This window comes from Drosophila willistoni, unplaced genomic scaffold (assembly GCF_018902025.1).
Source record: "Drosophila willistoni isolate 14030-0811.24 unplaced genomic scaffold, UCI_dwil_1.1 Seg35, whole genome shotgun sequence".
Classification (NCBI taxonomy): domain Eukaryota; kingdom Metazoa; phylum Arthropoda; class Insecta; order Diptera; family Drosophilidae; genus Drosophila; species Drosophila willistoni.
The window spans coordinates 1-55,000 of NW_025814299.1; the positions used below are offsets into that span (position 1 = coordinate 1).

Here is a 55,000-nt window from a genome sequence, read left to right on the forward strand (position 1 = left end):
ATGCAAAATTTCAGCTCTGTACTCTTACGGTCTAGGAGGAGTTTGCGTTATCCAGACGGACATGGCTATTGAACTCGTCTCGTTCGTGCTGATCAAGAATAATATACTTTATATGGTCGGAGATGCTTCCTTCAATGCGTTGCACACTTTTGACCAAAATTAATATACCCTTTTTGCTAGGGTATAAAAAAATTATATTCTTAAATCCATCATATACACAGTGGATCTACTTTTTAATATACTTCACTATTTCGAAAAAAAATTCTTCTCTATCTCTGTAGGGGGTTTGAACCCCGATAACAACAGTATTGTAGTCTGAGTAGTCCCCACTGACCACTAACCACTCTAGTTTCGTAGTACAGTAATCACATATACATAGTTAAAAAATATAACAATACAAATAAATACTAAATACTAAAATCAGAATTGGAATTCGAATGCATTCGAATCATAGCAACTCATTGACTTACTTTCTAACTCATTCAATTCGTTTGTTCGTTTGAATGTTGTGCGACTGATTTTACGTCGCACACTCATTTAGTTGAAGTCGATTTCAAAGTCATTCAATTCATTTATTTGGTTTTGAATGTTGTAACTCGAATTGATTTTTCGATCATTCATGCAGCTCTCTAGTTTCTAAGCAAACGCAATGCATGCGAACGAATTCTAACGGATCTTTTCCATGCTCTCTTCTTTGCTTACGCTTGGCGTTCGCTGTGCGAAATGAGAAAGAACCGTACCAAGTGAAAACATGTGCGTAGTACGCAAGGGTTATTCATTTATTCTTGCAAACAAACAAAAGAAAACATTCTTTCCGAAATGCAATTAAAATATTATTATAAAGAGGCTACTACAACATCAATATGACTTCTGGCCAGCGGTGAAGATTCTTCTTAAGCAGTTGCAAAACAGGTTTATAAAGATTAAGGAGGGCTTCTACCTTGTTGGTCCGAAAAAGCGCTTTAGTTAGAATTTTTTTTTTGAGAAAAGTATAATAGATTAAGGAATGAAATTTTCCACATTTGTTGGAAAAACTTTATTCTATGTATAGAATTCAAGCGATCCGTGAAAAGGAGAGGTGGGGGGAATTTTTCAAAGCATCCCCATTTTGTCCTTATGGAAGTCCTACCGTTCGCAAATGAAGTCTGAACCCGAAAATGAAAATGAAAAAAGTTATGAGCTTTTTAGAAGAAATTTATTTTTTTTTTGCCTATTTTCTTTACTAAACAATTGCTTAAATTAACAATTTTCAATATTTTTGGCCAATTCTACTACCAGAGCTGAACAATATCCTAAAGAACATGTGTAAATTTCATAGCGATTGGTTAATTTTTGCGCCTGTAGGACTACCATGAGCTCCAAAAAATGTAGTTTTGAGAAAAACACGTTTTAAAATTTGCGCTCCGGCATAGAGCGCTTGACACCACTGAATTTAACGGCCGACAACTTTCATAATTTACAGATTTCAACTTGAAATTTTTACACAGTATTCTTGAAACATATACCTATCCAAAAAGGCAATAAAAAAATCGAAATTTTTTATAACACAAGTAGAACCCCCCTTAAATTAATTCAACAAGTCTACAAATTTACGTTTTTCTCAAAAATTTTGGCTTCTATTTATAAAATATTTTTAGAATGAAACTTCTTTACCAATTTCTAACGCCATTGTTATATTGGTGTCCGCTGCCAGGACCAAATCCTCCTTGATGTCCTCCATTGAATCCACCCCGGCCACCTCCATATCCATGTCCATGACCGTGTCCTCCTTGGCCTCCAAATCCACCACAAAATCCTCCTTGACCACCACCATAGCCCCCTTGACCAAAAATCCTCCTTGACCACCATAGCCTCCTGGACCACCAAATCTGCCTTGACCCCACCATATCCTCCTTGGTGATGGTGGCCATGTCCATGTTCATGGGGAATGCAGCCGCCAAGGCAATGAAGGCAACCAGAACAATCTAAATTAAATGAAATCAATGTACACTCTACTCAATAGGCACTACTCTGTCAGACTCACCAAGAATTTCATTTTGTCGTTTTTAGTTTGTAACTGAAGAATGAGACACCATTCCACGTCTTTATACCCGACCAAAACGCACAAAACACTTGTCATAATCTAAGTAAGGTTATTCAAGGTCAGACATATTCAAATTCTATTTTGTTTTGTTTGAATTTTTTTTTTTGTTTGAGGGGAAATTTGTATTTGGTCATTTTGCAATTGATAAGACAACGACAAATGTAACGTTTTTAGAATATATTTTTAATGTTTTTGGGACTTGTCTTATCTCTTGTACCAGGAAGTAAAACAGTCCAAAAAGTAAATGGAATTGGGTTTAATAAATATTTTTTCGAAATAAAAACTGAGGCATAATAACAAAATCTTATGTTTTACCTCCTATTTAATTATATTTATATATTTATAATTTTTAGTCTTCTTTCACAGTTTCTATGGGCTTTAACCTTTCAAGGCTCAAAAATGTTGCACACTTTTACACAAAATGATTCGAAAATATATTTTAAAGTCCAACTACATATTTAGCATAAACTCTTCGATTTGACATCATTTGCCGTTTAGTCAATGAAATAACATATCAAAGTCCCTTGTAGTTCTTGTAGTAAATTTATTTCGGTCACGGAGTCTTGCAAAAACGAAACAAAATTAAACGGAAAATTTATTTGTGTGGGAAAATAAGAGAACTGCAAATGCTTAAGTGGCATTTTCAAGTTTCCACACACACACGCAAATTTTATACACACTTTTCTCCTACATTCCCTGCACTTAATGGGTATATTAAAGTTGCTATATTTCTTGGAGTGCAAAATTCAATAAATTTAAAAATATGTCCTTCTCAAACTGTAAAAAAATTCTTTTGCAAATATAGTTATAACATCAATTTAAATTATTTTAAATATTAATATTTAAATAGTTATTAAAGGGTATCCTAAAATCGACTTGATTTTCTTGAGGTATTATCAACACCTTGCAAACGTGGGTCAAAAATGCAACCAAGTGCAAAAGGCCAATTCGAACTGCATCTCCTTTGGTTTTCTTAATCTGGATACTTCCGGTTTGTCACTCTTTCGCCACTCCACACACATACATACACACACACTCAAAGAGAGAGTGAGAGAGCGACGCCCACTAATGGGCGTGGCGTAGAAAAACAATGCCAAATAATGACTTGCAGGAGAGAGTGCAATTTATATGATAAGCAACAAAAATAAATTGCAAGCAATTCATTTTACTTAAATGCTGCCAGCAACAATTCCAGGCGAATGCCTCGTTGCCATCGTTTTATTCCATCCATGAAGGTGTGTGTATGTGAGTGAGTGTATATGTCAGTGGGTGTGTGTGAGTGTGAGTTACTCCTCTCAAGTTGTATATCATTTTAATTTTTATGCCACGCCAGCAACTCTACAGCCGATTTACCTTTTGTGCCGTCAAATGAGGCCAGCAAAACCAAATTCACAATTGATGTGTAGAAAATTTGATAAGCAGAGCTCAAAAGAAATAATAATGACTGTGGAATCAGTAAATACATGAGACTCAGTACCAAACATAGAGCTATATTGTCTGCGATATTCGTGTGCTTAAGTACTCTTATAAATTTACATTTCTGAGACACTAAACGTTGTCATAACCCTTTCTTTTAAAATCTGCCTAAGTCAAATACGTTTTGATAAGGTTTAATAAAATAATATTCGTGTATGAATCAATTTTTAAATGCTCCAAAATAAATGATCTATTATCGCATTATGAAGTCTTTGTTTAAGCTAATTAAAATCAACCTAAAAAAAAATTTACAATTTTATATTAAAAGTGTAAACAAAACCATTTTATTTAATGCAATGAATCAAATACAAACAATAATTTAAGGAATTCGCTTGTTGTGACATTTATGTAAACATTTTTTTCAATTATTTAAAATATTTTTTTTTTATTCTCAAACTAGATCATCTAAGAGACACTGGATTGGACTCAACTGTTAAAACTATCGCCAAACCATAATCGATTATTCCTTATTTGTCCACGATAGTTCTAACATTTTTATTCTTGATTGACTTTAGAAAGCTGCATCAATGACAGAAAAATCCATTGAGATAATGTTAAAAACGAAATGAATGAATTTAAAAATCTACTTTAAGTTGAGTTTTGTGCGATGACGTAAAAGTTAGTCGAACAACATTAAATGAGTTAGTATGTAAGACAATAAACGCGAATCCAAGTCTAGTTATTCATATTGAATCTTTTTTTTCAAAATCATATGTTATTACTGTATGATAGAGATGATCTAGTCAAACCCGAAAAAAACGGAAGGTTTTTCCATCGAGTTTTTCCATATTGGATTTTAAATATCATAGTTTTATTCATGTTCTTTGGTTTGTGGCAATTAGCATTGCAAAATTACAGCTTCAAAACATCGCATTAAATGTTTTGTGTATTGTTTTACTTGTACATACATAATTTTTCATACATTTTTCCATAAATTATATGTTTAACTGATTCAAGAAATTTAAATAAAATGAGAAATGAGCTAGGAAAGAAGAGAAAGTGTGTCAGTTGAAAGAAAATTTGATTTTAATAATATCAGATCTAAATTACTTAATGCTTAAAAAGACGAGAGAGAGAACAATTCTCTCTCTCTATATAGAGAAATGTAAACTAACAGAAATATGAAAGTAAGTCTTAAAGTTGCAAACCATGTTTGCCATATTTTGGACCTTGATCGGGGCTGATAAGAGAAGAACAATCTATGATTTTTCCCCCCGGGGACTTACAACAACCTTCTAATAGGATCAGAATTTGTTTGTTTCAAACTGATAGTATTTAATCTTAAGATTTTTTTATTTGTTTTCTAAATGCTTTTATTAGTTTTGTATGTGGATTGCGTTTCAATTATTAAATCTAGTGATGTCCATGATGACCATGGCTCTTCTTCCATGATAACCATGATTGCCCTTATAGCTCTGATGACCCGGAAGCTGCCACCATGCCCATGGTGTCCATGTTGCTGTCTGCCATAGCCGTTGGGTCTTCCTTGAGCAGCTCCACTGGTCAAGCAAGAATAGATGCCATCAACACGAATAGAACAAACTGTAAATAGTTGAGAAATTTTGAAAAATTTCTTTATTACTTTACTGTTTTTTTTTTTTTTTTAAATTTTTAATTTTACTTTCAAGCTTACCATATACGAACTTCGATTTCACAGAACTCAGCATATTTATAGCCGAAGAAAGACCAAAAGAAGTAGCATACACACTTACCCCGAAAAACAAAACAAAAAGAAGAAAATATTTCGCTGATAGCGTTTCATTAGGCCCACCGGCCCTTATAAATGGTGCTTATCGCAAAAAGTACAGGCAAACAATAAATTCTGGGACTAATGCATTGAATGTTATATACAGAACTCTATGTGTATGCAATTATGTCTAATAAATGGTTTTTCCAATTTCTGATAGACATATGGTATATGTACTTTTTGTCGGTTTTAAATTGTTTCCTGTATTCTAGACTCAAAGTAAAGATCTTCAATAATATTACTTTTGAAAGGAGAGAAAAAAGCCAAAAAAGCCACGAAAACTATCTCGTTCTGCTTAGCATGGTTAGAGTAGATTTAGAATCGACGAGACCGAAACTCATATTTTTATATAATAACTATGTTTGGTTGACCTATTTCAAATTGTCAATAAAGAGGGTAAACTAAATTTTGTTAAAATTTGTATTTTATTTAAACTGACGTCCGCCCTGAATCCTTGCTGACCGAATCCTTGCTGCCGTGTCCACCCTGGCCGAAACCTTTGCTGGCCGTGTCCACCCTGGCCGAATCCTTGCTGGCCATGTCCACCCTGCCGAACCCTTGCTGGCCGTGTCCACCTTGCCGAATCCTTGCTGCCGTGTCCACCTGCTGCCATACCGGCAGCCATTGCAACGGCAACTAGAGCGAAGATTACAGCAATCTGAAGTAATTTTTTATATAATAAACATTTGAAATGGGTAAAGTTTAATTAATTAATAATACAACTTACGAAGAATTTCATATTGTTGTAATGATTTTTTTGAATGCAGAACGAATTCTAACTGATCGCTTAGAAATGTGAGGCTTTTTATAGCAAAATCGTTCTAGACTCGATTATAACAAACAATATTATTTCTTACTTATCTCCAACTTTAGCTCAAGCTCAATTTATTTGTCGTAGTCCAATTCATTTGAATGAAATGACAAAAAAAAAAAAATTAATTTTTTTCATTAATCATTCTTAACCTTCAACTTGAACTGCAACTGGAACTGTTCACTTTTCTTACGCTATTTTGTTTATATTCACTAAATATAACCAAGCGATAAGCAAAATGGGAATTCATTCCGTAAACATATTTTTCAAAGATTTTTTGGCTGATTTACTTAAATTTAACAGTAGTGGCAAAACGAATTTGACATAATTGAATCAAAATTTAAATGTCTTGTCATCCAAAAACTGTAAATAAATCACAGTGATCTTAAGTATGAGATTCGTAACGGTAGTACACAATCATTATATTAATTTAGATGAGTCATTCCATAATCCTAGATGACTAAGACGAATAGTTGCATAAATAATAAGATCTAGTGACATTTTAGCAAAATACTACGTTAAATCACTATAGTTAATGAATATAACATTTCTTTGAATTAAAAGATTTTTTTTGTGTCGGAAGTATAACAATGCACTATGGAGAAAAAACAAATTTCCGTAAAAAAAAAAAAAAAATTGAAAAGAAAATTGACACAAGAGAGACCAAAGTAATATCCATTAATGCCAAAAAATCTACTTTTTTCTATAATGCATTGTTTGCTTCGACGATTTTAAAATTTTGGACATTTTAACGTTACCCCATACAAAACCCTATATAGTTTTCAATCAAAAGTTAAATAATGTGTTTTATGAAAAGTTACAATAAAATCCGAAATATGTGATATGATGCTTGAATCACTTCTGATTACAAAAAAAGGCACAAATAGCGATTACTTCTACAACGAATTTCGACTGGGCATTATTCGTTGACATTTCAAATTGTTTACCTACTACTGATACAATCTCAATGAAAATCCAAATCTATTCTTTATGATTGATGCCTCATTTCAAATTTCAGCTGCTAAAAAAGGCGCTGCAAAATAATTTATAAAGATGTATACGATTATCAGCTTTGTTTGGAGAAGATCGCTTAAGTATCCAGAAATACAAAAATATGCATATCTAGAGAGCACAACCATACTAACATAGCATATTAGCTCCCTGATGGCAATTCTTTACATGAAAAATTATAATTTGCTAGAAGTTATCTAAATGACCACCTCGAATTTCAGTTGCAAAGTTCTATAATGTGATGTAAAGTATCGAATGTCAAGGTTTCGACTGATGGCATTCAGATGCTAGTTTATGAGCTTATCTCTGCCGGTGTATACAAATATTCTAGGACCACATCGAGTTCTTTTAGTTCTATTCGCAGAGCGACTAATAACAAGATTTCGTCCCACAATTATTCTAAGCGATAAACTGGCATATGCCTTAGACCTAAAAGTACATTTATGTAGGGAGAGGGCCCAGTTATGACCCGGGTTTTGAAAAAACCTCGAAATTTTTTCTTCAGTTCGGGAAAATGAAAAATTAAGAAATTTAACATTTTAAATATTAACCAAACGCAACTTTTTTCCAAAGAATGTATGTTTATTTGAGTTACTCAAAAATTTGAAAACAGAATTAATTTGGATAACTTTTTTTAACTTAAAAAAAAGTGGCCCAGTTATGACTCAACTTAAGAAATTCACTGAAAATAAGAAAATATGAAAAGAATGTCACACGAATTGTTGTGATTTAATGGTTTACTTATTATGAAGGCTTCAAAGCCAAAAACAATGAAAAAACCAAAAAAAAATGGCCATAAATGAGAACGATTTTAAGCCCTCGTCGTCCATGTGACTTTCGCAGTTTTTGCAAGTGAAATAACTTGCTTGCATATTAGCGCACTTCGAATGAACATTCCCGATGGGATCTTCCAGAATATTCTTGGACAAACTGGTCTCAATATGTAAATTTCCTTTCCTTGTTGTTAAACAACAACAAAAATGTTGGAATTTGACAATTTTACATAATCGAGTGCAAAAAAAAATGGACATAACTGGGCACCCAGCTAAGTCATAACCGGCCTTTTTATAGTTTAAAGTTTATATCTATATTTTTATATACACTACATAATCACATAAATTTTTATAGAATCACAAAATATACGGCAAATACAATACTTTGATGCATTGCACTCACCTTTTCACTGTTGATTTCACAAAAATTTGGTACTTTGAAAAAAATGGAAAAACAACTTTTCGCACGATCTTCAAAACGATGTTGGTACGCGTATATACAATACGATTATTAACGTTGGGTCTGTCCAAAAACTGCAGAACGTCTAACAAACATGATTTACAGGGCTCAAACTGTCATTCAATACCGCATTTCAAAAATATTTGAGAATGTCACAACTGGGCCTGAGTCACAACTGGGCCCTCTCCCCTACATAAATGTCTATGTAAATGTTTATCAGTAATCCAAAACACATGTCTTGCTATGTTGAAACACATAGCCACTGGTCAAACATTGAAAAAACAATATGAAAATTTGACTAATCTTGCGCGTGATTTTTGAGTGCGTGGGGTAATTTAGAAATAAGGAATATTTCGAAAGATGATTACAAATTGTTGATAATCGTCCGCCTTTTGTCTGGCCTTTTTTTCTGGGTTAAACCCAAAACGTCTGTGACGAAATGTAAGTCAAATCTCTGATAAGTTATGGGTATAAAAGCGGTGTTATGTTCCTCAAATTTTAGCGCGTATCGGAAAATTTTATTCAAAATGAAACTATTGGTAAGTTATCGCAGGACTTGCAAGGATAATGCGAAAGAAAATAATTCTTTTTTTTTGAGTTCCTATTACTAATCAATTTTTATTTTGTAAATTGGATTGTTCTGGTTGCGCTTTTCGACATGGCCTTTGCTAACCCACAATGGGCTTCGGTGGCGTGACCAAGAACAACATCAACAGCAAGAGGATTTGGAGGTGGTTTCGGGGGGGGAACAACAACAACAACAACAAGAAGGATTTGGTGGTTTCGGTGGTTTCGGAGGAGGAGATCAACAGCAACAACAGCAACAGGGAGGATTTGGTGGTTTCGGAGGAGGAGATCAACAACAACAACAACAGGGAGGATTTGGTGGTGGTTTCGGTGGTTGGTAAAAAGTTGACGAAAATAAAGAAAATTAAAACAATTCATCTTCATTATACCCTTGCAAAAAAAGGGTATATTAATTTTGGTCAAAAGTGTGCAACGCATAGAAGGAAGCATCTCCGACCATATAAAGTATATATATTCTTGATCAGCACGACGAGACGAGTTCAAATAGCCATGTCCGTCCGTCCGTCTGGATCAACGCAAACTCCTCCTAGACCGTTAAAGCTACAGAGCTGAAATTTTGCATGTAGGCTTGTATATACTGCAGGCGTTGTATATCTCGGATTCAGCCGGATCGGATCACTATATCATATAGCTCCCATACAAATGGCAAAGTCACGAACAGTGACTTTTCTTAATAACTTCGTTATTTTCTGAGCTATTGTCGTAATATTGGTGAGTTAATTACACATATAAACAACTACGCCAAATTTGATCAAGATCGGGTTACTATATCATATAGCTCCCATAGGAACGATCTTTCGAAAACAGTGACTTTTGTCAATAACTTCGTTACTTTTGACGCGATTGCTTTCAAATTAAACATTTGTTAGTTTAATATATCTGTTAATGACTGTGCTGAATTTGATAAGGATCGGGTAACTATATCATATAGCTCCCATAGGAACAATCGGTGGAAAACAGTGACTTTGATCAATATCTTCGTTATTTCCTATGTAGCCGTTCTTTCGGAAACATTAGCCTTTTTAGCTTAAACGTTTTTCCACTTTGATGGCTATAGGTAAGGAAAGAGTTACCAAAAAAATTGCAAGGGTATACAAACTTTTGACGCGGTTCGAAGTTAGCCCCGGCCCTCTGGTTTTATTATTGAATTTAACACGATCGATATTCAATCCACATATCTAGCTTTACAAGCTTTGCAAAAGTTCTCTGGAATGTTTTGACACCAACACCGACCTTATTAATTTATGTACGCTTCGGATGTACATAAAAAAGGCGGGTTCCATCCCGCAATCATACATATAAATATTGCAATAATATTGTGAACAATTTATTTTTAAACAGTTAACATAAATGTTTTCAACAATATTTCCAAAAACAAATGAAACAAAATAGGTTTGTAACGCTTCTAAGTGGTTTCGAATAATTCTTAAAAATTTAGTTTGTTAACAACAACAAGAACCTAAAGGAAATTAATTTTTTTGATTTTCGTTTGCACAGAATCTATGGAAAACGACAAGACGTTCATAGTAAAACTTCAAACTTTCGTCCTTCCTGTCAATTTTTCTTTTTAAATTCTAAGATATACTTTGCTTATGCTTTAAAAATTGATAGAGTTTAAAGTTAACGTACAGATGCAGATGTTAAGTATGTAACCATTTTTCATTTTTCTGAAACATTAGTAATATTTGTCATGTTCATAATCCATTGTTAATCCTCTAAAATAAATTCTTAAAACTCATAAATAATTTTTTCAGGTACCACATACAATTCAGGTAATATAATGAAACTTTTATTACCAACATCTGTCAGGAGTTACCTGAAGAATATTTAGTTAACTACCTAAAACAGGTAAACGATTATAGATCTTTGTGAGTATATAAGAACATGACTGGCTTAGAAATCTTCAGCAGTTGCAAAAACCAAGTGATCGATTGAAGACCGACCAAGAAACAGATAGACAACAAACAAAATATGAAATTGATGGTAAGTAATGGAGAAATTTTAGAGTTTGAAAAAGATTTTAAATATTTTGTCTTTATTAGATAATTTTCTTTGCGGTCTTTGCCATGACGCTTGCCAAGCCACAGTGGGGATTCGAGGCTATGGCGGTGGATTTGGTCAGCAGCAGGAAATGGGAGGGATATGGCGGAGGTTTTGACCAAATGCAACAACAGCAGCAAGAATTTAGTGGTGGCTACGGCGGTGGCTTTGGCGGTCAACAACAGCAGCAGCAGGAAGGATTTGGCGTGGATTTGGCGGTGGCTTTGGCGGCGGTTATGGATGGTAGAGCATCCATTCCATTACTAAAATGTTCATTTTCAAAAACCTCTGCCTTAGCTGATTAAATCTTAAACAATTGCAATCTAGAATAAAAGGAAATTTATAAATTAATTAAACGTAGTTTCGTTGTACAAATAATTTAATGCGTAAATCTCAGTCAGAGATTGATGAAGACGCTTGTAGCGCAATTCCTTCATTTTGACTGTCTAATTCCATGGTCATAATGTTAGTGGTAAATTGTATAAGCTCATTTTTGTGTGTGGGAAGGGAACGACAATCTCATCGAAATAATTTCCACACAGCTGATGCGTTTGCATAAATCTTTTGATGCAAGAAAGGAAACTCAACTGAGTTGAGTGAGCTAATTAAAATCGTTTTTCCACTTAAAATGTAAAAAGAAAAAGCTCAACAGCTTTGTGGCGGATTTACCCAATCTATGGTCTGCCATTTTGGCAATGAAATGGTAGGGAATCGTTGTTAATGTTTTTGCGATTTGTTTGTATCCTTTGTCTTGTTTGCGCCAGTGTCTAGCAAAGAACTCGGATGAATGCAAATTTTTAAGTATACGTAATACAAATGGATTTTTAGCGAGCAAGTCAAAATTTTCAGTAGAAAATAGAACCCAATTGATGGATAAAATATGCACTTAATTAAGCGTTTCAAGCTCAACAGATTTAACTTTAACTAATCACGGTGACCATTCAATTAATGGTCGCCTAACGTCAACTAATAATCAAGCATACAAAACTCAGAAATTATTAAAGATACTTTAAACAATAATAGTTAGAAAATATGGTAACTACTTTAAAAAATCTTTTTCAAGCAAGAAAATAAATGGAAATCTAACATAAAAGTATACTGTTTCTTCGTTATTTAAGGGCCAGGTTATTGTCAAATTTCTTTTTGTTACTTGGCTGCCTAATTGAAAAGCATAAAGCCTTGAATATAAAGTTTTGTATCGAAAAAAAACTTGTCGAGTAATTTAGCATTTGTTGTAGTTTAAGAAAAATTACTTTTAGATTAGTTAATGTCGTTAAACGCATAAAAAATTGAAAAACAAAATTTACTGGCCCAGAATTATATTTTCTTAGGATAAATTGATTATATCAACTACTTCTGCTATTTCTCAAAAGGTTTTGAATTAAATATGTAAAAATGTTGAACGGCCTAAATAAAACTGTTAACAGAAGCCAGTGTACGATTAATTTGGGCTAAAAGTATGCTCTACATATTTACAAATGTGAACTCATACATATACACGCACACACACAAAGAGATAAAGCACTCACTGTCATGCTATAGAAATCTTGAATTGAGTTTTATAGTATTCTATAAAAGCAGAGCAGAGGGGGCAAAAGCAAATTAGTAACTAAAATAGACTTCAGACGGGAACACTACATCAAAAATTTTAAAATGAAAACCCTGGTAATTTAAACCGAAAATAAATGCGTAATAAGTGTTTTAATTTATTAACTGAAATATATACATATGTTATAAGTTTAATTCTGATTTGTAATGTGTCATCAAATTTTAAGCCATTTGTAACAATTTGTTAATTTGTAGATAATTTTCGTGGCTTTATTGTGCTGGTAGCGGCTCGGCCCCAGCCAAGCGGCAGCAATGAACACGACTGTGATCGGTGTCAAGAGGACAACAAAAGTAACGAGATCGGAAATGGTATCCACAGTCAAGGCCAATATTCTGGCCATGGTTCAGCCAGGGACCAAGCCAATTCCAAGCCAATATCCCAGCTAATATCCCAGCCAATATCCTAACCAATATCCTGGCCAACTACCCGTCTATCCGCCAATGTATGCCAACAATTATGGACCAGTTTACTATCCAAGTCAACCAGCCAGGCACTGAATCGGGGCAGATGGCGATGTCGATTGGATGAAGAGAATCGGTGCCGGCTTTAGTGGAGGACTTCAAACATTAGGTATGGGTCTTGCTTTCGATACCAAGGGCGGAGTAACTAGTGAGGGAAAAGTGGGAGCTATAGTTGGTTTCACAAATATTAAAGTTTAATAAAAACTGGAGTGTACAATTATGTGGACCCAAAAACAAAGATTAATAAAATTTGAAATTTTTTTACAATTGCACAAAAATATTGTCCAACTTTATTATGAAATCTGATTAATATGAATTTGACATTGAACCCCGTGTCGATTCTAATGATGAGACTTACATACTAAGCGTTGATAAGAAACGGGGAATTTTATAATATAGTTATTACTTAAGTGCAACTTATGCGCAAAATGATTGACACGACTATATTCTATCCTCTCTCTAATTTTTCAATACAAGTACAAAGTCCCTTTATAAAATGGTAAATAAAATAAACTTGAAGTGGATTTTCACAATATAATTTATACGAATTTTGTCTCAAAAAATTAACTTCAACCAAATACTAAAAAAAAACAAAATAATTCTTTGGGTATGACTATATAAAATAAAACGCGTAACAAAGCCGATCTGCGTGAGAGATAATTATGCGAAATGCTTCTCCTTTTTTTAATCGATATCCTCCTCCTTATTCTCATAACGATCATGGTGAGTATATTTTTTCGCTTTTTCGACTTTACTCTCATCAATGACGACCCCTTCGATTTCTCGGACTTGATTGATTTTTGAAACCTTCCAGATTCTGGTCCACGGCAAAGACATCAACGACATCGCGTTAGAGGGTGAATCATCCTGTTTATCTGTATTGAAGGACATCATTAAAGATTGCATTTTTCGAGGATCATCGGAGTGTTGATTACGTTCTTCTTCTTTATTGATCCATTGCAAATAGCGATCAGCATCAGGACAACATGGTACTTCAGTTGGAGTCCTAAGATAGGTAATGGAATTACTGGAATTATTGGGGCCTCATCGCGATTGACTGGTCGAGGAGTACTATAATCTCTATAGGGCGGCGGCTATTGCCCCAAAATCGGTGTTCATAAATTCCTCTTCAGTCATTTCCATATTTGGAAGTAAGTCAGGAAGATGACGGCTCAATTCGTGAAGCTGTTGTTATAACACTGTTGTGACGACTGCTGCGACGTCTGTTGCCACTGCGACTGCATATTCAAGAGATCCATGTCTTGTTCTTGCAAACAGCGCAAACACTTAAAGCGCCTCCCATGGAAGTTATGTCTTTGACAGCCATCACAACAGATATTCCGATGACCCATTCTTGTCGTTGGCATTCCCCGCGATTTTCTTTTGTCTTTCTCTTTTGTATTAGTCTGTTAGTTATTTATTACGTTTGGACTGAAAAAAGGTGTAGGAGGAGGACGAAGTAACTTGGCACTAAACACAGGTCGAGAATACTAAGCAAAATGTTTTGAATTTGTATAAAAACAAAAGAAAAACTCTCACTACAACATACGTGTAACTAATGACAGAATTTAAAAAGTCACAATAAACATATAATTTTTGAAATATAAACAGCAATAACTCTGTTACTTTCTAAATGCCTAAATATGCATAGGGTATTATGTAGGAAACTATTCCATCCTTTTTTATAGCTCTTTTATAGCACTAAAGGATCTGTACTCGTAGAAATTGTCATATCTTCTGGGACGATGTGGCAAGTGATGTACAAGAGACAAGGAAAGGCAGTCACAAAACGATAACTAGCTAACTAATAACAATTAGTCAATGACGAGAAAACGTCATTCAAGTTAAATCACTTAGTTGGTTAAAAAAAATTTAATTAAAAATCTAAAATATAACCGTTAACGTTTAATAAAGCTTAACCGAAACGGGATAATAAAACCAGTTCGCCACCACTCAAAATAATTTCCGTTTTAAGCTATTAAATGAAATTCTAGGATAAATAGAGTTTAGCTGTTATTTTGGCTTTGATTTGATGATGAATGCCGTTAGATATCTAGCAAATATTCATGTCATTTGAATTTGGCCGCTGGAGTGTATCTTCTATTTATTTTTGACGCAAAAATTCATTGACCATTTTTACAAAAAATTATATTCCATTGACTATAGTTAAGTAGTTTATTTTTTCATTATTTTCAAATATGTTCTAGCCGACATGCCAAGCTGATGCAGTCGTTATCCTTTCTCGTTGTTGCCTCATCATGTTTCTGTATGTGTGGGGCCTTACACTTCCCCAAGGACCCACTCCAGTCGCACTGAATGAAATAGCAGCTCCTGTTTCAGCTTGGGTGCTGGTAATTATTTTATGGAGAGTGGCGGACGGGTGGTAGTTTAAGTTGCTTCGTTGGCTTGGTCTGTGCGTGGCGAACTTATGTTTACCAAGTGCGAAAGTGGAAACGTGCTGCAAGCACCAAAAGGAATTTCTCTCTATTCTTTCCGTTCGTTTCGTGGGCCACCCTGCCATTTGCCATGTTCTGTATGTTCTATAATAGGATTTGAATACAATGGCATTGTAATGAAATGTGAAGCAAACGATGGTCCGAGACGGTTGAAGTTTAGTGTTTGTGGTTTACGATGACTCTGGGTCTGGATTCCAGGACTAGGACTAGTCCTCTTTCCTCTTGCCAAGTATAAGCCAAACAACTGTTCTCGTTTGTTTTTTGTGTCTGGCCGTGTAATTTGAGTTGGTAATTAAAAGTTAAGCAAAACGGGCAATGCTTAAAGGTAAACGGTAGAACAGAGAAACCAAGTTAGGGACATTAAATGACCGGAACTTAACTCAATGCATGTTCATTTTCTTTTGCATAGTCGTGTGCATTTCTGGCAGCTTTATCAATTCATGAGTTTTAGCAAAGTAGTCTTGATTTTGGGGTTTGAAAATTTTATAACAATTTTTCATGGAATATAGTTTTACTAATAGAAGCTTTAAAAAAATAGACTTAATATTTTGAAAAAGCAGCAGGAAACTTCTTCGTGCTTATAATAATACCCATAACGATATTAGTGGTAAATCTATCAATGGATAAGTAATCGAGAGAGCACTGGGGCCTGAGCTGCTGGACGGCGACCTCTGAATATACTCTGAACTATATCGACAAAAAGTCCATAAAGCTGTTAAATATTTTTTCAGACTTTTGATAGTCTCCTATGAAAGAAATGACTAGAGAAAATATAACAGAAAGTGTTTAAGAAAATGTGACTGGAAATAGCCGATTAAACGACATAAGCTAAGAACGGCTTAAACATCTGTGAAATAATGAATGCTGCTCTATCGTCACATTTAGATAACTTTTAATTTATCGGTGGTTTTAACTATATTGGGTCTTATAGGGACTCAATCCAAAGCTTAAGGGGAAATATTGCTTTCGTAAAGAAACATTTGAAAAAAAAAAAACCGAATACCTCAACATTTTCCTTTATAGTCAGGTGTAAGCGTTTGTTTTTTGCCCTTCTTAAACTGTTACAAAATACACCTTACCCTTTTCGAAGTATGTAATACAAAAATATTCACACCAAACTGTCACTCCAAAACAAAAATCATAAAATTAAAAAAAATAATAATTTTCTTTTGATAAAGAGCAAAAACTATTTGCCATCAATTTGTCTATTTCGCTTAAAGGGGGAAAAATTAGTATTAAACAAAGAAGTCATAATGTGTAAATATATTTTAACATGTGCAAATAAAAAGCAAGCATAGCAAATTATTGGCCACTCCCTTAGTTGTTTGTCTATTTCCACAGTCATTTCGTAGGGTAAAGCATTATTTATAATGCTTAATATAATAATATTATAATGCCATATTATTTATAATATGGATAATATGGACAATATGGACATGTTAGGGATGGTACATTTAAAAAGTGAAAAGCTAGCCGACAACTGGCAATCAGTTATAAGGCATTTGACAAATAACTCTTTTGCAAATAAATTTTGATATTTGTTGTTTTCTGCTCCCAAAAAGGAATTTCTGTAAACGAGTAAAGACAAATTGTTAGCAATCCGTTATGTATCAATTAATAAGAATGAATCACGGCAAAATTGTGGTTTTAGTATATAATCAAAAGATCAGCGTCAACCAAGTTAAAAAAGGGTTTCAAACCTGATCTAAATCTGAAATAAGACACGAAATAGAGACTAGTTTTGTGTCCTTAAACAAATTAATTGACCTTGCTTATAGTAATTCCATGTCAAAATCATAAAGTTTTGTTTAAGCCAATATACTCTGTTGTAAAAGAATACAAAAACATAAAGTCTGCATTTGGTTATTGCATTTGACTAATACAAATGCCTCAGCAACTCATCATCAGGCAAGGCAAAGCAAAGATATAAACTGAGTACACACACACACACACACCCATACACACATACATTACACATTAAGAGACAGGACAGTGAAGTTGAAGTTGTGTTTTTCCAAGTGCTCCGAAAGTTTGTCGGGTCAGTGCCTATAATTAAAGTATTCTTAATTCAGGAGTGGGACTCGGCGTGCCACACGACTCACCCCAAGCAGGCTTACATCGGCGGCACCTGGCCAACAGCTGTGCCACTATCGCGAGGGCTTTGGGACTTTTCAAGCCAGCTTCGTTCTCGTTGGCGGTCGAGGGGGGAACTTGGCGCCTTTTGTCTCCAGCCGCCGCCTTCGTCATAGTATTGGTGCGTAGATCTCTCCCATTCTCTCTGTTATCGAATCCACTCCGTTCTGGACGCACGTTCACTTGTGGCAGCGAAATAAACTTGTAGAGTTGCCCCTCAAAGCGCCACTGATCAGCTGAGCGACCAGTGTTGGACAACGCAAATGTGATTTGGCCCAAGGCTGCATTCGCCAGGTGGCGCCTACGCGCCGTTCCCTTGCCGTTGCATTTTTAAATTTAAATTCAAATTTAACTTTGAAACAACATAGGGAAATGGACAAAACGACTGCGTCGATGGATCAAGCCCGCTGGGATGGTGTGGCCACTGATCAGGGGGCGAAGAGATGGCGTTTAGAAAGAGCAGTAGGATGACGCGGTCGCCAGTGGCTTCGCCGTCAGGCCACCGTTACACCGTCTGATAGTCATGCGAGTGCGACGCCGGTACTAAGCCCGGTTGTACTATCGCGCATTCCGGAGCTTGACGACTTGGGCAATCTCCTACGCCAACTGGAGAACACTTTTAAGAAGAAGAATGACGGCAAACCGCAGGTTCGGCATGTGAATCAAAACACGATGCACGACATAAGGCGCATGATAGAGCTGCAAACAGCGATCTGCCATTTAGTTCTTGGCGGAGAATGCGTAAAAACACCACAGTGGATGTGGCCACGCAGGCCACATGGCCGGCAACCAAAGCCAAGCGTATTGAGAACTCGGTAGCACACTCCGACAGTCCAAAGCGCCCGAGAGAGGAGCTAGCCGGACAGAGAAATACTCCACCCAAAAGAAAGCGAGGCAGCGGCAGTCTAGGCCCACGTATGCGGCCATGTTAGGCGGTAGTGCACCCACAAGCGCTAATGCTTTGAGGGCGATACTGTGGGTACTCATGGGCCATCCCCAGGAGATATGCAACGTATTGGGCATGAACGCTAAAGTTCGAACTGTCACTGACTTGTCATACATCGAACTGCGGAAGCTAGATTGCTGGTAACGGAAACTGACATCATTACGGCCATTACAAAGGCAACGGGTATATTGGGAAGCGCCATCACAGTGAAGACGCTGCGACCAACCTTCAACGAGACCCAAATGCAGTTGTATGTCTGCCACAGACAGCTGCGCCTTTCTTGTGAAGAAGAGAACACTGGTAGTGGGCTGGTTCAGCTGCCACATCAGGGAAAGAGTGGCTCAGCGGAGATGCTACAAATGTCTCAATTTTGGACATGTGCTGCGGCTTGTGAAAACGATCCAAATTGTTATAACTGCGTCGAAGCAAACCGCACCGACAGGAAGCATTTTCCGGCAGTAAAGACTGCCCGTTGACACAGATCTGGCGCCCAACTAACAAACAAACCGGGATGAAGTTTATTCAACTAAACCTCAACCACTGTGCAGTGGCACAGGATCTGTTGGCGCAAACAGCGCGTGAAGTAGACGCGATATAGCGATTTTGAGCGAGCCGTAAAACAGGCGTGGCCCACTGTGGGTAGTGGACTCGTCTAAAAAAGCTGCCATTTGGGTATGCGGACAAAACGTACCGCCTATGGAGTCGATTTATTCGTCCCTTGGCTACGTTCGCACGAAAATCGGGGATATGTGGTACTATAGTTGCTATCTAGCCCCAGCCTGAGACTCACGGAATTCGAGAGAATAATTGACTCCATCGCCGCTGATGCAAGTTCAAAGCAAAATGTTATAATCGCAGGTGATTTTAACGCTTGGTCTGAAGAATGGGGCAGCAGTTCATCTAATGCTAGGGGTAGAGCGCTTCTCGAATCCTGGGCGATCCTCGATATTGCTGTGCTAAACACTGGATCCAAGCATACGTTTAGTAGGGCAGGATGCGGCTCTGTAATCGACGTTACATTCACAAGTGCCTGTCTTTTCCCTCACTCAATCTGGAAACTTTGTGATTTTTACACTGGTAGCGATCACCTGGTCATTATATGCTCCATCAATAGAAGCGCACACCAAATGCCCAACCAACCGCGAACAGATCAAGGAGGCCAAGCATTCCGCGTGGATACTCTTAATCCATCTATTGATTAGTGTCTCTCCCAATAGATTTTCTCTTCTTTGTACTAGCTGTCGTAGATGTGACACCGAAACAACTGATATATATAACAATGCTCCACGCACTTCCGGTATGAGGTTACGCTGCAAGTGCTGCACTAGTCTATCCTCTTCTAATGGAACCGAAAGCCAACTAACAATGGATATTACATCTTCATAAAAATTATCAAATGATTCTCCAATCTTTTGTTTCCTGCTTCTTATTTCTTCGAAAATTAAATCATCATTCTTATTATCACGATATTGTCTTTGAGTTTGTCACAAAACTCTGTACATTCTACTTGAGTAATTTCTTTACGGTATCTCCAATATCAATCTCGAACTTTTCCAGTTAGGAGAATATGTAGATCTTACAGACTACTGAAAAGTCTCCATCTAAACTATCCATAGTTAATGCACGCACTCTGTACAAGAATTCTTGAACGGTACTGCCTTTCTGTGATCCGTCGGACTTTATACCCCAACTCTGGAAATCTGTGTAACCTTTTCGCTCCTGAAACTTGATGTAGAAATCGCTGAATTTCTGGGTGAAGATTGTGCTCTAGCCTGCGTATTTAATTCTTGCATGCTGGCTGCTGCTTCATTTGTCTGCAAACTCAAACTTCTGATTTATAAGATTCTCTATTCTTTCAAACAATACTCGATGCTGCGTTGACTCTTGCCTGATGTCTCCAAAATTCTCTGGTTGAGCACGTTGTTTTCTTCGCTTAGGTGGTCTTCCTTGTCGTTTCGCAGTTCGTAGAGTTTTCTACCTCTTCTGATGAGTTCATCACCGTATTTTGCGGACTAGTGTCATCAGGTATTGCCGACTGTTCTGGACCAGATAAAAGGTGTGCTTGCGCCTGCTGTCGTGTATTATGAACTTTAGCAACTGATCCTTGTTTTGACTGGTTGATAACTTAGTTCTAACTTGTACATCTCTAAGGTGGCATAAAGACTTGCATACCGGACATTCTTGATTTGTCGAAATAAGTAAGTAATTATACAATTTCTATGGAATGAGTGCATACACTTGTTGTTGCCCTCTCGTGTAAGTCTGAGATCAATTGTGAACAAATGCTACACACTTGTGATGAGGATCTCGCAATCTTTATCACTATGTGTTAATGGCATTTTAATATTTGATAGCGTTTTCAAATCAATCAAATGTTATTAAATTTCCTTTTTTTTTTTTTGAAATCAATTTATAAATAATTTTTCTTTTCGGGTTACTCTAAGTGAATTCGGAGTAATAATTGATTTTTATCAATAGGGACTACTCTTAAGATCTGCGTTCTGTTACTATTTTTTTTTTTGCTTAGTAACGGGAAATCGAAATTTTCATAGGTACACTCATAAATTGGTAGTCTTGTTCTTTCAAGCGGTTGGGTTGGGTCTCTTGCCTCTAAATTCCATAGTTCCATTCTCTAAAAAAAATGAAGTAAGTAAGTCGTCTCGCCGACTTGGTTATACCATACACCAGGTGAAACAAATATTTAAAATTTCGAAAACCAAAATATATGTCTATTAAATTGTTTTAACATGCCTCATACCATATGCTATATTTTACTCCACAAACACACGAGCACTCTAGCGCCGCCACTAGCCAACGGCCAATTCTGCCCTTATGGATGACGTAGCAAAATACGTTTATACGTATATTTGCATGTTTCTAGTCCCATTTCAATCAAATTTGGTAGTTTGATAGAAATAGATAAGATTTATTAGTCTGCCAAATTTGATCGCGATGGTCAAAAAATTGCAAGAGCCAAACGGTTTTTTCTAAATTATGGAGGCGGAAGTGGGCGTGGCAACATATTAAAATATATGTATTCTGCGCGCATACTAAGCCAATATACATACTAAATTTGGTGACTTTCCACCCTATGAGTGTATGGTTAGTTTTCGAGAAAATCAGTTTTGTTTAATTTTCGGGGCGTGGCAAAATTTTTAAATATTCAATATCTGCGCGTCTATTAAGCTAGCTTACATACCAAATTTAATGTCGGTAGCTTACATAGTTTTTAAGAAAATCTGTTTTTGTAAATTCCGGGGGCGGAAGGGTGCGTGGCAAAAATTTAAAATAAACTCGATAAGTGTACAACTACACGAGACTGCATACCAAATTTGGTGGCTCTAGCTCTTATAGTCTCCGAGATCTGCGTGTTCATACAGACGACGGACGGACGGACGGACAGACGGACATGGCTAGATCGACTCGGTTGTTGATCCCTGATCAAGAATATAGATACTTCGTGGGGTCGGAGAAGCTTCCTCTCTGCCTGTTACATATGTACATTTTGGCGACTTTAATATACCATTCCACCCTATGAGTGTATGGTAAAAAGGGATTTGTTACCTGTTGTAATATAGTCTATTGTTATGCCAATTATGATTTGGGGTTGGCTGATTAAACCACTAATGTTTTCACCAATGTCCTGACCACTCACAATTCAGGTGCTATGGGCTATACTATAAGAAATAAGAAAACTGGACTGACTTGTATACATACTCTCTACGATAATACTAGCGGTTGCATTATGCCTGGATGATGTTTCAGCCATGTGTCACAATCATAATTCCAGGTGATACGCATCCTATATCAAAGAAAGAGATACAGAGTCTAGACTACCACCACGCCTTCGTTTACTCAACACTTTTCAAACCAGAGTCTAGCTCTCAGTCACTTGCCAAAATTTAGTTGTTTCTGCTGTTTTGACTGTTCTTCCTCGTCCTTATTCACATTAGATTGCCCAAAAAGAAAAATCGGAAAATTACCTCATTATAAATATCATTATTATTCATTTAAATTAAATTTTCCACAATCATTCATTTCTTAAAATCTAATATTTCATTCAGTAGTATTTTGAGAACAAAGTTAACTCATAAAAAAAACCCAAAACCATTTTATAATATATAAGAAAATTTACAATTTCATAAATGATCAACATATTAATTTGTAATTTCTAAAAAAAAATATAGCTCGAAACTTTACCGCATAACGATTCATATTCAAAGATTAATAAATCCAAAATCAAAAAAAAAATATTCTAATAATTTTATGAAAATTTCTTTCAAACTTTGACCCACTGCACTTTGGTTGCGTCCATAGGCCAAAAATCAAAAATATCATCACAAAATACTTGGACAAAACGAACACAAATTGACACTAAAATGTTCAATCTTCAAAACGCCAAACCGGGTTTCCGCAAATCTAACGGAACTTTCTAAAAATAGCATTGAAGAATGAACTTGTGTACATTTTTGCAGCCCGTCTGAGCTTTGTATGTTCTTTGTCATTGCAAATTCGTACTTCAAAACGATCAACGTTTGACAAAGTGGTCCGATATTAATAATTTAAAATGGATTTTGTAATTGAAGGTATTTACTTTAATAAATGTTTATTTAAAGATTAATTTGATCAATTCAAACATTTTTTGTGATTTTGAACGTCGTAACCTTTTTTGTGTATTTTGTGTACGTCTTTTTTATGTTTACTAAAAGTTTTAGTTGTGTTGCCCCCGGATGCCCCCATTGATATTTGTCAATGTTTAAGTAATAATCATGAAAAGTTTAGTTGCTAAAAGTTGCTAATTAGCTCATATTCATAAATAAACTAAAGTGGTCTTATTTATTTTCATAGGACAATATCCACCGTTATCAGTTGATCTTGTGTTGTGGTTTATAATAATTTATGTTTGCTTTGCACATTTTATTTTGATTGTATAGGAGCATCTTATAACTGTGTGTTTTCACGCATCCACATTTTGATCTTTGGTGTAAAGAAAAAGCACGAAAAATGCAAGGCATAAATAATTTGCTGGCACTAAACATAAAAAGCAAAGGTTACGAAGTCAATACGATTGACCTGAAGAAATGTATTCAGTACATTTGCAAAAAATAGTTGCCTTCTGGATTCAGTACAAAAGAATTAGAAGTTTAGTTGTACAATATCAATCTGAATGGCTAAAAACTAAAGTTTTTATCGTCCTGAAGCCTACTGGTAGTGCTCAACAAATTGATCTGAGTTCTTGTCGTGGACGGCCCAAAATGGATTTGTTGAGTCCTCAAAAGGACGAAACGTCGCCGAATAGCCCTACTACAAAAGCATGATGAGTCTGCAGCTTCTGTTTTGCGCTCATCTGATTCTCAGTCAAGCCTTAATGCAACTGAAATGATATTGAAAAGTCTTGTCGCTTGTCGTCGACATTGGGTTGTCCAAACACCAATACTTGTCATTAGATCATTTATAAATTCAGAAGTTTCCTATAACTTATTGCCAAGTTACGAAAAATTCTTAAGTTCAAAACATTGAGATATCCAAACAATATTGTTGTAGACGAAACACATGCAGAAGTGGAACTACAAAGTCTTTTAGACAACACGGCTTCAAGTATTTTAGAGCTTCAAAAGAATTTAATGAAGAACGTTTGGGATGAAACTGAAAAAACTTTAACATTAATTGGAAAATGGGGATTCGATGGCAGCACTGGCCACAGCGAATATAACAACGTTTTCCAATGGTATTAATGACGAGAAAGTTTATTTGTCACATCGTACGTCCCACTTCAGCTTGTAACCGACTCTAAAGTAATATGGAAAAATCCAGGCCATCGTCTACCCGATATTGTAGGCCACTCAGGCTTCAATTTAAAAAGGAGACCGCTGCACTTTCCGTCGAAGAAGAGTTCTACTTCAAGGAGAAAATAGCTAACTTGAAGACAACAGAGCATACAATTTGCAATATAAAGCACGCCCTTCAATTAACCATGGTGGATGGTAAAGTTTGCAACGCGTTAAGCAACACGTCCTCGATGAAATGCTTTATATGTGGAGCAAAGCCCACAGAAATGAATAATATTGAAGAATGTGTTGGAAGAGATGTGCAAGAAAGTATTTGAATTCGGGCTATCACCACTTCATTCATATATCCGGTTCTTCGAATACTTCTTGCACATTTCGTACAAGCTGGATGTAAAGCTTTGGCAAGTACGATCGGGAGAACTCAAGTCTATTGTATCAAAGAAAAACATCAAATTCAAGCGGAGTTTCGAGAGAAAATGGGGTTACTGGTCGATACGCCAAAGGATGGAGTAGAGGAAACTCCAACGATGGCAATACTGCCAGGAAATTTTTCAGTAACCCAAGCTTAGCATCTCAGATTACAGGCATTGATGAAGAAGTTATGCCCGATGCGCTACGATACTGCAAGCCTTAGCATCAGGATACAAAATAAATATAAAAAATGCGAAAAATTCGCACTAGATACAGCGAATAAATTAATTGAAATGTATCCATGGTACTACCTTCCAGCAACAGTGCATAAAATTTTAATTCATGCACCAAAGGTTATAGAGCGCGCTTTGGTTTCGAGGAGCTCTCAGAGGAAGCTGCAGAGTCAAACAATAAAGAAATAAAAAAGTGCCGGCTGCAGCATACTAGGAAGATGTCTCGTATACTGACAAATACAGATTTAATTAAAATGCTTCTTTTGAAATCAGACCTTTTTATAACAGGTCAAAGAAATATGCCAAAGAATCAGAAATCCACTTTTTTATCATCTACATATGATTTATTGGATGACGTATGTTAACCTTGTTTATTATTTATCTTTAATTTTCATCGTTTTTATTATCTTATAATTAAATAATATTTGCTGTTATATATGATTAAAAAAATGGAATCACGAATTTTTTAAATTATTTATGCTGGAGTGGAGGAAGGGGGGGCGGCTGGGTCGGGGAGTTTCTCTTTCACAAATATTTACTGTATGCTATCTAAATTCATCTCTAATACCCAGAAAAAAATTTCAGCTCTCTATCTTTACGGGAAGTATTTTTGGCCACCAGCCCCATATAAGCGCAACCAGTGTGCGTTGGTCCAGGGCTGACGTGAGTGGGCAGAGTAGCGGTGTCATTTGCCGGGGCGAGCGATGGTCGAGGGCGGGGCCCGGAGAAGTCTAGGGGCATCTCCTCGTTGTCAGACTGAGTCTCACTGACCCTGACGGTTGTCAGAAGAACACTTTTGTTTTCCTTGGGGGTCTTATCGGCTCATACACGGGCCGCAGAGGGGTGTCCGGCATAGCTGCTTCCACGACTTCTGGAGATTGACGTCTCTCCAGACACTCACAAACGGACCGCGGAGGGGTGTCCGGTGTCTCGACGCTCGCTTGATCCTTGCTCCCTGAAGGTCTCTCGGTCGAGATGTCGGTCGGGGCTAACTCCACGCGGCAGAGCAGGACTGGATCTTCCGGTGGTCTGCCGCCTGTGGTAGGGCGGACGTGACAGGCCGTGTTCCCTTTCCCATACCGCAATCATTTCTTCGACGATCCAGGCTATGTCGGCCTCGCGATCGCCGTCGTCTTCTCCTTGCTGTGACATACTGCTGTGAAATATAAAGTGTGTTAAAACTACCCTGAATTCTGAGTGTACTAACGAGGCCCTATGAGTGCGGTTTACAAAAGTGCTATGATTAAAGCTAAGATACAATGTTTTAGATAATTTTTTTTTTTTATTTTTTTTTGCCCAGCATGGGTGCGAAGAGCCCTCTTTAGAAGGGAGGGTGACGTTGGGCAGGCGCACCCACCAACAAGTGGTCGCCCTTGAAAGATCTTTAATCAGTGGCCTCGTGCGGGCCGTGGGTACAAGGTGTCCCGAGGCCGATGTCTTCAGAAAGACCGAGTTCTGGTGGTTCGATGTCATCACTATTGAAGGCCTTTAAGTCAGTCAGCCAGACCGGCGGTACGTCGCTCACGCCCCTGGTCTTCTTGTAGTCTAACGACGTTGCTGGAAAGAAACTTGACCACCTCACCTGCCATGCTCCCGATGTTTGGACGCCAGTCGCGTCGTCTCAGGTCGTAGTATTTCTTTTGATTCTGGGTAGCGTTCAGTTGATTCTCATGTACGAGCTTGAAAATATCTTCCATTCGTCGGACGCGCTCGTCGGGCTAGGGAGTTCGTTACCGGAATCATCCGTTACTTGGTCATAAAGAGCGCCGGACGGGGGTTCCCGACCTAATATGATGTAAGCTGGACTGAATCCGGTGGTGTCGTTGACGCTTGAGTTGATCGCTAGTGTTATTTCTGGAAGCCATTGATCCCAAGTGTTTTGCCCATTCTCCAGGTATTGTGCAATCATGGTCTTGATGGTTCCATTTGCTCGCTCGGTATGATTCTGCTGTGGAGAATAGGGGCGGTATGCTGGAGTATAATTCCGGACGTTTTGCAGAAGTTTTTGAAAATTTTGCTAGTGAACTGGGTACCATTATCGCTCACGAGGGTGCGAGGATTGCCGAATCGGGCACAGATCCTTTCACGAAATGCCTTCTCCAAAGCGGCTGAAGTGGCCTTACGAAGTGGTACCATCTCGATCCATTTACTATGTAAGTCCAAGAAAACTAGTAACATCGTATTACCTTGCTTAGAACGTGGCAAAGGCCCGATGAAATCAGTTCACACGGTATCGAAAGACTCCGCGACTTGACGGGTGAGCATTTTGCCCGCTGGTTTCATTTGCGCCGGTTTAAACTGCAAGCAGGTGAGGCAGCGTCTAACGTAACGCGCGACATCTCGGAAGAGGCCCGGCCAAAAGTATCTTTGGGTCACACGCAAAGTGGTTTCCTGATCCCCAAGTGGCCAGCCGTCAACACATTGTGACATTCCTTTAGTACTTGGTCTCGAAATTCTAGGGAACGCATAGTTTCCAAAGTGTAGAATCGTGGTCATCTGGGTGGGGGTCTCGTCTGCGATAAATCTGGCCGTTCTCGAATATATAATCTGAAAAATCCGCAGGGTGTTCCGCATGTTTAGCCACCATTTGCACTCCGGTTCTACTAGTTGTGCCCAGTGGAGCACATCCAAAGGTTGTCGCGATAAGGCATCGGCAATCACGTTCAGCTTACCTCGTCTATAATGTACCTCGAACTCATATTGTTGCAACTCCAGCGCCCATCTGGCCACAAGCCCCGTGGGATTTTCTATCGAGTTTAGCCACTTGAGAGCCAAATGGTCCGTGATCACCTCAAAGCAATAGCCTTCCAAATAGCAACGATACTTCCTGATGGCCCAGACTATTGCTAAGCATTCTTTCTCAGTCGAGTAGTTTTCCTCCGCCTTCAAGAGACGTCGACCAGCGTAAGCAATGACTCTTTCCACACCGTCGATACTCTGAGTGAGCTTTGCGCCGAGACCAACATCGCTGGCATCAGTCTGTAAGCAGAACTTTACAGCGAAATCTGTACAAGCTAGGACAGGGGCAGTGGTGAGACGTGTCTTGAGTGCATCGAATACCTGTTGTTGTTCTACGTTCCAAAACCAACTAAAACCTTTCTTTAACAAACTCGTGAGGGGTTGCGCCGTGTCTGAGAAGTTGGGTACGAACCGCCGATACCAAGAGGCGATACCGAGACATCGACGTAACTCCTTGACATTGGTTGGTGGCTGAAGGTTACGGATAGCTGCTACCTTTTCAGGGTCAGTATGGGTACCATCCTCGCTGACAACGTGACCTAGAAACTGGATCCGTTTTTTGAAGAAACGACATTTGTCTCGGTTGATTCTTAAATTGGCTTCTCGTAGACGTCGAAACACACGGACTTCAAACTCGGCTTTGCGACGATGATTTATCCAATGAACGCCCATTGCTAGTATGTTAGTAAAGACTCGGAGTCGTAGTGTAAGTGATAAACAGCTAAGGATATCGGAGTTCGCCCAGTAGGCTACGCGATACTGCTTAAAGATGGCTACGGTAAACCGATAAGCTAGGGTATGGATGTGCAATTTGACCAATGCGTATATATATACATATGTTTTATTTAATTTTTAATAAATTCTGCAAGGAGGAATTGTCAGAAAATATAAAAATGTATATATGTATGTTTGTTCAAAGAAGAGTAAGTAACTCTTTTTTTTTTGCACAATAAAAAAAACACTAACACGAAACCCAACGCGCGACTGTACTTGCAAATCAGTGTGAATGAAGGAATGACAAAAAAACGGTTGAATCAAAGCTGTGTGTAAGAGCGAGAGATAAATGGCAAGAGAATGCTCGTAGCTCACACACACGCCCCGAATCAAAGGGTGAATTGTTTATTCTCATTCTTACTAGCCGCTCGTGTGTCCCTTGTCTCTTTGTCGCATGTAACTGTCGCTTGCACAGAAAACTAAAAGCGCGTGGCACATCGGCGACCTTCAAATACCCTAACCACAAATATACGTATATATATATATATATATAAAAACGTTTAATTCTGAGTTGAGTCCGATATATATATTGATGAATATGCATACATGTAAAAATTTTCACTCTTTGTGGACTCATATATATATATATATATATATATATATATATATATATATATATATATATATGTAGGAAATGAGGCGGGCATAATCGTGGCAATCGGGCAGTAGCTAGTGTGCGAGACAGAACGAAACGCAGCGGCCGTACCTATCTGGTTGACTCACTCATTAGCGAATAAAGAGAGGCGTTGATTCAAAAAGCACTCGCAATCGTACTCTCGCCTCGATCACATCACTTAAATAATATAAAATATATGTATTCTTAACACGAAGAACCATTGTTAATAAAATAAGACTAAATAAGGAAATCACATCCTTTAATAATATTGAATAAATAATCCGGGATAAAGTAAAACCCCACATATATATATATATATAGTAATAAATCCGTTTTTCCCAATAAGGAAAAAAAAGATTTGTTTTGTGAGCTAAAAGCAACGTACTTTATAATTTGAATGAAAACTTGGAACTGGTTACAGAAATGTCTTATGGTTATATTTATAAGCTAAATTTGGGAGCACTTGTGCACTAAATTTGGGAGCACAAATTGAGTGGTGTGAGTGGATGGAGTGGCGGATATATTACTATATATATGTATTAATGTACATACATATATATATATTTTAATATTTCCCTCATAATTCTCATCAAGGTACCTGCTCGGGCGCCATTTGTAACGAAGCTCTGTTTGGGGTACAATTCTCAGTCCCAGAGTCCCGTCTACAGAACATTTATGTGATCTGGAGACCTTGATGAGTATTAGGATGGGGGACTGACACCACATGAAGGGGAGAAAAGGAAAGGGAAAGGAGTAGGAGGAGAGTTCAAGAGGAGTAACAACGACTGACCTCGTCTGCCAAGCGAAACCCGCTTGGCCAAGATCCGTTGCCTCTTGGACTGGGAAAGGGAAGCGTGAAAGGAAATGTTAGTGTGTTATGGGAAAGGGATGGGGAAGAGGAACTGCAACGACTGGTCTCGTCTGCCAAATGAAGCCCGCTTCGCCAAGATCCGTTGCCACTTCACCTTGAGTGACTGACCATAGAGACCAGCGACTGACTTCGTCTGCAGGAGAATAACTCATCCTGCCGAAGTCCGCTAATCCTTCGGCTCCACTCAATTAGTTAAGTGGCCAAGGAAAAGGGAAGGGAAAGGGTATGCATAGATTTGGCGACGAATAAAGAAATAATGCCGGGTATGTTAAACGATCATAGTATTTATTGGTAATTAATTAGTTCTAAACATCTTTTGCAAATTGGGTCCCTACCGCACTCAAGCAAAACAAGAAGGGAACTTTGGACTTGACTTGATGGTTGCCTATGGTTCTATATCAGGGCCCGGCACAAAGAGAGCGCTAAAAAAGTTTAGTTGTATGTGTGCACTTGCTTGTATGCGTATGTTGCTTTACACTGCGCAAAATTAAACTTCATCAAATTCTGCCTCGAATCAAAAAAACGAGTGCAGCAAATAATCTTATGCAAGTAAAAGTTAGAGAAAACAAAGCAGCGATCAATTTTTTCATGTGTGTTTTCTCAACAAAGCGACATAGATCAGCTTGCGTCGAAATGCTGAGGGAACTAAATCAACCCTCATCCTCTGTGTGAGGACTTCGGCAGCCGTTCGGTTACACGGATACGAGGTGCCGAACGTGTTCGTCCCCCGGGGGATATGAGCGCCGGGCTCTGTTCTATATCTTCTGCTGCTGGTTGCTCACTTTTAATTTTGCACTCTCGTGGTCACTGGCGAAGTGATTTCCTTCTAATTCTAACTCTCTGTTGAAACCCACCCTTGCTCTGCCTACTTATGTCCTAACGGTGAAAACATACGATGCGTCTTGTGCTTTGGCACGCGTCACGATCGCCGTCTCTCTCTCTCTCACTTTCGATTTACTCATGTTCTCTTTAGCGTCGGCATGCGGCGCAGCGTCCGCTGTCGGGAGGTTGTTCTCTACGCAACGCGTCGACGCTGCAGCCGCATCAAGACGGTAGCTAGAAAGAGAGGGAGGCGTCGATCGTAAGTATTGATTATTAGAAAAAAAGAACTACAGTTAGTTTTCATGTTGGGGATATTTAATGTGCCCTCCATGGGCGTATTAAAAAATAAAAGTAAAAATGAAGAGGGGCCCTACATGGGCGTAGTTTAAATTGCAATGATAATGTGACTCGTCACACAATTAATGGATCGATTGCCTACAAGATTGGAAGAAGACGAATTAGTAGAAATTGTACAAGGTAATTTATTAGCTGATCTAAAGGATCGACTACATTTCGAGGAAATACGGTCAATCAGTCACCTACGCCATCTGGTACAAAAGAGAGAGAATTTTCCTAAAGAATCGAATCGTATCAAGTTTCAAATACACGAGGAAAAGAGATAGGATCACACCGAGTGTATGCATTAGAGGAAGTAGAAGAAGAAGCAAGTACAATTGAAGGTCATTCTCAAATAGCAGCTCTGCAGAAAAACACTGAGAAATTATCTTGTTGGAACTGTTGTATTCAAGGCCATAAGTGGGAAGATTGTTTAGAAGAGAGAAGAATATTTTTTTACGGGTGCGGTACGCCTAACATTTTATAAGCCCAATTGTGTCAACTGCAAAAAAAATTCGGAAAACCGGCAAGTAGGGCATCCCAGTCAGTGAGGCTATCCCACAACCAATAGAAACCAAAAAACCAAGCCTATACGATTATTGAATCAATCTAAAACAGATAGTCAAATAGAGAATAGGCCATAACCTTAGGTTTTTGCCTTATCACGAAAAATAGAGAAACTATTAAGAAATTAAGATCAGAATTTTTGAAGCACCGAAAAATAGAATAAAAAGAAATACCACCGAAGGAGGAAGTTTTTTAAAAAATATAAGAGCTAAAAGTAAGATTCTTATATCTACAATATTCCAAGACAAAACTGATATGCGTAGTTATGCACAAGTCTTCTTTTTACGAGTTTCTGAATTAGGTTTGTTAGAGACTGGTGCAAATATAAGTTGCGTGGGTGCAGATTTAGCCCAGAAAGAATGGTTCAAATATAAACAATTTAAATGCATGGGTTCCAATGTGAAAACAGCTGATGGAAAGCAGCATAACGTTTTAGGGGTTATGCAAGTAAAGCTCCAATATAAGGACCAAGAGAAAGATATGGAATTATATGTTATAAGCAAATTAAGCAACGTCTGATACTAGGCATAGATTTTTGGAGAATTTTTAATCTAGCTCCAGGAATTATAAGTTCAGTAGAACGCGAGATTAGATAAAGAAACAGAAACATGTCCGTTAACTGAAAAAGAGTTGCAACAATTAGAGATAGTCAAGGAGTTTTTCCTAACTTTGAAAAACAGGTCCTGGGTCGCACTTCTTTGCTAGAACACCACATTGAGGTAGGTGATGCCAAACCAGTAAAGCAGAGATATTATCCGGTAAGTCCTGCAGTAGAAAGGCTTTTATACCAAGAAGTAAATAGAATGATAAGCCTAGGTGTAATAGTCTCAAAGTGCTTGGAGCTCTTCAATGAGAATGGTAGTCAAGCCTAACAAAGTGAGAATATGCCTGGACGCGCGAAAGGTGAATGAAGTAACTCACAAAGATGCATACCCATTGCAAAGCATTAAGGGTATATTTGCCTAGATTATGGAAAGCAAATATCATTTCAAAACTTGATTAAAAGACGCTTATTGGCAGATAAGTCTAACAGAGCAATCAAAGGCGTTAACAGCATTCACAGTTCCGGGAAGGCCATTGTATCAGGTAACAGTTATGCCTTTTGGACTCTGTAATGCCGCCGCAACCATGTGTCGCCTGATGGCCGAAATTATTCCACCAGAGTTACATCATTGGCTTTTGGCTATCTTGATGACCTATGCGTTGTAACATCAGATTTTCAGTCTCATTTAGCAGTTCTGGTAAAAATAGCAGAACAATTTCGTAAAGCCGATTTGACGCTTAACTTGGCCAAGAGCCAATTTCTGTGTGACAAAAATAAATTATTTGGGCTATGTAATAGGTAGCGGAGGAATTTCCACAGATCCTTCTAAATTTCCTGTATTTTAAATTGGCCAACGCCGAAGAGTTTGAAGCAAGTTCGTGGGTTTTTTGGAGTTTGCGTTGGTATCAGGTTTATCAGAAATTTTGCAGAAATTAGCTGCCCAGCTACCGATATACTGGCTACAAAAAAAACATTCAAGTGGACTTTAGAGGCAAAGGAAGCAATGGATAAACATAAATCTCCAGAAGTTTTTCGTGCATTGTGATGCGTGCGATAAAGGTGTTGGAGCAGTTTTGGTTCAGTTGTCGATAATCAAGAAGAAGAAACTATAGCATACATGTCTAAGAAACTAAGCAAGGCGCAAAGAAATTATAACGTAACAGAACGTGAATAATTAGCGACATTCTAGCCATAGAAAAGGTTCGATATTATTTCGAGTTACAGGAGCTCGAAGTTGTGACGGATCACTCAAGTTTATTATGGCTAATGAGACAACACAACGTATCAGGACGATTAGCCAGATGGATATTACGTTTACAAGCGTTTAAGTTTACGATTTCACACCGAAAAGGAAAAGATGATATAGTTCCAGATGCTTTGTCAAGAATTTGGGAAGCAGACAGAGAATCTCTGGAAAAGATGGAACCAATAATAGATTTGGAATCATCAGCTTTTTTAGATAAGGAATATTTAGAACTCAAACAAAGGGTTTGTGAAATTTAGAAAAATTCCCAGACTTACAAGTGAAGGACAAATTTGTATATATTCGAACCGAACATTCATGTGGAAGCGAAGAAGATAATTCGTACTGCTGAAATTATGGGTACCGGAAAAATTAAGATTAATAGCTATAGAACAAGCTCATGATAATATGTTATCAACATATTTAAAGCACAAATAGAATCGTATAATTCGTTAAAACAAAAACAATTAAAAATATATTTAAAAACATTCAAAAACAAACACATGATCCAGCTGCTGAAGGCCTTCATCGGTGGACTTTCCAAAACCGTAAGTGTATTCTTTTTATCACTTTTAACTTTTTACCGCTAGAGCGCATAACATATGGTGATAAGATTAAAGTGCAAAGAAAAAAAGGTTTGACGCCCACATATACCTATGTTATGCTGCTCACTCGCTATTATTGTTTTTTTTATTTTTTATGCATTGTACATTTTATTTGCCTTTGCCTCACATACAAACTACACTTACAAATGATCATGAAATTTTGAATTAATTAAATTAAAATTATTAAAAGATATAGGTGCTATCAATCATTCGGTGTCGCGATTAATTTTTTTGAATAACCTTGCAGAAAATTGTAACTATTTTATTGCATCAGTCTGCATCACGATAAATGCGGGTAAAATCTGGTTGTTCATATGTTTACAGTAATCATTAAAAGAAAAAGAAAAAAAAAATAATATATATGTAATACAATAGTTAATAATGAAGCGTAGATTTAAATAAAGTAACGGGAGAATGTTATATGTAAATTGTTTTTGAAGAATAAGTAAATAAGAAAAATGTATTTTGAATAGAAGTTTAAGTTCCCACAACATGATTATATAAAAATATGAAATAGAATGTGCATTTGGGGTCCTTTAACATATCATAATTTTGTCTTTTGTTATTGGCCATGGACGGGAGGTTATAGATGCATAATGGCTGCCAACATCTAAGCCATACTAGAGCTAGACATCATACATTGGGAGGAGTTCGCGTTAGATAGCTAGTTGATTAACTTAGCGGTATTTTTGTTGTCCTGTTAAATGAGACATTAAAAGCCATACGTTTGTTAATTTTTTTTTCGAGAATGCAGTTGTAGCGAGATGTTTCGAAAACTGGAGCAACAACCCATCCCACCCGGAAGAGCTACGGCTACAATTAGGGTCCCGATCGCTGTAAGATCGGAATATCACTGTGTCAGTTTTTAAGAGAGCCAACACTACCCTGCTACAACAAAATATCTAATATCAAGGCACAGATATTTGTTGAAACATTTCTGGATTTGCTGACTGATTTAAGAGACAATAAATTTTCTCAATTTGAATAAACATCATTTAAAAACAGAATCAAAATTTTTTATAAAAAAAAAATAGACCCAAACCACATCGGATGACTTCTTTGGCACGGATGACTTCTTTTGCGCCACCTTGTATGTATATACATATATACCTGAAAGTTTGTTCGTTTATTGTTCGACCTATTTAGAAACCACTGACTTGTCTATCACTCACTTTTTTCAGTCCTACTTTCGAATTAACTTATAACTGAACCATTTAATGTTCTTTGAGGAAAACTTGCACAAAAGGAAATAACCCATTAAGATTTTAACCAATAGACTCCCCTTAATTTTGAAGTGTGGGGCCTTTTATGCAATAATGTTCACCATACCTTTCCATAAGCGTGAGGTATTATGCCAAGTTCGTTTTTAGCTTCTTTAGGCACGACATTTGCCAAGGCCATTTGGCATACTTTATGCCATTGCATAATTTGGTTTATATCTATGTGCTAGGAGAATCCGAGTGCGTACGTTTAAAATGTATAATGTAACATACACACACACACATAAATACAGAGCAATAAGAGTAAAACGAAAGCTGTCAGGGGGATGCAACGGAGAGGCAAGACTCAGACAAAGATGGAAAAGTACCGGCAACAGTACTTAAGATACCCTCTTTAAAAATTATTAATACAATCCTTTGCATATCTGAAAATAATTAAATTTCCCTGAAATAAAGATTTTATGGGCGACTTTTTTCTTGTAATGCCTGTTGCAAACACCTTGACGACCTTGTAATACCCCAATTATCTCTACACCATGGTAAAGAGTAAAAACATGCAATGCAATTACAGACGTCGTAGAGAGATTCCCCCTGCAGCATTGCAGACAATACATATCCCAGAGCAAGTGGGTCCCTATTGTTTCATTGTTTATGGCTTGGCAACATTGGCTCCGCTTCTGTCTTGTTTCAACTTTCATGGGTTCTTTTCTTGTGCGTGCCACGGATGCCGCCGCAATTTGAGTTGATATTTTTAAAAGTGGCCAAGATACAAGTGAAGAAAAACCAGAGGGCCGGGGCTAACTTCGACCGCGTCAAAGTTTGTATACCCTTGCAACATTTTGGTAACTCTTTCCTTACCTATAGCCATCAAAGTGGAAAAACGTTTAAGCTAAAAAGGCTAATGTTTCCGAAAGAACGGCCTACAATCTTAGCATAGGAAATAACGAAGATATTGATCAAAGTCACTGTTTTCCACCGATCGTTCCTATGGGAGCTATATGTTATAGTAACCCGATCCTTATCAAATTTGGCACAGTCATTAACAGATATATTAAACTAACAAATGTTTAATTTGAAAGCAATCGCGTCAAAAGTAACGAAGTTATTGACAAAAGTCACTGTTTTCGAAAGATCGTTCCTATGGGAGCTATATGATATAGTCACCCGATCTTGATCAAATTTGGCATAGTCGTTTATATGCGTAATTAACTCACCAAAATTAAATTTCATGACAATAGCTCAAAAAAACGAAGTTATTAAGAAAAGTCACTGTTCGTGACTTTGCCATTTGTATGGGAGCTATACGATATAGTGATCCGATCCGGCTGAATCCGAGATATACAACGCCTGCAGTATATACAAGCTACATGCAAATTTCAGCTCTTTTCAGCTCAGCCTTTTGGACTCTGTAATGCCGCCGCAACCATGTGTCGCCTGATGGGCGAAATTATTCCACTAGTTACATCATTGTGCTTTTGGCTATCTTGATGACCTATGCGTTGTAACATCAGATTTTCAGAAGGTTTATCAGAAATTTTGCAGAAATTAGCTGCCCGATTACTGATAGACTGGCTACAAAAAAAAAGATTTAAGTGGACTTTAGAGGCACAGGAAGCAATGGATAAACTTAAATCTCTTTTAACCACGGCTCCGGTATTAGCAAATCCAAATTTCGATCAGAAATTTTTCGTACATTGTGATGCATGCGATAAAGGGGTTGGAGCAGGTTTTGGTTCAGTTGTCCAATAATCAAGAAGAAAAACCTATAGCATACATGTCTAAGAAACTAAGCAAGGCGCAAAGAAATTATAGCGTAACAGAACGTGAATGTTTAGCGGTCATTCTAGCCATAGAAAAGTTTCTATGTTATTTGGAGTTACAGGAGTTCGAAGTAATGACGGATCAATCAAGTTTATTATGGCTAATGAGACAACAAAACGTATCAGGACGATTAGCCAGATGGATATTACGTTTACAAGCGTTCAAGTTTACGATTTCACACCGAAAAGGAAAAGATGATATAGTTCCAGATGCTTTGTCAAGAATTTGGGAAGCAGACATAGAATCTCTGGAAAAGATGGAACCAATAATAGATTTGGAATCATCAGCTTTTTAGATAAGGAATATTTAGAACTCAAACAAAGGGTAGGTGAGAATTTAGAAAAGTTTCCAGACTTACAAGTGAAGGACAAATTTGTATATATTCGAACCGAACATTCATGTGAAAGCGAAGAAGATAATTCGTACTGCTGAAAATTATGGGTACCGGAAAAATTAAGATTAACAGCCATAGAACAAGCTCATGATAATATGTTATCGGAACATGGAGGTGTCCAAAAAACTATAGAGCGATTAAGAAGAAATTTATTTTGGCCAGGATTATTTGGATAATCCAGGTTCGAGAATATATAAGCACTTGTGTCACCTGTAAAGAAACGAAAGCTCCCAACAAAATATTAAGACTTCCCATGGGAGTACAAAATGTTTCAGTCAGACCGTTTCAAATATTGTATATTGACCTCAGTTCTCGCAATGTCGAGTTAAGAAGAAATTGGGAAATGCGTATTATTTATTGGAAACTTTGCAGGGGAATGAAATTGGAACTTATCATGCGAAGGACATTCGACTTTAAATTCCAGTTAATCTTCCTCCTGGTAGTTGTCAGAATTTCCTGTGTTTGTAATGGTTGCGTGTAAATTTAAATACTAATTATCCGAAGCATATTTGAGTTTATCGCAAACTATCGAGTGCGATCAAAAATATGTGGCGAATTCATAACCGTTTATAGTAATAATGCATCTCTTCAGAAGCTTTGCAGCGTAACCGCAGCTAACTTCATAAAGGAAGGCTTTGAGAATAGAAGGGAAAGGGTATATAAGAACCTTCCACCCGCACTTCCACCTCTTTTTATTATTCTGGCTTAACGACGAATTGCTTTCGTTCCCCGAAGAATAAAGTGAACAGTTAAAATTTTTTTGTGAAAATCACCAAATAATTAAAATCACTCGGGTTAAATAAAATATTCTTAAGCCCAGAAACAAACCAAAAAAGAAAAGGCAGTTGGAATAATTAAATTTTTTTGGATACCAATCTCGACCCAGAGGCATAGGAGGCGCAAGCCTAACCTAAAGACCTCGTGGTTAACCCTATAACCTTAGGTTATTCAGTCTCCACATTATATTCATTTCACAAGGTATGTTGGCTAGAAAAATTTTTTTTTGGTTTTTGATATTTTTTTAAAATCACATTATTCGATCTAGGAAACGTAAATTTTGGCATAACCTGTCATAGACCTATCACCCACACCACATGGCCAAAACGACAATTCAATCAAACTTTATGGACGGAGATAATTTGATCGCCGATGTTAAACATCAGTGAACAGTGACGTCATAGTTTGACCAGTTTAAATGTTAGCTGTCACAAGGCGAAAATTCGTGTGTAAAAGTAGAGAAAATTATAAAGTGAAAATACAGAAAATTTTTGTTTGTAAATGAACATACTCAGTTACAAAAATGGTTGGAAAAAAAAAATTTTAATTTTACTTGTCGGGGTTGTAAACGAAAATAATTGTAATTGCAGAAGAAACTAATATGTTTATTGAAATTAAAAGTGTAAATTCTATAACGGATAGAAAGATACCCTTTTTCAGCGCACCTATGTTAGAGTCAATTTTTTTTGTGAGTTTGTGTGTCGGTATTAAGCATTTAAAACACTAATAGAATCGTATAATTCATTAAAACAAAACAACAAAACAAACTTTCCAAAAACGTAAGTGTATTCTTTTTATCACTTTTACCTTTTTACCGCTAGAGCGCATAACATAGGGTGATTAAGATTAAAGTCCTAAAGAATCGAGTCGTCACAAGTTGTCAAATACACGAGGAAAAGAGATAGGATCACACCGAGTATATGCATTAGAGGAAGTAGAAGAAGAAGCAAGCACAATTAAAGGTCATTCTCAAGTAGCAGCTCTGCAGAAAAACACTGAGAAATTATCTTGTTGGAACTGTTGTAATCAAGGCCATAAGTGGGAAGATTGTTTAGAAGAGAGAAGAATATTTTGTTACGGGTGCGGTACGCCTAACATTTATAAGCCCAATTGTGTGAACTGCAAGAAGCGTTCGGAAAACCGGCAAGTAGGGGCATCCCAGTCAGTGAGGCTGTCCCACAACCAATAGAAACCAAAAAACTAAGCCTATCTGATTATTTGACTTAATCTAAAACAGATAGTCAAATAGAGAATAGTCACATGTTAATCATAACCTTAGGTTTTTGCCTTATCACGAAAAATGGAAAAACTATTTAGAAATTAAGAACAGAACTTTTGAAGCACCGAAAAAAAAAAGAAATACACACCGAAGGAGGAAGTTTTTTTAAAAATATAAGAGCTAAAAGTAAGATACTTATCTACAATATTCCAAGACAAAACTGATATGCGTAGTTATGCACAAGTCTCCTTTTTACAATTTTTTGAATTGGGTTTGTTGACACTGGTGCAAATGTAAGTTGCGTGGGTGCAGATTTAGCCCAGCAAGAATGGTCCAAATATAAACAATTTAAAAGCATGGGTTCCAATGTGAAAACAGCTGATGGAAAGCAGCAGTAGGTTTTGGGGGTTATGCAAGTAAAGCTGCAATACAAGGACGAAGAGAAAGATATGGAATTATATATTATACCTTCTATTATTAATTTTTAATCTAGCTCCAGGAATTATAAGTTCGGTAGAACGCGTATCTGAGTTTCAGTTAGATAAAGAAACAGAAGCATGTCCGTTAACTGAAAAAGAGTTGCAACAATTAGAGATAGTTAAGGAGTTTTTTCCTAACTTTGCAAAACAGGGCCTTGGTCGCACATCTTTGCTAGAACAACATATTGATGTAGGTGAGGCCAAACCAGTAAAGCAGAGATATTATCCGGTAAGTCCGGCAGTAGAAAAGCTTTTATACCAAGAAGTAGATAGAATGATAAGCCTAGGAGTAATAGAACCATTTCAAAGTGCTTGGAGCTCTCCAATGAGAATGGTAGTGAAGCCTAACAAAGTAAGGTTATGCCTGGACGCGCGAAAGGTGAATGAAGTAACTCACAAAGATGCATACCCATTGCAAAGCATTGAGGGTATATTTGTTAGATTACCGAAAGCAAATGTCATTTCAAAACTTGATTTAAAAGAAGCCTATTGGCAGATATGTCTAACAGAGCAATCAAAGGCGTTAACAGCATTCACAGTTCCGGGAAGGCCGTTGTATCAGTTTACAGTTATGCCTTTTGGACTCTGTAATGCCGCAGCAACCATGTGTCGCCTGATGGACGAAATTATTCCACCAGAGTTACGACATTGTGCTTTTGGTTATCTATGACCTATTATGACCTATGCATTGTAACATCAGATTTTCAGTCTCTAGCAGTTCTGGTAAGAATAGCAGAACAATTTCGTAAAGCCAACTTGACGCTTAACATGGCCAAGAGCCAATTCTATGTGGAGCTAGCGGAGGAATTTCCACAGATCCTTCTAAGATTTCCTGTATTTTAAATTGGCCAACACCGAAGAGTTTGAAGCAAGTTCGTGGGTTTTTAGGAGTTTGCAATTGGTACAGAAGGTTTATCAGAAATTTTGCAGAAATTAGCTGCCCGATTACTGATAGACTGGCTACAAAAAAAAGATTTAAGTGGACTTTAGAGGCACAGGAAGCAATAAATACCGGCTCCGGTATTAGCAAATCCAAATTTCGATCAGAAATTTTTCGTACATTGTGATGCATGCGATAAAGGGGTTGGAGCAGGTTTTGGTTCAGTTGTCCAATAATCAAGAAGAAAAACCTATAGCATACATGTCTAAGAAACTAAGCAAGGCGCAAATAAATTATAGCGTAACAGAACGTGAATGTTTAGCGGTCATTCTAGCCATAGAAAAGTTTCTATGTTATTTGGAGTTACAGGAGTTCGAAGTAATGACGGATCAATCAAGTTTATTATGGCTAATGAGACAACAAAACGTATCAGGACGATTAGCCAGATGGATATTACGTTTACAAGCGTTCAAGTTTACGATTTCACACCGAAAAGGAAAAGATGATATAGTTCCAGATGCTTTGTCAAGAATTTGGGAAGCAGACATAGAATCTCTGGAAAAGATGGAACCAATAATAGATTTGGAATCATCAGCTTTTTTAGATAAGGAATATTTAGAACTCAAACAAAGGGTAGGTGAGAATTTAGAAAAGTTTCCAGACTTACAAGTGAAGGACAAATTTGTATATATTCGAACCGAACATTCATGTGAAAGCGAAGAAGATAATTCGTACTGCTGAAAATTATGGGTACCGGAAAAATTAAGATTAACAGCCATAGAACAAGCTCATGATAATATGTTATCGGAACATGGAGGTGTCCAAAAAACTATAGAGCGATTAAGAAGAAATTTATTTTGGCCAGGATTATTTGGATAATCCAGGTTCGAGAATATATAAGCACTTGTGTCACCTGTAAAGAAACGAAAGCTCCCAACAAAATATTAAGACTTCCCATGGGAGTACAAAATGTTTCAGTCAGACCGTTTCAAATATTGTATATTGACTTACTAGGACCAAACCCGCGAAGTAAATCAGGGCATATTGGTTTGCTTATAGTTCTTGATCATTTTAGCAGATACCATTTGCTTTGCCCAATGAAAAAATTTACATCAAATTTGATTCAGGAATTTTTAGAAGAGCAAATCGTTCACTGTTATGGAGTACCAGAAATTATTATCAGCGACAATGGATCCCAGTTCAAGGCGGTTGCCTTTGAAACCTTTTTATCTAAATACGCAATAAAGCATATTTTTACTGCGCTATACTCACCGCAGAGTAGCGCAGCTGAAAGAGTTAATAGATCGCTATTGTCCGCGGTGCGCTCATATTTAAAACAGGATCAACTATAATGGGATAAATATTTAACAAATATATCTTGTGCTCTTAGGTCAGCACTTCATCAGTCTCTAGGATGTTCACCATATAAGGCTCTATTTGGATTCAATATGATAGATCATGGCGACGAATATAAACTTTTGAGAAATTTACAATTGTTAGAAGAATCGATACCCTTTAGTAGAACAGATACGCTTACCTTGATTCGTAAGGATATTCAAGACAATAGTAAAAAGCATACGAATGTAATGTAAAGCAATACAATTTAAGATCCAGTCCCGTTTCATTTAAGGTCGGCCAAGAAGCTTTTAAAAGAAATTAGGACCTCAGTTCTCGCAATGTCGAGTTAAGAAGAAATTGGGAAATGCGTATTATTTATTGCAAACTTTGCAGGGGAAAGATATTGGAAATTATCATGCGATAATTATCATGTTGTCAGAATTTTCTGTGTTTGTAATGGTTGCGTGTAAATTTAAATACTAATTATCCGACGCATATTTGAGTTTTTCGCAAACTATCGAGTGCGATCAAGAATATGTGGCGAATTCATAACCGTTTATAATAAAAATGCATCTCTGTAGAAGCTTTGCAGCGTAACCGCAGCTAACTTCAGGGTATATAAGAAACTTCCACCCGCACTTCCACCTCTTTTAATTATTCTGGCTTAACGACGAATTGCTTTCGTTCCCCGAAGAATAAAGTGAACAGTTAAAATTTTTTTGTGAAAATCACCAAATAATTAAAATCACTCGGGTTAAATAAAATATTCTTAAGCCCAGAAACAAACCAAAAAAAGAAAAGGCAGTTGGAATAATTAAATTTTTTTGGATACCAATCTCGACCCAGAGGCATAGGAGGCGTAAGCCTAACCTAAAGACCTCGTGGTTAACCCTATAACCATAGGTTATTCAGTCTCCACATTATATTCATTTCACAAGGTATGTCGGCCAGAAAATTTTTTTTTTGGGCATTCGTCTAAAATCACATTATTCGATCTAGGAAAAATTTACGTAAATTTTGGCATAATCTGTCAAAGGCCCATCACCCACACCACATGGCCAAGACGACATTCAATCAAACTCTATGGACGGAGATAATTTGATCGCCGATGTTAAACATCAGTGAACAGTGACGTCATAGTTTGACCAGTTTAAATGTTAGCTGTCACAAGGCGAAAATTCATGTGTAAAAGTAGAGAAAGTTATAAAGTGGTCATACAGAAAATTTTAGTTTGTAAATGAACATACTCAGGTACAAAAATTGTTGGAAAAAAAAATATTAATTTTACTTGTCGGGGTTGTAAACGAAAATAATTGTAATTGCAGAAGAAACGAAAATTTTTATTGAAATTAAAAGTATAAATTCTATAACGGATAGAAAGATACCCTTTTTCAGCGCACCTATGTTAGAGTCAATTTTTTTTGTGAGTTTGTGTGTCGGTATTAAGCATTTAAAACACTAATAGAATCGTATAATTCATTAAAACAAAACCATAAAAAGTATATTTAAAAACATCAAAAACAAACACAGCTGCTGAAGGCCTTCATCGGTGGACTTTCCAAAAACGTAAGTGTATTCTTTTTATCACTTTTACCTTTTTACCACTAGAGCACATAACATAGGGTGATTAAGATTAAAGTGCAAAAGAAAACAAGGTTTGACGCCCACATATACATATGTTATGCTGCTCACTCGCTGTTATTGTTTTCTTTTATTTGTTTTATGCATTCTACATTTTATTTGCTTTTGCCTCACATACAAACTACACTTACAAATGATCGTGAAATTTTGAATTAAATTGAATTAAAATTATTAAAAGATATAAGTGCTATTCGGTGTCGCGATTAATTTTTTTTTGAATAACCTTGAAAAAATTTTTAACTATTTTATTGCATCAGTCTGCATCACGATTAAATGCGGGGTAAAATCTGGTTGTTCATATAGTATACAGTAATCATCAAAAGAAAAAAAAAAAAATATCAAAGAAGCTAACATCGGCAATGCCGAAGTTTATTTACCCTTGCAGTCCTAGGTAATAATAATTTTACAGGTTTGTTTTCTGCAACTCAATTCATCAATATACAAACAAAACAATTTTACTCTCTATTTTACAATTTGATCTTCTTCTTCCCTCATTCCCAAAGCAAAGCAACGCACGCATACACATACACTTTATGTAGCGTTGAGTCTGTGTGTGTATGCATGTACTCTGTTGATGACGAAAGACGTAGTAGACAGCAAGCAGCGCTGCCGGCAGAGCTGGGAGCAGAGCCGATTATTATATTGTTGTTATATTGTGTTATATTTATCCGATCACATTCAAATTTTGGGATCTGGGGTTTTATATCACATATGTAAATTTCATAGCATACTCCAATTTTTATAAAAATGTTTCTTCTAGTTCTTCTACAGCTATATGATATAGTGGTCCGGGTAATAAAAAACCTCGATAGCTCTTAAGACGGCTGAGTAAAAAGCATACGCACAGACGGACGAACGGACGGACGGACATGGCTATATCAACTCAGCTTCTCATGCTGATCAAGAATATATATACTTTATGGGGTCTGAATCGTCTCCTTCTGTGCGTTACAAACATCTGACCAATTTTATAATACCCTCTGCAAGGGTATAAAAAAGAAAAAAAAAGAAAACAACAAAAACATGTAATACAATAGTTAATAATGAAGCGTAAAGTAAAGTAACGGGAGAATTTATATGCGGTAATTAGAAAGAAAATGCCCTTTGCGAATGAAATTGTTTTGAAGAATAAGTAAATAAGAAAAATGTATTTTGAATAGAAGTTTAAGTTCCCACAACATGATTATATAATAATGATGAAATAGCATTTGGGGTACTTTAACATATTATAATTTTGGTCTTTTGTTATTGGCCATGGACGGGAGGGTATAAGATGCATAATGGCAGCCAACATCTAAGCCATACTAGAGCTAGACATCATACATTGGGAGGAGTTCGCGTTAGATAGTTAGTTGATCAACTTAGCGGTATTTTTGTTGTCCTGTTAATTGCGACATTCAAAAGCCATACGTTTGTTCATGTTTTTCGAGAATGCAGTTCTCTCTTTTAGTTTCATTAGGGACTCTATAATAAATTATATGTAGCGAGATGTTTCGAAGACTGCAGCAACAACCCACCCCACCCGGAATAGCTACGGTTATAAATTAAGGTCCCGATCCGCTGTAAGATCAGAATATCACGGTGTCAGTTTTTTAAGAGAGCCAACACTACCCTGCTACAATACACTACAGCAGAGCCCGGCACTCATATCCCCCGGAGGACGAACACGCTCGGCACCTCGTATGCGTGTAACCGAACGGCTGCCGAAGACCTCACACAGAGCATAAGGGTTGATTTAGTTGCCGTCAGCATTTCGACGCAAGCACTTCTATGTCGCTTTGCTCGATCGCTACACATGAAAAATTGAATGCCTTTATTCTTTTTATGTAACTGGCAACTTTTGCAAAAATATTATGATATAATATTTTTAATTGAAAATTTAAAGCATAAGCGCAAAAAAAGTATGCAATATACATACATAAGAACGGAATATGGAAGCTTTTTAGTACATATGTATATATGTACCTATATATGCAGATAAAACATTCATATTATGCAAATATTCCACTTACAATTAGACATTTTTCTTGTCACAGATTTGACAGAAAACATGGGCAAAAATGCATCATCGAATCTTCGAGCATCAGCCGAAGTAGGTAAAAAGGGTCCATTTCAGAGCATTCTACCTGTACTTGCGGTTTCTTGCACTTGTCGTTGTTTAGAAATGGATACGATAAAAAAAGGGAATGGGAAGTGGGACAAAAAATCGATTTTTAGCAAAAGTAGGTAAAAAGGGTTAACTCGCTACATAAAGGTCAAGATTTTCGCGAATCCGCGGTCCACTTTTTAGTCGTAATTGACCATCCAATTTGCGTGAAAGTGTTGTGCAATTGGTTTCATTTTTTGTGAATAGTAATTTGTTTGGAAAATAGTCTTTCTAAAGACTTTTTGATGTGATTAACCATTGCGATTTGCTGTGTTACTTATTTTAATTTCGTATATTATTTTTATATTTTGTTCTTTACCGAAAACATGTGGGATGTCGAATGGGAAAACCAATTTTTTTTTTGGATTAAATTTGAACAATGAGGCAGAATGTTTAATATGTCATCGCGTAATTGCCAAAAAATATAAATTCCACCTTAATCGTCACTTTTCCACTCATAACGAGTCCCAGATTAAAAACGAAAACGAGAGATTAAATTTTCATAAACTTAAACGTTTGTTTTATCTCAAAAACAATAGAGTTCGCCAATCTGTTGTATAAAACGGTCCAGACAGTGACTCCGAAAATGTGCAATTAAAAGTGTCTTTTACCATTGCACTAGCACTAGCTCGAAAATGCCGCCCATTCGAGGACGGTATGTTTTTTAAAGACCTTTGCTTGGAGGTGCTTGATATTTTGGGGCATAGGGACCAGGAGTCTTATAGTTTAATAAACGATACTCCTTTATCAAGTCGAACTATAACTCGCAGGAGCGATGAAATAGGCCAATACTTATACTCAGAACCTAAAAGAAGAATAGAAGGCTGTGCCTTCTTTTCGATTTGTTTGGATGAAAGCGTAGATGTTAGAAATATAAGTCAAATGGTTATTTGTGTTAGGACTGTTGACTACGACTTTAACATTTGCGATGAATTTTTAAAACTACATTCTTTTCACAGTCATGTAAATGGAAAAAGTACGTTTGATGCCTTTGAGAAGCATGTACTTTCATTCCAATTATCAAATAAAATGTCCTCAATTTGCACTGATGGTGCCGCCACCATGAAGGGAAAGAATGAAGGATTTTCAGGAATACGCAGAGGCAATTAATACCCTTTCCTCTGAAATAGCGGAAAAATTTTCTGATTTTCAACAAATCAATTGGCTCATTGCAGTTTTTAATAACTCCCTAGAAGCAGAATCTGAGTCAATACCAAAAGAAATTAGGGAGGAAATACAGGTCATGAAAACTGACTTGATGCTGCGGCTAAGTAATGGAATAGAATTTTGGCGAGAAATCCCGATAGATAAATTTCCGATTTAAAATTATGTTCTATGTTTAACACAACATATATTTGTGAAACTACATTTTCTACAATGAAATTAATTAAAAGTTCTATTCGAAACAGTAACTGATAGCCATTTAGAAGATCTCCTTCGGATAAAAAGTTATCCAAATAATATAGAAGTAAAGGAAATAATTGATTTTAAAAAAAAATATTAATTCAAAATTATTGGTTTTCCATCGCATTTCTAATTTTTCTTGCTTTTGTCACATGCAATATGCGCAGTGTAAAGCAACTTACGCACACAAGCAAGCGCACACATACAACTACATCTTTTCAGCGCTCTCTTTGTGACGGGCCCTGCACTACAGCAATTTAAACACTGATAGCAAGCTAAATATCAAAGAAGCTAACATTGGCTATGCCGAATTTTATATACCCTTGCAGTCCTTGGTAATAATAATTTTACATGTTCAAAATTTGTTTTCTGCAACTCAATTCATCAATATACAAACAAATCAATTTTACTCTCTATTTTACAATTTGTTCTTCTTCCCTCATTCCCTAAGCAAAGCAACGCACGCATACACATAGTTTATGTAGCGTTGCGTCTGTGTGAGTATGCATGTACTCTGTTGATGACGAAAGACGTAGTAGACAACAAGCAGCGCTGCCGGCAGAGCTGGGAGCAGGCCCGATTATTATATTGACTGTAACTTGTGTTATATTTATCCGATCACATACAGATTTTGGACTCTGGGGTTTTATATTCAATATTATCACATATGTAAATTTCATAGCATACTCCAATTTTTATGAAAATGTTTCTTCTAGTTCCTATAGAGCTATACGATATAGTGGTCCGATCCTGATGGTTTTCATACTTTATTTTTGCCGGCTAATAAAAAACCCCGAAAAAGAATATCAGCCCGATAGCTCTTAAGACTGAGCTGAGTAAAACGCATATGCACAGACGGACGGACGGACGGACGGACAGACGGACATGGCTATATCAACTCAGCTTCTCATGCTGATCAAGAATATATATACTTTATGGGGTCGGAACCGTCTCCTTCTGTGCGTTACAAACATCTGACCAATTTTATAATACCCTCTGCAACGGTATAAAAATCACAATATAAAAATTAGAAACGATAAATATAAAATACAAGCAGTACATAAGGATATATTACAAATTATCGAAAATAATTTTAAATAAAAGCATGAAGTAAGTCGTCTCGCCGACTTAGTTCACAAACTTTTTACAATTTATGTTTTTAATTTTTTCGATTGTTCTCGTGAGCAGAGTGTAGGAGCTATGGTATTAATCGGTTAAGTTGTTATAGATAGCAACGTAGTATCCCATTTACTTACTTTGCGCACCTTATATCTCGGATTCTGCCAGATTCGACCATAATATGATACTGCTCCCATACATAACGCGTTATTTTCTGAGCGTATGTCATCAAAATTTAATGTTGGTGTGTTTAAACGAGTGTGCCAAATTTGATCAAGATCTGGTGACTTCGCGAATGTTATAAAAGTTAATATTAAAAGATTCAATAGATCAGATAGCTTTAAACTGCTGCCAAAGAAACGAGTTGCAATACAAACTAACGCCTTAAAATTTAAAAATATAACTACCGGCCGAAACTGGACACTACACCCTCAAGCGGTTCTGATTGGCCGCTTGATTCTTTGTCCATTACGGATCGTTATTGTCCTGATTGTGCTCAAGGATAATTTCTAACTTAAATATCCTACATAAAAAATAAATAGTTGCGGGGACACCTGGCTCTAGGTACAGGACCAGGATATTAAGGTAAATATTTACTATAGCTACTCGGGCCCAAAACGCGCTTAAACAACATAAATTTGGTATCAAACGAAATAGAAAAATTCCACGAGCACGACGTCAGGTGCGCCTTGACGATTTATTTCGTAGTTTTTGTGTAATTAACAAAAGAAAATTGAACTTTTTAGCGGGATTAAAGCTTAAAATAGCTGAATCTAACTGTTTCTAGCTAAAATAGTGTGGCCAAATGTTACGACAATGTTGGAAAGCGCGGCAAATTGCGTTGCCAGATACCAAATTTTTTGGTTAAAAATTGGCGCGTTTTTTAAATTTTTGCAGCAAGTTCAAATAGATTGTTGATAAAAAAATGTTTATTATTTCGAATAATATTGATAGAAATTTATCCATATAATAATGTGATAATAATAATTGTTATACTTCAGTGCAATTGAGTTAATTTAATGGGCAATGACGTAAAGTTAAAGGTTAAAGATGTTTACCTACATAAGTGTTTACCTAAATGGAATATTAAATTACAATAAGAAAAAATAGGGAATCGAAAACAAGCCACGAAAGAATTGACAAATCGTTAAGTCCTTTTAATCACTATAAGGATTTATGAAATGTGAACTTCCAGTGTTTAACAATTTGAACGCGTTATTATCAAACCTTCGTGTGACGGAATGAAAGCCATTAAAATTCAAATTAATTAAAAATTCTTTTAAATGTTATTTATTCTGATATCAATTAATTTAAATATTTACTAATTCGGAAAATTTAAATGGAAATAAATAAATTTTTAATTAATGTGTTCCTGGCATCCTAGCACTGCAACGATAAAACTTTTTTATTAATGTGTTAGTTAGGCTAAAAATAAGATTATTTGGCTTCATTTAAAATAGAGCAAATTGATAGCATTTGAATTATATTTCTTATTATTTCTATTTCTTTTGTGAGTGTCTTTTGGGACCTTTTTAAAGAAAATTGTTTAAAAACGGAAATAATTATTAATATTAGGTTAGAAAAAGAAATTTTTTTTTTGTCTGCTCCAAGGCGCCTCTAAAGTTATCTAAAGAAAATAGAAATGCTGATGGCGGAAAGGATTACTCTGTGACTGCATTTCCACATTTTCTATGGAAGTAACTACAGTATAAAAACCAAATTTGATGTTTCTATCTGTTATACTTTTTAAGAAAAACATTTTTATGTAAATTCTGGGGGCGTAAGGGGGCGTGGCAAAAATTTGAAACAAACTCGATAACTGTACATACCACACGAGTCCGCATACCAAATTTGGTGGCTCTAGCTCTTATAGTCGGAGATGCTTCCTTCTGCCTGTTACATACATTTTGGCGACTTTAATATACCATTTCACCCTATGGGTGTATGGTATAAAAACCGTGGCGGGCAGTATAAATAAAAAATAAACATTTTGAAATAAAGTTTGCTTTATTTCATGTGCATTTTTTTTAATCGAATTAGGGACAATGTTAATTTGAGAGGTTGTTGGAATTCCCCTATTCCCCCTATTCCACTTACAAAAATTACACTTTACAATACTAGATTAAGTTTTTTAAGTGACATGAAGTTTGGTCACACTGAAGATCTCTCCTTTTTTTTCTGCAAATGTAAAACGTGGTTGCTGGTGTTGCCAAAGCTCAAGTTCAATAAATGAAGATATATAAACAAATAAAAGCGGTGTTTCTTTTGTGTTAACTAATAGTCAGTTCTCCAACAGGTTATGGGCCCAGTCCATGCCTAGTTAATACATATAAATACAATTATTTGATCAGTTTGGAAATTTAACCTAATTGTGAAATTCAATTCCAAGTACAAGTTTTTGTCTCTTTCTTTCTTCCTTATTCATAGCTGTGTGTGTGTGTTAAAAAGAATGGAAAAGGCAAAGCGCAATATAAAGCCCTTTGATGGTGAAAAGTACTCTTTTTGAAAGCTTAGGATGAGGGCATTATTTACAGAATTAGATGTAATAAAAGTTATTGATCAAGTGATGCCCAACAAAATAGATGACTCTTGGGTAAAGGCAGAGCGATGTGCCAAAAGTACGCTTATAGAACATTTAAGTGATGCGTTTCTTAATTTTGCGGCAAACGACAAAACCACGCGTCAAATTTTTGACAGCTTAGACGCCATTTATGAGCGCAAAAGTTTGCCATCGCAATTGGCATTGCGCAAACGTTTACTCTCGCTTAAGTTATCGAGTGAGATGCCACTGCTGACATTCTTCAACATCTTTGATGAGTTAGTTAGCGAATTGTTAGCTGCCGGTGCAAAATTAGAAGAAATGGATAAGGTGTCACATTTGTTGCTTACGTTGCCATCATCTTACAACGGAGTGAGCACAGCTATAGAAACGCTATCAGAGGATAACTTAACTTTAGCTCTTGTGAAAAATAGATTATTAGATCACGAAGTTAAAAAAAACAATGATAATAGTGATACGAGTAAAAAGGTGATGAAAACAGTTGTGCAAAATAAAAACAACAACAATAAGTTTACACCCACACAAGTATGTTGAATAATATTCCAGTACTTAAATTTCACGCATATACTCTGAATGCAAAAAAATAAAAATAAATATAAATTGTGGCATGAGAGGCTTGGGCACATTAGCAATGGAAATTACTTGAAATAAAAAGATACAATGTATTCAATGATAATAGCGTTCTTAATAATTTAGAGTTGTCAGATGATATTTGTGAGCCCTGTCTTAACGGAAAACAAAATAGATTACCATTTAACAGATTCAAAGACAAAAGCCATATTAATAGACCCTTATTCGTAGTGCATTCAGATGTATGTGGACCAATCACTCCAGTCACTCTGAATGATAAAAACTACTATTATTGTGTTACTTATTTAATCAAATATAAGTCTGAAGTATTTAATATGTTCAAAGACTTTGTAGCGAAGAGTGAAGCGCATTTTAATCTGAAAATGGTTAATTTATATATTGACAATGGTAGAGAGTACCTGTCAAATGAGATGCGGGGTTTTTGTGTTGATAAAGGGATATCCTATCATTTAACTGTTCCACATACACCACAATTGAACGGTGTATCTGAACGAATGACACGATCTATTACTGAAAAGGCTCGGGCTATGATAAATGGTGCAAAATTAGAAAAACACTTCTGGGGTGAAGCTGTCTTAACAGCAACATATCTCATTAACAGAATTCCAAGTAGGGCCCTCGATGAAAGTATAATTACGCCATATGAGAAGTGGCACAATAGAAAACCCAATCTGAGTCATTTGAGAGTGTTTGGCGCAACTGTGTATGTCCACAATAAAAATAAAAATGGCAAATTCGATGAAAAATCATTTAAGAGTATCCTTGTGGGATATGAGCCAAATGGATATAAATTGTGGGATGCTATCAATGAAAAGTTATCCTTGCACGAGATGGTGTCGTTGATGAAACTAATATGGTTAATTCAAGGGTTGTCAACAATGAAACAGATTTGCTTAGAAAAAGTAATAAAATTGGTCATGAATATTTTCCGAATGAAAGTAGAAAAAAATATTATCCTGATGTCCTGAATGAAAGTAAGGAGTGTGATAATACTGAAATCCTGAAAGATAGTAAGGAATCTGATCACATAAATATTCCGAATGAAAGTAGGAAAAGAACTAAACCTGATGTCCTGAAGGAAAGTAAGGAGTGTGATAAAACTGAAATCCTGAAAGATAGTAAGGAATCTGATCACATAAATATTCCGAATGAGAGTAGGAAAAGAACTAAATCTGTTGTCCTGAATGAGAGAAAGGAAGCGTGTTTCCCGAATGATAGTACGGAGCATGAAACAATCGAAACATTAACCAGAAAAAGTGAGAGATAAAAAGGCAAACCACAAATATCGTATAATGAAGACGATTGTAATATAAATATGTTTATATTGAATGCTCACACTGTATTTAATGATGTTCCAAATACATTTGATGAAATAAAATATCGAAATGACAAACATCTTTGGGAAGAAGATATAAAACTATTTTTAGTTATATAGTTAAATGCTCATGAATTAAATAACACATGGACTATGACGGAAAGGCCAAACAACAAAAACATTGTCGATAGCAGATGGGTATTTTCTATTAAGTATGATGAATTTGGAAATCCTTTGAAATACAAGGCTAGACTTGTTGCACGTGGGTTTACCCAAAGATATCAGGTGGATTATGATGAAACATTTGCCCCTGTTGCCAGAATTTCTAGCTTTCGGTTCATTTTATCGTTAGCTGTGCAATATAATCTGAATGTTCATCAAATGGATGTGAAAACAGCTTTCTTGAATGTAAAGCTAAATGAGGAAATATATATGCAACTTCCTCAAGGTGCATCAAGCAATGGTCAAAACATTTGTAAATTGAACAAGGCAATTTATGGACTCAAACAGGCAGCAAGGTGCTGGTTTGAAGTTTTTGAGCAGGCATTAAAAGAATGCAAGTTTGCAAATTCGCCAGTAGATCGTTGTATTTACATTCTAAACAAAGGCGATGTTAAATCAAATATATATGTACTGCTGTATGTTGATGATGTTGTCATAGTAACAGGGGATATGACAAGTATGATTGATTTTAAAACATACTTAAAGAATAAAATGTTACCTAAAAAAATTTGCTTAAGTCAGTCCTCTTATATTTCGAGAATTTTAAGTAAATATAATATGGAAAACTGCAATGCAGTAAGTACCCCTTTACCGAACAAAATGAATTATGAACTGCTTAATTCAGATGAAGATTGTACCATGTCGAAATCTTATTGGGTGTTTAATGTACATTATGCTGTGCACACGCCCTGATTTGTCTACTGCAATAAATATTCTGAGTAGATATAGTAGTAAGAATAACTCAGAGTTATGGCAAAGTTTAAAGAGGGTTCTTAGATACTTAAAAGGAAGTGTCAATATGAAGTTGGTTCTTAATAAGAATGAAACTTTTAAAAATATCCTAGTTGGATATGTAGACTCTGACTGGGGTGGGAATGAGATTGATAGGAAGAGTACCACAGGTTTTTTGTTTAAAGTATTTGATTCCAATCTGATTTGTTGGAACACCAAGAAACAAAACTCAGTAGCAGCTTCATCTACTGAAGTTGAGTATATGGCCCTGTTTGAAGCTGTAAGAGAAGTTTGAAGCTGTGAGAAAGCAAGCATGGCTAAAGTCCCTAATGAACAGCGTAAATATTAATTTAGAAAAACCAATAAAAATTTATGAAGATAATCAGGGATGTATCTGTATAGCCAATAACCCCTCATGTCACAAAAGATCTAAGCATATAGACATTAAATACCATTTTGCTAGAGAACAAGTGGAAAATAATATCATTGTCCTTGAGTATATTCCATTTTGCTAGAGAACAAGTGGAAAATAATATCATTGTCCGTTGCTGACATCTTTACAAAGCCGCTGCCAGTCGGAAAGTTTGTAGAATTCCGGAAGAAATTGGGACTCCTCGAAAGACAACTGAACAAATCTTTATCTAAATTTTTTTTGCCTATTTAATTTAATTTACAACTCTTTGAATTGTTGAGTTGTAAAACATGCTAATGAATTTATATTTTTAATTTGTAAACTTTTTAAGTTGATCCGATACAGGTTATCCTTAGAGTAAATGCTGGATCACATAAGACTTCCCAGATGGCACACCAACCACAGCAATCAGTAGTTAAGTTTGAATTAATTTTTGTTTATTTAATAATGTAATTTTTGAGGGGGCGTGTTGGAATACCCCTATTCCACTTACAAAAATTACACTTTACATACTAGATTAAGTTTTTTAAGTGACATGAAGTTTGGTCACGCTGAAGATCTCTCCTTTTTTTTCTGCAAATGTAAA

General features: G+C 36.4%; 1 protein-coding gene and 1 long non-coding RNA gene across 2 annotated transcripts; one reads left to right on the top strand and one right to left on the bottom strand.

The window, feature by feature from the left end:
• The first annotated feature begins 10,829 nt into the window (after positions 1-10,829).
• LOC6649928 lies at positions 10,830-11,340 on the top strand. Its single transcript, XM_047012859.1, has 2 exons — positions 10,830-10,932; positions 10,992-11,340. The coding sequence occupies exons 1-2, from the start codon at positions 10,921-10,923 to the stop codon at positions 11,292-11,294; spliced, it is 315 nt and encodes a 104-aa protein (XP_046868815.1). The 5' UTR covers positions 10,830-10,920; the 3' UTR covers positions 11,295-11,340.
• Positions 11,341-13,579: 2,239 nt separating this feature from the next.
• On the bottom strand, positions 13,580-14,245 carry LOC124461335. Its single transcript, XR_006955037.1, has 2 exons — positions 13,995-14,245; positions 13,580-13,934 (listed from the first exon to the last, which is right to left on the bottom strand). It is a non-coding gene; the product is annotated as an uncharacterized LOC124461335 (long non-coding RNA).
• Positions 14,246-55,000: the final 40,755 nt, after the last annotated feature.